We start from the raw sequence: 72089 nt of genomic DNA, 5'->3' as shown, positions 1-72089 counted from the left end.
GGAACCCCGTAATCATCGTCTTCGTCAATCCCTTACTTGTCCGATATGGTCGAGGCTGGGATCGATGATTGCTATTTGGCTTCATATTTCGCTTTCGAACCTGAGTCCTTCGTCGATAAGAGTGTTGATATCGGAATTACTTCATCGACGACAAACATCTCCTTTGTGGTGGGTTGCTCCCCGTAAACCGTCTTTATCCCTTCTGGTGTCGGAAAGTTTAATACCTGGTGAAGGGTCGAGGGCACAACCCTTATGTTGTGGATCCATGGCCTCCCGAATAGGGCATTGTACCTCATGTCCCCTTCGATCACATAAAACTTGGTCTCCTGGGTGGTACCGGCTATGTTTACCGGCAACGTTATTTCTCCCTTAGTAGTTTCGCAAGCCATGTTGAATCCATTTAGTACTCGGGCCGCAGGCACGATTTGGTCCTGTAGGCCGAGTTGTTCTACGACTCTCGATCGAATGATGTTGGCCGAACTACCTGGATCAATTAACACATGTTTAACTCGAGTTTTATTCATGAGTACAGAAATTACTAGTGCATCATTATAGGGCTGCATGATTCCTTCTGCGTCTTCATTGTTGAAAGATAAAGTTCCTTCTAGTATGTAATCTCGAGTCTATTTTTCCCTTTTGATTGATACTTTGGTGCGTTTTATCATCGGACCTTGAGAAACATCGACCCCTCCGATTATCATATGAATGACGTGTTGGGGATCGTCTTGTTCATTCTGTTTATTGGAATCCCTATTTCTGAAATGATTCTTAGCTTGATCACTCAAAAATTCTCGTAGATGCCCGTTGTTGAATAACCGGGCTACTTCTTCTCTAAATTGTTGACAATCCTCTGTTCTGTGGCCATGTGTGCCATGATATTTGCATATTTGGTTGGGATTCCTTTGTGTTGGATTGGTTTGTAGAGGTCGAGGCTATCTAGTATCTTTGATACGTTCGATAGCTGATACGATGGTGGCTGCGTCAACACTAATGTTGTACTCTGATAACCGAGGTGTCTCTTTGGGTCTGATGGGCTTGTCGAAGCCGTTCTTACTCATGAGCCCTCGAGAGCTCTAACCTTGATCACTTCTCCTTTCATTTTGTATAGGATTCCGCCCAAGTCTGCCGCTCCTGCGATCTCCATTATATGGTTGATATCATTCTCTGTTCAACCTCGGTTCTCGGTCGATATCCCTCTTATTTCTATCGACGGGTCTGATAGGATAAACGGACTCGGAATGGGCCCCGAGTTGGTCTTCTTTGACCCTGATCTTCGATTGATACCGATTATGTACATCAACCCAAATGATAGCCAGGTATTTTATCAAATTCTACTTCAATTGCTGCAAAGCCACCAAGCTTCGAACATTGAGTCCTTGGGTGAAAGCTTGAATTGCCCAATCATCGGCGACTGGTGGCAGGTCCATCCGTTCCATTTGGAATCGAGACACGAATTCTCTGAGCATCTCGTTGTCCTTCTACTTTACCTTGAAAAGGTCCAATTTCCTGGTTTCGACCTTGATGGATCCGGCATGTGCCTTTATGAAAGAATCTGCAAGCATAGCAAACGAGTCAATAGAATTAGGTCGCAAATTGTTGTACCATATCATAGCCCCCTTTGACAGGGTCTCTCCGAATTTCTTTAGCAAGACTGATTCGATCTCATCATCCTCTAGATCATTCCCTTTGATTGCGCATATGTAAGAGGTAACATGCTCATTCGGGTCAGTCGTTCCGTTATATTTAGGAATTTCGGGCATTCAGAATTTCTTGGGAATCGGCTTGGGAGCCGCGATTGGGGGGAAAGGCTTTTACATGAACTTTTTGGAGTCCAGACCCTTCAATATTAGTGGTGATTTGATCGACCCTGGAATTGTAAGTTTCCACCTTCTTATCTTTTGTCTTGATCTTCTTTTCCCCCGACTCGATTCATTTTGTCAACTCTTCGAGCATCTTCATGATTGCAGGGTCGGTCCCCGATTCTTTCTCGTTCTATTTCCTTGAAGCTCATTCGACCCTGTGGACAACTTCCTGGGATGGCTCGGTCTCGATCCTGTCCGGTGGGAGATTCTGGTTTTGGGGCTGGGTTATCGCTGCTTGTTGAGCCTGTAACATTTCGAAGATTACTCGCAGGCTGATCCCACCGTCTTCGCCTCTATGGTGCTTTGAGTGGCCGATCGAACATCCGTACGGACACTGCCCTCGGGATCGACGGCCAAATTTACGTTGATGGCTATATGCGAACTGATATCAACCGGATCTATAGTCGGAACTCCATCGAGATCGACTGGAGGTACGTCGTTCCCAGGTGCTATGTTGTCATTCTCACCGTGGTGGCCGGAATCATTGTCAATGTGAAGCGGTGCCCACTGTGAGTTCGACATTTTGGTCCTGGAATGAAAAACACTCCAAAGAACAAGTGTGAAATAGTGTGTTATGAAAATTTGCACCAAATAATCACTATTATCCTTAGCCCCACGGTGGGCGCCAAACTGTTTACCCTAAAAAACGGATAACAATTGAATTTAAATGCGGTTTTAAGGATACGTGATATAACTTGGCACAAATTAAGAAGATGGATTAATATTAAAATTGTTAATAGAAGAATGAATGTAAACCACACGTATCGAATTGCCTTGGCCTTCGAGCTTGACCACCTTCCAACCAAAGATGTTTCAACTGAAGTATGAACAGGCTAATAGAGTAACAAGATAATAAAAGCTAGAAAGTGTCAGTATATTGCTTTATGTTGCGTTGATATGATATGTATTACTTGCTCGATTTCTATCTTGCTCGATCTCGATCTTGATCTATCTTTGGGTCGCGAGCTCGACGATCTAAATTTGCATCATGGTTCGATATATTACGCGGTCGAACCCTAACTGATCATATTCCAGTCTCGATTGGTCATATAAGGGGCAAGCCTGGTTTTGACCGTATATAGTTTTAGAGGTGTATAATATATAATGAATACTCTTTTCGGGGAATTTGTTTCACATCTTTCAAGTTTGAACACCCTTACGAAAATTTCTGGCTTCACCACTGGCTGGAGCCTGGAGGCGGCAGTATAGAGAAAGAACAAAAACAAAGGGAAAGTGAAGAGTTTACTCAACAAAACTAAAGGGGAGCAGAAATTTTGAATAGCAGTGAAATGACAGACCTATGGTCACGTATACGAACAAAGCTACTCTTATGTAAACATGGGAAGGGGCAATAGTAATTTGGCGGAGGCAAAGGCAGCATAACTGGGGTGAAGTTGTGTATTTCATAGGGTTTCCAAAATATCTTTGTTGAATGTGACTCTGTGGTAGTAATCAATATGAATAAAGGGAACACAAGCTTAGGGTGGCAAATGAAGGATATAATCTAGGATAACAACTACTTCAACATGTGAATTTTGAGATCCAATACAAAAAAAAAGTGTTATTGCGTCGATTTTATTTACGCCTAATGGCGGTTTATAACTGACACAATATGATCTAACGGCACTTCCAAATTGCCACAATCCCTTCCACCACAAAGAGTATACGTCGGTTTCATCTTAGCCGCCATAACAGTAGCTCAAAACCGCCGTAATATGCATTATTTAAGCCTTTTGTAAGATGTTAATTATGGCGTTTACAAACTGCCGTTATTGCTATCAAAATTTTAAGAGATCACAATTCTTAGTGTGGCCTTTTCGTTGTTTATTGTGGTAGTTTGGAGCCGCTAGTTTTGCAACCAAAAACTACCATTTTTTTCTAATTTAATATTACGACAGTTTAAAACTTCATAATTGTAATATTTTTAATTGTTCATGATTCTATAATTTCACATTTTGATCCTTTCTATTGCACCCCTATGCAATTAAACACCCTTCATAACAATTGTAACACAAAATATAACGAATTAAATAAGCAAAGTATTCATCATATAAAATATATGTAACGACCCAGCCAGTCATTTTGAGCGTTATAGACCCATTCTCCCATTTACTACTTATTTTATGCTCAATTGTCGTTATGTGACTTGCCGGGGCAGTTGGTTCGGCTTAGGAGATATTTCGTAATGAGTTGAGACACTTAGTCTCAAGGTTGGAAGCTTAAGTTAAAAAGGTTGACAGGATATTGACTTATGTGTAAATGGCTTCGGAATATAGTTTTTATCATTTTTATAGCTCCGTTGGGTGATTTTAGACTTAAGAGTGTGTCCGGATAGTGATTTGAAGGTCTGTAGTTGATTTAGTCTTGAAATGGCCAAAATTGAAAAATTAGAAGTTTTGGAAATTGAGAAGTTTGACTAGGAGTGGACATTGTGGTTACTGGGATCAGATTTTAGTTCCAGGAGTTGGAATAGGTCTGTTGTGCCATTTATGTCTTGTGTGCAAAATTTAAGGTCAATCGGACGTGATTTGATAGGTTTCGGCATCGATTGTAGAAGTTGGAATTTTTTAGTTTTCGTTAGGCTTGAATTGAGGTGCGATTCCTCTTTTTGATATTGGTTGATGTGATTTGAGTCCTCGGATAATTTCATATCGTGTTTTAGGACTTGTTGGTACGTTTGATTGAGGTCCTGGGGGCCTCGGGTGGAGTTTGGATGGTTAACGGATCTAAGTTTGGTATTGAAAGATTGCTGAAGTGCACCAGGTCTGGTGCGATCGCACCTGCGATGAATTTGGTCGCAGGTGCATGACCGTAGAAGCGAAGGAGTCATCACAGGAGCAGATTTGGGTGAGCTGGGGAGTTGCGTAGGTGCCGAGAGTATTTCCGCAATTGTGAGTTCGCAGATGCGGAAGGAGCATTGCAGAAGCGAAAGGAGGCCCGATGTGGCAGGTCCGCAGAAGCGGAAATCTTCTCGCAGAAACGAGGCCGCAGGTGCGGACTAGTGACTGCAGGTGCGCAAGGCCGTTGTCGAGTGTAACTCCGTAGATGTGGAGCTTTGACCACAAAAGCGGAACTGCATGTGCAGTTAAATGATCCGCAGAAGCAAAAAGGGCTAGGCAGTGTTTAAAACTCGAGGGTTTCATGATTTTTAATCATTTTGGACATTCCAAGCTCAGACTAAGGCAATTTTTGAGAGGATTTTCGAGGGGTTTCTTGAGGTAAGTCACTCTTGATCATTTTTAATTAATAATATTGTTTCCCCATTGAATTTCCCACCTATATTATGTGTTTTTGTGGTGGAATTTTGGGAGTTCTAGGCTAGGGACTGGCGAGTTAAATTTGGGGATTTGAGTGACGATTTGGTGTCGTAATAATTTGGTATGGTTGGACTCGTAGTTGAATGGGCTTTCGAATTTTGTAACTTTTATTGGATTCCGAGACGTGGACCTGGGGGTTGACTTTTGAGTTGAATTTTTGACTTTGATTAAGAATTTAGCATTTTCATATGGAATTGATTCCAATAGCTTGAGTTGATTGTATCGAAATGTTTGTGGCTAGATTCGAGGCGTTCAGAGGCCGATTTGCGAGGCAAAGGCTTGCTAGCAGAGTGATTCGATTAGCTTGAGGTAAGTATCATATTTAACCTCGGTTAAGGCACCAGTTGCCTGAATTGTTGTGATAGCCACGTGCTTTTGGGTGCGTACTGCATGGGGATGAGCCCATGTGCGAGCACCGGGACTATATATTCATGTTTGGGTTGTGCTCGCGCTCTTATAAGCCTAGAAATAACTGTTAAGCTTTGATATCTCACATGTTGCAATAGTTTATGTCATCTAATTGAGCCATGATGAGGCTACTTAGAGGTTTAACCCCTGAATGAACTTGATAAATGCTTTTCTTTGATGAAATTGCCGGTTTGAGCTACGATAGCACACTATGCACATGCCTACACTTTAGCATGTCATTTACACCAGTCCAGGGATATGAGAATCTTATTTCATTCATCATATACCTGTATATTTGCTTTATTGCTTCTATATGATATGTTTGGACTGGGGCCTGCGACTATGCCGGGCAGATTATGGTATTAGCATGTGAGTTGTTCATGCGGATCGATGTATTGATATTATTGGCACGTGAGTTGTCCGTGCGGATCCATATATTGATAATATTGACACGTGAGTTGTCCGTGCAGGTTCTATTGTTAGCACGTGAGTTGATCGTGCGGTGTGTGGAACTTGTATTTTCTTGATCATTTATCTGATTTACTTGTTTCCTTCCTCTACATTCCAGTGGCCATTTTGGATCGGCAGGTTCGATAGTTGAGGTCAAAGAACATAACTTCAGTGAAGGTGTAGTGGAGAGGTCAACCAGTCGAGGAGGCTACTTGGGAGATCAAGCAGGAGATGCGGAGAAGATATCCATGCCTATTTGAGAGTCCAGGTATGATTCTAGACCCGTTTGAGAATGAACGTTTGTTTAAGAGGGGGATGATGTAACGACCCGGTCGGTCGTTTTGAGTGTTATAGCCCCATTCCCCATTTACTGCTTATTTTATGCTCAATTTTCATTATATGACTTGCCGGGATAGTTGGTTCAGTTCCGAGGATGTTTCGGAATGAGTTGAGACACTTAGTCTCAAGGTTGGAAGCTTAAGTTGAAAAGGTTGACCGGATGTTGATTAATGTGTAAATGGATCCAGAATGGAATTTTGATGGTTCCGATAGCTTCGTTAGGTTATTTTGACTTAGGAGTGTGTCCGGATAGTGATTTGGAGGTATGTAGTAGATTTAGTCTTGAAATGGCAAAAGTTGGAAAACTAGAAGTTTTGAAAATTGAGAAGTTTGACCGAGAGTGGATTTTGTGGTTACCGGGCTCGAATTTTGGTTTGGGAAGTTGGAATAGGTACGTTGTGCTATTTATGACTTGTGTGCAAAATGTGAGGTCAATCGGACATGATTTGATAGGTTTCGGCATAGATTGTAGAAGTTAAAATTTTTAGTTTTCATTAGGCTTGAATTGAGGTGCGATTCGTATTTTTGATGTTGGTTGATGTGATTTGAGGCCCGACTAAGTTCGTATCGTGTTTTAGGACTCGTTGGTAGTTTGGTTGAGGTCCCGAGGGCCTCGGGTGGAGTTTAGATGGTTAACGGATCGAAGTTTGGAATTGAAGGATTGCTGAAGTGCACCAGGTCTGGTGCGATCGCACCTGCGATGAATTTGGTCGCAGGTGTGCCACCGCAAAAGCAAATGAGTCATCAAAAGAGCGGATTTGGGTGAGCGGGGGAGTTGCGTAGGTGCGAAGGGAATTTCCGCACCTGCGAGTTCGCAAATGCGGAAGGACCATCGCAGGAGCGAAAGGAGGCCTAGTGAGGCAGGTCTGCAGAAGCGGAAGTTTTCTCGCGGAAATTAGGCTGCAAGTGCGAACTAGTGGCCACAGGTGTGCAAGGCTGGTGTCTAGTGTAATTCCACAGATGCGGAGCATTGACCATAAAAGTGGAACCATAGGTGCGGTTAAATGAGCCGCAGACGCAAAAAAGATTGGGCAGTGTTTAAAACTCGAGGGTCTTGTGATTTTAATCATTTTGGACATTTCAAGCTCGGACTAAGGCGAATTTTGAGAAGATTTTCGAGGGGTTTCTTGAGGTAAGTCACTCTTGATCATTTTTATTCAATAATATTGTTTCCCCATTGAATTTTCCACCTAGATTGCATGTTTTTAGGTGGAATTTTGGGAGTTCTAGGCTAGGGACTGAGAGTTAAATTTGGGTATTTGAGTGACGATTTGGTGTCAGAATTTGGTAAATTTGATATGATTGGACTCGTAGGTGAATGGGCTTTCGGATTTTGTAACTTTTATTAGATTTCGAGACGTAGGCTCGGGGGTTGACTTTTGAGTTGACTTTTTGACTTTGATTAAGAATTTAGCATTTTCATGTGGAATTGATTCCAGTAGCTTGAGTCAATTGTATCGAATTGTTTGTTGCTAGATTCGAGGCGTTCGGCATTTGGAGGCCGATTCGTGTGGCAAGGGCTTGCTATCAGAGTGATTCGATTATCTTGAGGTAAGTATCATATTTAAACTCGGTTAAGGCACCAATTGCTTGAATTGTTGTGATAGCCACATGCATGGGGATGAGCCCATCTGCGAGCATCGGGACTATATATTCATGTTTGGGTTGTGCTCGCGCTCTTATAAGCCTAGAAATAACTGTTAAGCTTTAAGCTTTGATATCTCACATGTTGTAATAGTTTATGTGCTCTAATTGAGCCATTATGAGGCTACTTGGAGATTTAACCCCTGAACGAACTTGATAAATGCTTTTCATTTAATAAATAGCCGGTTTGAGCTATGATAGCACACTTTGCACATGCCTACACTTTAGCATGTCATTTACACCAGTCCAAGGACATGAGAATCTTATTTTATTCATCATATACCTGTATATTTGCTTTATTGCTTCTGTATGATATGTTTGGACTGGGGCCTGCGGCTATGCCAGGCGGATTATGCTATTAGCACGTGAGTTGTCCGTGCGGATCCATGTATTGATATTATTGGCACGTGAGTTATTCGTCCAGCACGTGAGTTGTTTGTGCGGATTCATATATTGATAATATTGACACGTGAGTTGTCCGTGTCAAACGTGAGTTGTCCGTACAGGTTTTATTGTTAGCACGTGAGTTGTCCGTGCAGTGTGTGGAACTTGTATTTTCTTGATCATTTATCTGATTTACTTGTTTCCTTCCTCTACATGCCATAATATTGTTTGAGCAGGGTATTTGAGAAATAGTGCACATACACACACGGATATTCTTCTCACGAAGCCTTATGAGTTAGTTTTAAATATTGTGATGTGCTGGTCTAAAAAGGCAGAATTACACTGAAACAACTAGCATCTTCAATAATTTAAGTTTCTCTTACCTTGTCTTATTTATTTGCGATACTTATTGAGTTGGTTGTACTCATACTACACCCTGCACCTCGTGTCCAGATCCAGGCATTTTTGGGCACGATGGTTGTTGATCATGGAGTTTTACCTGTTCGGAGATTATCGAGGTAGCCGCTTTGGCGTCGGCAGACCTTGACTCTCCTCCCATATCTCTCAGTTTTTGATTATTCTGTTATACTTTCTTAGAAAGTGTATTAGACTGTATTACTGTATAGATGCTCATGTATTCAGTGACACCCAGGTTCTGGGAAAAACTTTTGTATGAGTTGAGGCATTTCCATCCAGTTTTATGAGATTTTCACTTATTTAAACATATTTTAGTATATTTTTAAATTGCAAATATTGGTATGTGTGAGTTGTTGGCTTTTCTAGTATCATGATAGGCGCCATCACGACATGTTGAGTTTTGGGTCATGACAATAGCCCAAACAATGAAGATATAATGTATCAATAAAGGACAATAGAGACCGAGATGGAATATGCAGTAAAAGCTATGACTGAGTACAAAATGACAATTTAGCAAATAACTCAACATATAACACGACCTCTGAGGGTCCCTACAGTACCAACACATAGCCTAAGCATGATTTCTAATATTATTGGCAGCTCAATTTCTTTAACACATGATGAAAATACGAATAACGACAAGATAAATCAACTATGTAGTTCCCTCGAATCGTCCAAGTCACAATGCTTACAGTGCACGCCCACACGCCCGTCACCTAGCATATGCGTCTCCTCAAAACCAATTACATAACACATAATTTGAGGTTTCGTACCCTCAGAACCAAGTTTAGAAGTGTTACTTACCTCAAACTGTGCGAAACTCTACTCCAACAAGCCCTTGCCTCGTAAAACGGCCTCCAAATTCCTCAAATCTTGCCACAAACAGTTCGATACAATCAACACGAGCTAAAGGAATCAATTCCAAAAGAAAATACTAAGTTCTTAAAAGTCAAAAAGTCAACTCAAAAGTCGGCCCCCGAGCCCAAAATTATACCTCAAAACCACACAATCTAGGTGGGGAATTCAATGGGGAAACATAATTATTGAAGAAATTTAACCACAAATGACTTACCTCAAGAAATCCCTCGAAAATCATCTCAAAAATTGCCTTAGACCGAGTTTGCAAAGTCCAAAATGAGAGAAATCATGAAACACTTCGGATTTAAACACTGCCCAGCTATCCCTCTTCTGCGGTCCAAAAATCCTCTTCTGCGGTACCGATTTTGCGGTCAATACTCCACTTCTGCGGGAGAACACTCCACTCCCGACCTCGTGCACCTGCGGCCAAACTTCCACATCTGCGGGTGCGCTCCTGCGAGACCTCTTTCGCGACTCCAACACAACTTGCCCCTTTCCGCATGCGGAAGACCATTCTCAGATGTGCCTTCGCATCTGCGGAAACATTTTCGCTCCTGCAGCTACTGCCCAATCCCTTCCAGGTCGCACCTGCGCTTTCCAGCCCTGTACCTGCGACCAAAGCTCCGCAGGTGCGATTGCTACAGAAGACTTTAGTTACAGCACCCCTTTTAACTCCAAACTTGATCCGAAAATCATCTGAACTCCACCCGAGGCCCCGGTACCTTAACAATAAGTACCAACATGTCCTAAAACACGATACACACTTAGTCAAGCCTTCAAATCATATCAAAAAATGCTAAAACCATGAATCACGCATCGATTCAAACCTAATGAACTTTTGAACATCTAATTTCCATATTCGATGATGAAACCTATCAACTCACGTCCGACTGACCTCAAATTTTGCACACAAGTCACAAATGACACCATGGACCTACTCCAACTTCCGGAACCCCAATCCGAGCCTCGTAACCACAAAGTCCACTCTCGATCAAACTTCTAGATTTCCAACTTTCATCATTTTAAGCCCAATTCAACTACGGACCTCCAATTCACAATCCGAACAGACTTCTAAGTTCAAAATAACCCAACGGAGCTAACGGAACAATGAAAACTCTATTCTGGAGTCGTCTACACATAAGTCAACATCTGGTTACCTTTTTCAACTTAAGTTTCCAACCTTTAGACTAAGTATCTCAATTCATTCTGAAACCTTCCCAGACCCGAACCAACTATCCCGGCAAGTCCCATAAAAACAATTAAGCAAGGAATAAATAGTAAATTGGGGAACGGGGCTACAACTCTCAAAATAACCGGTGGTATCGTTACATCCTCCCCCTCTTAAACAAACGTTCGTCCTCGAACGGGTCTAGAAATGTACCTGGAGTCTCAAATAGGCATGGATATATGCTCCACATCTCCCGCTCGGTCTCCCAAGTACCCTCCTCAACTAGCTAACCTCTCTACTGCACCTTCATTGAAGCTATATCCTTTGATCTCAACTTTCGGAACTTCCGACCCAAAATGGCTCTCGGCTCCACATCATATGTCAAATCACCGTCCAACTGAACCGTGCTGAAATCCAAAATATGATACGGATCGCCAACATACTTCCGGAGCATAGATACATGAAACACTGGATGGACACTCGACAGACTAGGTGGCAAGGCAAGTGTGTAAGCCACCTATCCAATCATCTGAAGCCCCTCAAACGGCCCAATATGCTGAGGGTTCAACTTTCCTTTCTTCCCGAACCTCATAACACACTCCATGGGTGAAACCTTAAGCAGTACCTTCTCCCCAACCATGTAAGCCACATCACAAACCTTTCAAGCGGTGTAACTCTTGTGTCTAGACTGCGTCGTGCGAAGCCGCTCCTGAATCAATTTAACCTTGTCCAAAGCATCCTGAATCAAGTCAGTACTCAATAGCCTAGCCTCACCCGGCTCAAACCAACCTACTAGAGATCTACACCATCTCCCAAACAAAGCCTCATATGGAGCCATTGTTGTAGGCAAACTTCACGAGCGGAAGAAACCAATCCCAAGAACCCCCGAAATCTATGACACATGCGTGTAGCATATCCTCCAATATCTGAATAGAGCGCTCGGACTGCCCGTCCGTATGAGGGTGAAATGTTGTGCTCAACTCAACCTAGGTGCCCAACTCTCGCTGCACGGCTCTCTAAAACTACGATGTAAACTGCGTGCCCCGATCTGAAATGATGGACACTGGCATACTGTGAAGGCGAACAATCTTGCGGATGTAAATCTTAGCCAACCACTCCGAAGAATAGGTAGTCCCAACTGGAATGAAGTGCGCGGACTCGTTCAGCCATCTATAATCACCCAAATAGCATCAAACTTCCTCGAAGCCCAACTAAAAAATCCATAGTGATACGCTCCCATTTCCACTCTGGAATCTCAAGCCTCTGAAGCATTCCACCCGGTCTCTGATGCTCATACTTCACCTGCTGACAGTTTAGGCACCGAGCTACAAACCCCACTATATCCTTCTTCATTCTCTTCTACCAATAATGCTGCCTCAAGTCCTGGTACATCTTTGCGGCACCAGGATGAATGGAATGCCGCGAACAATGGGCCTCCTCAAGAATCAACTCACGTAGCCCATCTACATTAGGCACATAGATCCGACCCTACATCTTCAACACCCCATCATCCCCAATAGTAACATCCCTGGCATCACCGTACTGAACCGTTCCCTTAAGGACAAAAAAATGGGGATCATCATACTGGCGCTCTCTGATGCGATCATATAAGGAAGACCGAGAAACCACACAAGCTAGAACCTGACTGGGCTCCGAAAAATCTAACCTCACGAACTGGTTGGCCAAGGACTAAATATCAACTGCAAGCGGACTCTCACCAATAGGAATGAATGCAAGGCTACCCATACTCACCGCCTTTCTACTCAAGGCATCAGCCACCACATTGGCCTTCCCGGGATGATATATAATGGTAATATCATAGTCCTTTAGCAGCTCCAACCACCGTCGATTTCTCAAATTTAGATCCTTTTATTTCAACAAGTGCTGGAGACTCTGATGATATGTAAATACCTCACAAGACACACCATTGAGATAATGACTCCAAATCTTTAATGCATGAACGATGGCAGCCAAGTCCAAATCATGAACAAGGTAGTTCTTCTCATAGGGCTTCAACTGACGTGAAGCATAAGCAATTACTCTACCTCTCTGTATTAAGACACACCCAATATTAATCCAAGAAGCATCACAATACACTGTATAAGAACTAAAAATTGAAGGTAGAACTAGAACTGGAGCTGCGGTCAAGAAAGTCTTGAGCTTCTGAAAGCTCTCTTCAGACTCATCCGACCACCTGATAATAGCACCCTTCTGGGTAAATTTGGTCAAAGGTGATGCAATAGACGAGAAACCCTCCACAAAGTGACGATAATAACCGACCAAGTTGAGAAAGCTCCGAATCTCTGTAGCCGAGGATGGTCTGGGCCAACTCTGAACTGCCTCTATCTTTTACGGATTCAACTTAATCCCCTCACTGGACACCACGTGCCCCAAGAACGCCATCGAACTAAGCCAAAACTCACACTCGGAGAACTTGGCATAAAGCTTCTTCTCCCTCAACCGCTGCAACAGAATCCTCAAATGTTGGGCATGTTCCTACTGGTTATGAGAGTACACCAGGATCTCATCAATGAATACTATGACAAACGAGTCAAGATAAGGCTGAAATACAATGTTAATCAGATGCATAAATGCTGCTGGGGTATTGGTCAGCCCAAAAGACATCATAAGGAAATCATAATGAGCATAACGGATCCTGAATGCCGTCTTTAGAATATCCAAGTCCCGAATCTTCAACTGGTGATACCCAGACCTCAAATCAATCTTAGATTTACTGTCGCTCCCTGAAGCTGGTCAAATAGATTATCAATACTCGACAAAAGATACTTGTTCTTGACTGTAACTTTATTCAACTACCTATAGTCAATGCACATCCGCATAGTACCATCCTTATTCTTCACAAACAGAACTGGTGCACCCCAAGGCGACACACTAGGCCTAATAAACCCCTTATCAAGAAGTTCCTGAAGCTTCTCTTTTAACTCCTTCAACTCAGCCGGTGCCATACAATACGGAGGAATAGAAATGGGCTGAGTGCCTAGCACCAAGTCAATACCAAAGTCAATATCCCTGTTGGGCAGTATGCCCGGCAAGTCTGAAGGAAACACATCCGGAAAATCTCACACCACCGGAACCGAATCAACTGTAGGAGTATCAGCAACAACATCTCTCACAAAAGACAAATATGATAGACACCCTTTCCCAACCATCCGTTGGGCTTCAAATATGAAATCACTCTATTGGGAACATAACCTAGAGAGCCTCTCCATTCGATCCTTGGCAACCCTGGCATCGCCAACGTCACGGTCTTGGCGTGACAATCTAGCATGGCATGATATGGAGACAACCAATCCATACCTAAGATCATATCGAAATCAACCATACTAAGCAATAAGAGATCAACTTTAGTCTTAGATCCCCCAATAGTCTCTATACATGATCGATATACACGGTCCATAATATTAGTATCGCCCATTGGCGTAGATACATGAATAGAAGAAACTAAGGACTCATGGGGCATATCTAGATAATGGGCAAAATACGATGATACATATGAATAAGTGGAACCAGGGCCAAATAATATAGAAGCATCTCTGTGGCATACTGAGACAATACCTGTGATCACTGCATCTAAAGCAACAACATCTGGCCTGGTAGGAATAGCATAAAATTGGACCTGACCGCTACCTGATCGGCCTCCCCCTCTAGGGCGACCTCTAGCTACCAGGGCCACACCCTGAGCTGGCTGGGCAGGTGGTGAAGTAATTGGTGTGGAAGTCGCAACCTGACTCCTCTGCTGCACTAGACCTCTCGGGCGATGAGGACACTGCCTCCACATATGCCCAAACTCCCCGCACTCAAAGCAGGTCCTCGGTGTTGTTGGTGGGGACTGAAGGGGACCCCAAACACTGGAGTAACTACTAGAAGGACCTAGCATAGATGAACCCTGAACCGATGGAGTACGAGATGAATTCTGAGCTGGGAGGGCACTGAGAGATGACTTACCCGGATGGGCACATTATGAACCATAGCTAGATGATGCGCCATGATGAACTGGATGATCCATATGAGCGGGCCTATAAGGACGACCCCTGTTATGGTAAGACTGCCCCCAGAAGGTGCACCACTGAAATCGCCTGAACCACGAGGCCTCTTGGCCTCCCTCTTCTCATGCTCCTGACTGCAAACCATCTCTAGCCACTGAGAAATATCAACCCACCTCGTCGAATGTAGCACCTGATACACTCTCATGAGTCATAACAAAATGGTACTGATAGTGGAGGCCATCAATAAACCTCCTAATCCTGTCCCTCTCATTGGGAACCAACCAAACTGTGTAATGAGCCAACTCTGAAAACCTCATATCGTATTGGGTCATAGACATGCCATCCTAAGGTAGCTGCTCAAACTGTCTGTACAGCTCCTCCCTGCGAGTTTGTGGCACGAACATCTCCAAGAAGAGAACAAAGAACTCATGCCATGTAAGTGGTGCTGCACTGACTGGCCTGCACCTCTCATAGGCCCCCCACCATCCGGAGGAAGCCCAGTAAACTGAAAAGTAGTGAATGAGACCCTACTAGTCTCCTGAATACCCGTCGTACAAAGAATCCGCTGGCACCTGTCCAAGAAGTCCTGGGAATCCTCTGACTCAGCCCCACTTAATGATGGAGGTTGGAGTCTCCCGAACCTCTCTAGTCTCCTCTGCTCATCATCAGCCATAACAGGACCCACCTAGGCCTAAGAAACTAGCTGGGCTGGTAGTAAACCCGGTGTCTGAAGTCCCTGCATCACCTGCTCTGGAGTTTGGGCGGCGGGAGTCCGAGTACCTCCCCGAGCTTGAGAAGTAGCTAGCGCCACGGCCCCTACCGCGACCTCGGCCTCTCGTGGCCCTATCTAGTGGCACTGGTGGATGTCCATCCTGTCTGGTAGCACGTGTCCTCACCATCTGTGAGAGAATAGAATAACAGAAGTTTAGTTCCCGAAATCAACAAATCCGCAAGACAAGAATACAAGAATATGAAGTTTTCTTAAGGGTTCGGTAGTCTCTCGAAGATAAGTACACACATTTCCATACTGATCCGCAAGACTCTACTAAACCTGCTCATAACTCGTGAGACCTATGTAACCCGGGCTCTAATACCAACTAGTCATGACCCAAAAACAACTCGTCGTGATGGCACCTATCATGGTACTAGGCAAGCCGACTATTCAGACATTTCCAACACTTTAAATCTTTGAAAGATACTAAAACAATTTAAATAAAGGAAAATGTCTTAAAACAGGATAGGAAATCATAACTCAATACATAAATTCTTCCCAAAACCGGGGTGTCACTGAGTACATGAGCATCTACGAAATGAAAAAATCTAGTACACTGTATAGAAGTAAAACTGAATAAATAAACTGAAAGATGAGGGAGGAGAGTCAAGGTTTGCGAATGCCAAGCAACTACCTCAATGATATCCTAAGGTCTATCCTCTACAAATCAACAACTGCCGTGACCGAAAGCACCTGGATCTGCACACGAGGTACAGGATGTAGCGTGAGTACAACCAACTCAGTAAGTATCAAGACTAACTATTGGACTGAAAGTAGTGACGAGCTTCACGGGTGTAGTTCAATTACAAAAATATAGTACATGAAAGTAGGCATACTCTCAAGTTCGACAGTTAAAGCCAAAATAGTTAAATCATGTCAAGTTCAATTGAAACATGATATAGTACCTCTCAGTAACTACATGATAGTTAATATATGTGCCAGCTGAAGTACACGGAAATGAAATCAAGTGCATACTCTCAGAGTATCAATCACTCAGTCCTCCCATTCACTCCAACCTCACAGTCATTCAATCCTCCCAATCGCTCGGCACTCGCACTCGCACTCAATTTGTACCTGCACCCACTGTGAATGTGCAGACTCCGGAGGGGCATTTCTAGCCCAAGCGCAATAATAAGCCAATTATGGCATGAATCAAAATAATATGCTGCGGCGTGCAGCCTGCTCCCATAAATATCCTCACAAGAAGGCCCTCAGCCTCACTCAGTCATCAATCTCACTAGTCTCTCGGGCTCTCGAGAATCATGATACTCAGCCCAAATAATGAAGATATAATGTATCAATAAAGGACAACAGAGATCAAGATAGAATATGCAGTAAAAGTTATGACTGATTAAAAAATGACAATTTAGCAAATAACTCAACATATAACACGACCTATGAGGGTCCCTACAGTGCCAACACATAGCCTAAGCATGATTTCTAACATGTTTGGCAGCTCAATTTCTTTAACACATGATGAAAATACAAATAACGACAAGATAAATCAACTATGTAGTTCCCTCGAATCGTCCAAGTCACAATTCTTACGGTGCATGCCCATGCGCCCATCACCTAGCATCTGTGTCTCCTCAACACCAATCACATAACTCATAATTCGGAGTTTCGTACCCTCAGAACCAAGTTTAGAAGTGCTACTTACCTCAAACTATGTGAAACTCTACTCCAACAAGCCCTTGCCTCGCGAAACGGCCTCTAATTGCCTTGAATCTAGCAACAAACAGTTCGATACAATCAACACGAGCTAAAGTAATCAATTCCATAAGAAAATACTAAGTTGTTAATCAAAAGTCAAAAAGTCAACTCAAAATTCGGCCCCCGGGCCCACTTCTCGAAATCCGATAAAAGTCACAAAATCAGAAAGCCCATTCAACCACGAGTCCTACCATACCAAATTTACCAAAATCCAACACCAAATCGACACCCAAATCCCTAATTTAAAATCTCTATTCCGTAGCCTCAACTCCCAAAATTTCACCTCAAAACCACACAATCTAGGTAGGGAATTCAATGGGGAAACATAATTATTGAATAAATTTAACCACAAGTGACTTACCTCAAGAAACCCCTCGAAAATCGTCTCAAAAATTGTCTTAGACCGAGTTTGCAAAGTCTAAAATGAGAGAAATCACGAAACCCTTCGGATTTAAGCACTGCCCAGCTATCCAGGTTTTGCGGTCCAAAAATCCACTTCTGTGGTACTGCTTTTGTGGTCAATACTCCGCTTATGCAGAAGAACACTCCACTCCCAACCTCACGCACATTGATGTGATGCCAAAATACTTTACTTTTAGCACATTACTCGCCCTATATTTTGTTGGTCTAATGAATTATTGTGCGATATTTGAGCTAAATTGTGTTTTTTTATGTGTAGGAACATCGAAAGGAATCATCAAATGAAAATTGCACAAAAAGAGGATAAAAATACAAGAAAAGAGCACAAAAGCATCAAGTATCCAAACCGTGTTACAGACCAGGCTTTGCAAGGTCTATAGCCAGGTTGACCGTGCTATAGACCAGGTTTTGCGAGGTCTATAGCCAGGTTGACCGTGCTATAGACCAAGCTTCACGAGGTCTATAGCCGGGTCATCCGCGCTATAGACCAGGCTTCACGAGGTCTATAGCCAGGTCGACTGTGATATAGACCAGGCTTTGCGAGGTCTATAGCCAGGTCGACCGCGCTATAGACCAGGCTTCGCGAGGTCTATAGCATGTTAATTAAAAATCACGGGTTAAAAGACCCAAACCCGAAATTGGACCGGGGCATTAGCATAAATACTCCCCAAATGAGCTATTCTAGGGTTGGACATGATTTTGGAGATGAAATAGGCTGCCAAGCACTGTGGAGCAAGAATCAAACGAGTTTTTCCTTCCTTTATCTTTTTACTTTGTAGTTTCATGTCTTTAAACATTATGTTGATTGTTTTTGTATTTATGAGTAGCTAAACTCTTTAATCTAAGGTTTGATGGAACCTATTGGAGGATGATTCTCTATTGCGTTTAATATAGATTTGCCTTTGATGTTTCTCTACTTGTTCAACTATATTTTCATTGTTGTTAATTGAAGAGCTCTCATCTAACTGTACCTATTTAGTGTGTATATTTCTCGAGAGAGAGTGCACATTTAGGTAGTTGTTGAACAACACCACTCCTAACGTAGTTGAGAGATCGATACGGAGGTTTAAAGGCGGGATTAGAGATAACGAAGCCTTGGTGCGATCTTCGTGAGCGGTAAATTAGTGCCAGCTAGCGTAGTTCGAGAGAATACGTCTAGTAAATTATATTAGTTACTCGAGAAAGAGCTACGATACTTAAATTACTCACGATCGGTAGAGAATATTTAGGCAAATTTATACGAAATGTAGCGGGGAAGATTCCGACAATAGGGGAAACATAACCTTAGACTTTTCCAAATCTTGTCTACAATATTTGCCTTGTTATTTATAAATTACTGCATTTTTAATTACTTTGATCTTACTTAGTAAACTCTCAAATTGTTTTATAATATTTCTGAAGGTTGATTACTTGAATTCGTGCAAAACTATTAGTTGTAATGACACGTTATTTCCATGTGGGATACGACTTCAGACTTGTAAACTGGATTATATCTGCAACGATCGCTAGATCTCTTAGGAGTCATAGTTGGGCATGATCAAATTTTGACAGCGTTGTCGGGGAAGCAACAGTGTTACTAATTACAGCTATATGAATTGTTAGGATTCTTAGTTTAGTCAATTTTCTCGATTTTTATTTATTACATTGAAATTCTAACGTTTGTGGTCTTGTGTGTTATAGGTGTATGCCTAGAAACTCTTCAAGAACTGGTGAATTGTTTGAAGCATTACCGGATCCTGAGAAAACTTTCACAGTATTAAAGACAATATTGAACCAGACATGGGTGACAAAGACAAACAACATCATCACCCAAGAGAACAAATTGAACCAGACATGGGTGACGCTTTGGATAATCAAAATAATCGAAATAATGTGAATAACCCGAATAATCAGGGTGCGGCACCTCTTGTGCCAAAAGAAGCTTTGTATGATTGGGCGCAACCCACTGCTAAAAATATGGCAACTGCAATTGCAGTCCCTCAGATACAAGAGGAGTCATTTCAAATCACAAACAACATGTTACATCTGCTGCAAAACAAGGGATTGTTCTCCGGGTCTTACATTGAAGATCCACAGCAACATTTGAAAATTTTTCTAACAATTTGTGTCACGCAAAGGCAACCAAATGTGACACCGGAAGCAATAAGACTGTTGTTGTTTCCATTCTCAGTGACAAGAGAAGCCCAAACTTGGCTTAATTCGCTCCCCTTAAATTCCATCACAACTTGGGAGGGATTAGTAAAGCGGTTTTTGAATAAGTTCTACCCACCCAATAAGACTGCCAAGCAGGTTGATGAGATATTGAGCTTCAGGCAAAAACCATGTAAAACATTACAAGAAATTGAGAAAGATTCAAAGGTATGTTGGTTAAGTGTCCACATCATGGCATTCCAGATCAGATGTTGGGACAACGGTTTTACATGGGATTGGCGGATAGCTTGAAGGCCAATATTGATGCTTCAGCAGGTGGAGCATTTTTAAGCAAGTCATTTAGAGAGTGTAAGATCTTGCTAGATAAAATGGCTCAAAACTCAGGATAGATGACAAGAGATTCCACAATCACCTTATAGTCACTCAGTAGCATTGGACCCGAACAATTCCATAGCCGAAAATATGGCCACTCCGATAACGCAAATGAGTATCCTCACCAAGAAGATTTTGAATCAGGCCAGAAGTAGGTACACATAGTTGACATGACTAATGGGGGATTATGTACACCATACATTAACCAACCATACGTGTGTCTGTAGAGTGCTAAAAGTGAAAACCAGAACTATCAAGAGAACATGAACTATGCGGGAAACTATGGAGGACATAGACAAGGTGGTCAGAATTGGGGGCAGTAAAATCAACAGTATAGACCAGCACAACAACAGTACAATAATACCAACAATCCTGGAGCTATGCGACCATAAGGTCAAGTGGTACATTACCAAAGGCAACAAGGTTACAACCAGCAAAATCAGCAACTAACTTATCAACAACCTCAACAATAGCAGATAGTGAGGCAGGATGATGGGTTATCTGAAATTAAAGGAATGTTGCAACAACTCATTGGGGCCAGGGGGAAAATGGAAGAAAAGGTCCACCAAATGCAAGAAAAGGTAGTGTCACACGATTCGGCTATCAAGGGTATTGAGATTCAACTAGGGAAATTATCCATGGCCCTTAACAATCATCCTCAAGGGACGTTACTTGCGGACACACATGTCAATCCAAAAGTGCAGGGCCTGAAGCCGCTTATGGTGGTGAACTTGAGAAATGGTAGAGATCTTGATTTAGAGCAAGAAATTACTCGTGAGAGCGGTCAACTGAAACACTTGTGTCAGTGCCAATTGAGTTAGATGAGTCAACCGGGCTAACAGAAGTAAAAGTGCAACTGGCCCACGAGGAAATAAACAAGGAAAAAGAGGTTATGGAGGAGTCTGAGAAAATGCAAGAGAAAGTTTTAGAAAAAGTACGTGAGCGGGATCTAACTCAAGCCACAGAAAAGAAGTGACCTCCAGCACCCTTCCCGCAGAGCTTGGCCAAATCTCAGAAGGATGAACAGTACAAAAAATTGAGGTAAACATTCCTCTAATTGATGCTTTGAGGGAGATGCCCGGTTATGTAAAAATGATGAAGGACTTGATGTCTCGTAAGTTTGACTTCCAAGACTTGGCAACTGTCACATTGACACAGACTTGTAGTGTTGTTGTGTCAAGACCTATAGTTGAGAAGTTATACGACCCTGGAAGCTTCACAATTCCATGCACCATAGGTATCTATGCATTTGCCAAAGCATTGTGTGATTTGGGAGCAAGTATAAATCTGATGCTATTGTCTATCTATAAAAAGTTAGGCATTGGAAGAGCAAGGCCCACATCCATGTTATTGCAACTAGCTAACCGAATGGTGAAAAGGCCATCAGGTATACTTGACGATGTATTTGTGCAATTTGGAAGATTTGTGTTTCTAATAGATTTTGGCATTCTGTACTGCAAGGTTGATGATGAGATTCCTATAATTTTGGGAAGGCCGTTCTTGGCCACAGGGAGAGACTTAATTGATTGTGAAATGGGGGAGCTAAAGATGAGGCTGAATAATGAAGAAATAACATTTAATGTGCAAACGTCTATGCGCCGACCCAGCGAATTTGCAAATTGCTCTTTGTTAGACATGGTGGATATAATCATGGAGGAAGATGATGAGGCACTTAATGCAAAAGACCATCTACAACCTGCCTTATGAACTTAGAAGAAGTAAATGGTGAGGACTTGGTGGAATGGGTGTTGGCTCTTCAAGTGCAAGGGTACTGGAAAAGAGGGCTCGAATTCGAGCCTTTACGCTCAGAAAAAAGAAAGAACCCTCTAGCCAAGCCATCGAAGCACCACAACAATTGGAGCTGAAACCGCTACCATCTCACCTCAAGTATGCTTTCTTGGGACATAATTCGACTTTACGTGTTATTATCTTATCTGGTTTGTTAGATGTGTAGGTAGAACAATTTTTGCAGGTGTAGAAAGAGTGCAAGAATGCAATTGATTGGACCATTGCAGACATTAAGGGTATTCGCCCGGCCTTCTGCATGCATAAAATACTACTGGAAGATGGGCACAAACCTTCTAGAGAACATCAAAGAAGGTTGAACCCTATCATGAAGGAAGTTGTAAAGAAGGAAGTGATTAAGTGGTTAGATGCGGGAATTATTTTTCCCATCTCAAATAGCAACTGGGTTAGCCCAGCTTAGTGTGTGCCAAAGAAAGGTGGGATGACTTTTGTGCAAAATGAGAACAATGAATTAATCTCAACAAGAATAGTCACGGTATGGCGAATTTGCATGGACAACAAAAGATTGAACAAGGCCACCCGAAAAGATCTTTTCCCCTTGCCGTTCATTGATCAGATACTATATAGATTGGCAGGGAGGTCCCATTTTTTCTTCGTGGATGGATACTCGGGGTACAACCAGATATCTATTGCCTTGGAGGATAGAGAGAAAACTCCATTAACCTGTCCATATGACATTTACGCTTTTCAGAGAATGCCGTTTGGCCTATGCAATGCACCCGCCACATTCCAAAGGTGCATGATGGCCATCTTCATAGATATGGTAGAGGATATAATGGAGGCTTTCATGGATGATTTCTCAATGGTGGGAAATTCTTTTGATGATTGCCTTAGAAATCTGAAAAGAGTATTGTGGAGATGTATGGAGACTAATCTGGTACTGAATTGGAAAAAACGTCATTTTATGGTACATGAAGGTATAGTATTGGGATACCTAGTGTCAAGTAAGGGCATTGAGGTGGACCGTGCCAAGATTGATGTAATAGAGAAGCTGCCACCACCACCTTCCGTCAAGGCAATAAGAAGTTTCCTTGGTCACGCCGGATTTTACAGGTGGTTTATAAAAGATTTTTCCAAGATTGCTAACCCTTTGTGTAAATTGATTGAAACAAATCACCCTTTTGTGTTTTCTGATGACTACAGGGTAGCTTTCGAAGGATTGAAGAAGAGGCTAGTGTCTGCACCTATCATAGTTTCACCTAACTGGGAGTAATCATTTGAGCTGATGTGTGATGCAAGTGACCATGCTGTGGGAGCAGTACTTGGACAGAGAAAAGATAAAATCATGCATCTACTCTACTATGCAAGTAAAACATTGAATGGCACCCAACTTAGTTATACAGTGACAAAAAAATAGATGCTAGCAGTGGTGTTCGCATTTGACAAATTTCGGTCCTACTTGATAGGCTCGAAGGTAATTGTTTATACTGACCATGCTGCTCTCAGGTACCTAATTGATAAAAAGGAAGAAAAGTCACACCTGATTCGATGGGTTCTATTGCTGCAAGAGTTTGACTTGGAAATTCATGACTGAAAAGGAACGGAAAACCAAGTTGCCGATCACTTGTCCAGGCTTGAAGGACCTAAAACGAAGGTTGAGGTGGAAGAGATCATGGAGACTTTCCCAGAAGAACAACTGTTAGCCACGAGACTTGAGGAAGTGCCATGGTATGCCGACATTGCGAACTACCTGGCAAGCAGTATTGTTCCGTATGAATTGTCTTCTATGCAGAAAAAAGTTCTTTCATGATTGTCACATGTATTTCTACGATGAACCATATTTGTTTCAGATTTGTATTGATAACATGATCCGTAGATGTATTCCCGAGATAGACCAAGCTTCTGTTTTGCAGGCATGTCATGCTTTGCCTTATGGAGGTCATTTCTGAGGAGCAAGGACAACTGCTAAAGTTTTGGAATCGGGCTTCTATTGGCGGACGTTGTTAAAGATGCACACTTTTGGGTAAAGAGCTGTGATGAGTGTCAAAGGACGGGAAATATTTTCCGTCGACATGAGATGCCCATGAACCCAATACAAGAAGTGGAAGTATTTGATGTATGAGGAATCAACTTTATGGGACCATTTGTTAGCTCATACAACAACAAGAATATACTAGTAGCAGTGGACTATGTCTCGAAATGGGTAGAAGTTGTAGCACTCCCAAAGAATAATGCAAAGGGATTTATTGGTTTTCTAAGAAAATATATCTTCACCCGATTTGGAACTCCAAGAGCGATCATTAGTGATGGAGGAACTCACTTTTGCAACCGAGCCTTTGCAAAGTTGCTGGAAAAATATGGCGTACGCCATAAGGTTGCCACTCCGTATCACCCACAAACAAGTGGTCAAGTTGAGGTGTCAAACAGAGAAATCAAGAGTATTTTGACCAAAACTGTAAATGCTACTTGGACTGATTGGGCGAAAAAATTGGATGATGCACTATTGGCCTACATCACTGCATTCAAAACTCCGATTGGTATGTCACCGTACAAATTGGTATTCGGAAAGGAGTGTCACTTACTGGTGGACTAGAGCATAGAGCTTTTTGGGCATTTAGGAAATTAAATCTTGACATGGAGGCCGCTGGTACGAGTAGAGTCACAGAACTTCAAGAACTCGATGAGTTCCATTACCATGATTTTGAAAGCACCAGGCTGTACAAGGAAAAGATGAAGATCATGCATGACAAGCATATTCAAGAGAGGATTTTCAAACCCGGAGATGTCTTGTTGTTGTATAATTCAAGATTGAAACTATTTTCGGGTAAGCTGAAATCTAGATGGTCGGGACCATTTAGAGTGGTGAAAGTACTCTCAAGTGGAGTTGTAGAAATTGAATCCGAGGATGGAACGAACTTGTTTAGAGTTAATGGGCAAAGGTTGAAACATTACCTTGGCATGGATGAGGAAAATGTTGTATCAGTGATTCATTTGAAGGAGCCTCAATTGTTGAGTAAACCTTAAGTTTGATCGCATGCGTCGTGTCGCGACGTTACATAAGGCGCTCGTTGGGAGGCAACCCAATTCGTAGTTTAGTTTAGCTTAACTATAGATTTTCATTTGTTTTATGCACTAACAAGTTTTTAGCTAAATCTTGGTGTCTGAACAGGTAACAGAGCACGATGGAAAGTCATGGCGCTTGGAGTCATTCAAAAAGCAAAATAAAAATTACATGCGTACGCTCCAAACAATGTTGCGTACCTTGCGTCACCCAGTTTAATGCAGAACGCACCTGGAAGCAAACCTCGCGTCGGTAACATTTCACCTTGCGGCACAGCTTGTATCGCCTGCTGTTCAGCGTGATTTCCAACTCACATCGCCCAGTTTTCAGCGCATTATAGAGCTCGCCCAACGAGGGTTATAGCGAGACCAATCTCGCGGCAGCCTCGCGTCGCAAGGAAAATAGCGAGCAAATCCTGTTGTTAAGCCTCGCGTCTCCTTCTAATGACCTCGCGTTATGCCTCACGTAGCTAGCTTTGCAGCTCGCTAAGGATCTCGCCTCGCCAGGTAAGTTTCTCACTGGGAGCTCGCGTGGCCAGGATCTCAGCATGCATTAGAGATCGCCTCACATGGTCCTTTGCTTGCTAAAATCCAAGCCAGCCATGTTTCTAGCTCGCTATTGGTTTCGCCTGGCCATCTCCCATTTTTGCCGTAAAAATAAACTCAGTTGGCCAGCCCACATGCACGCTTCAGAGTTCGCCATTGATGTAAGCCTACTGTTCATTCCTCTCTTGGGAGCTTGCCTAGCCTAAGCACAACGAACCACTCCCTTTCTTGCTAAACACCACGCGTCGCCAGGTCTGAAGCGTGATATAGAGCTCGCCTAACGAAGGATTAAGTGAGGTCCATCTCGCGGCAAAGGTTGCATCACCGGGTATTTAGTTCACTGTTAGCTTCAAATGAAATGTGCTGACTTGGTCAACTTGTCCACAATTACCCATACTACATCAAACTTCCTCTGAGTCTGTGGGAGCCCAATAACAAAATTCATAGTGATACGTACCCACTTCCACTCAGGAATTTCTAATTTCTGAAGTAAACCACCAGGTCTTTGATGTTCGTAATTGAATTGCTGAAAATTTAAACACCGAGCTACATATGCAACTATATCCTTCTTCATTCTTCTCCACCAATAATGTTGACGCAAATCTTGATACATTTTGGCGTCACCCAGATGAATAGAATACCGGGAACTGTGGGCCTCCTCAAGAATTAATTCACGAAACCCATCCACAATAGGCACACAAATATGACCCTGCATCCACAGAACTCCATCTTTCCCTACAATAAACTGTTTGGCACCACCATGCCCCACCGTGTACTTAAGGACAAGCAAATGAGGATCATCATATTGTCGCTCTCTGATACGCTTGTACAAGGAAGACTGAGCGACTGTGCAAGCTAGAATCTGACTGGACTCTGAAACATCTAACCTCATGATCTGATTGGCCAAAGTCTGAACGTCTGCAGCTAACGGCCTCTCACCAACTAGAATATACGCAAGGCTGCCCATACTCACAGCCTTTCTACTCAAAGCATCGACCACCACATTGGCCATTCTGGGGTGATACAAAATGGTGATATCATAGTCTTTCAATAGCTCCAAGCATCTTCTTTGGCCATCTTTTTGTTTTAACAGATACTGTAAACTATGATGATCGGTGAATACCTCACACGAGACACTGTAAAGGTAATGCCTTTAAATCATCAGCACATGTACAATGGCTGCCAATTCTAAGTCATGAACATGGAAATTCTTTTCATGAATCTTCAAATGCCACGAGGCATATGCAATTACTCTGCCATCTTGCATTAATATTGCACCAAGCCCAATGCGAGATGCATCACAATATACCGTATAAGATCCTGAACCTTTAGGTAATACCAACACTGGTGCCGTAGTCAAAGCAGTCTTGAGCTTCTGAAAGCTCAACTCACACTCGTCTGACCATCTGGATGGGGCAACCTTCTGGGTCAATTTGGTCAGTGGGGATGCTATGGATGAAAACCCCTCCATAAACCGGCGATAATAACCTGCCAAGCCTAGGATACTCCGGATCTCTGTAGATGAAGTAGGTCTAGGCCAATTATGAACTGACTCAATCTTATTAGGATCCACTTTTATGCCTTCTGCCGATACAACATGCCCCAAAAAGGCAACTGAGTCTAACCAAAATTCATATTTCAAAAATTTGGCATATAACTGATTATTCTTCAAAGCCTGAAGCACAATCCAAAGATGTTTCTCATGCTCCTCTCGACTGCTGGAGAAAATCAAGATATCATCAATGAATACCATCACAAAAGAATCCAAATAGGGCTTGAATACCCGGTTCATCAAATCCATAAATCCCGCTAGGGCATTTGTCAACCCAAATAAAATCTCTAGGAATTCGTAATGCCCATACCGACTCCGAAAAGCTATCTTAGAGAGATCAGATGCCCTAATCTTCAACTGATGGTAACCAGACCTCAAATCAATCTTTGAAAATACCTTGGCACCCTGAAGCTGATCGAATAAGTCATCAATTCTTGGCAACAGATACTTATTCTTGATAGTAGCCTTGTTCAATTGCCGATAATCTATACACATCCGCATTGAACCATCTTTCTTCTTTACAAATAGCACTGGTGCACCCCAGGGCGAGACGCTAGGTCTAATGAATCTCTGATCAAGCAAGTCTTGTAACTGCTCCTTCAATTCATTGAGCTCCGGCGGGGCCATACGGTGTGGTGGAATAAAAATGGGTTGGATGCCCGGAGCTAAATCAATACAGAAGTCAATATCTCTGTCGGGTGGCATCCCCAGCAAATCTACAAGAAATACATTTGGAAACTTACAGACAATTGGGAATGAACCCATCGAAGGAACATCCGCACTAGAATTGCGAATATGCGGTAAATAAGCTAGACAACCCTTCTTGACCATACGTCGAGCCTTCACATAAGAGATAACCCTGCTGGTGGAATAGCCAGGAATCCCTTTCCACTCTAATTGAGGAAACCCCGGCATGGCTAAGGTCACCGATTTGGCGTGACAGTCCAATATAGCATGATAAGGTGACAACCAATCAATACCCAAGATGACATCAAAATCTATATATCAAGGAGTAGAAGATCCACACTAGTCTTAAGATTCCCAATAGTAACCACACACGAACAATAGACATGATCTACCACAACATAATCTCTCACCGGTGTGGACACACACATAGAAACACTCAGAGAATCACGAGGCACAACCAGATATGAAGCAAAATAGGAAGACACATAAGAATAAGTAGATCCTGGATAAAATAGAACTGAAGCATCTCTATGGAAAACTGGAACAATACCTGTGATCATGGCATCGGATGATTCGACCTCAGGCCTAACTGGAAAAGCATAAAATCTGGGCTGGGTCCCACCACTCGGAGCTACATCTCTAGGACGGCCTCTAATTGGATGGCCTGCACCTCTAACGGCCTTACCTCCACCTCTAATAACCTGACCTCCACCTCTAGCTTCCTGACCCGTATCTCTAGCTGGCTAAGCGGGCGGTGAAGCAACCAGTTCCGGGACCATGGCATGAGAACCCTGCTACGGTGAGCTGTCCGGTGCTCGAGGGAAAAATCTAGCAATGTGCCTCGGATCACCACAAGAATATCAGGACCTTGGCTGCTGTGACTACTGACCCTATCGACCTGAGTAACCACCCTAAAAACTCTGGAGAGGAGGTGCACTAATATGAGCTGGTGCACTAGGCTAGCTGGTCGGAATGAGACATATGATCGCCGCGATATAACGACCCGATCGGTCGTTTTGAGCATTTATGCTTCTTTCAACTATTTGAAGTCTTGAATAACTTCCTACGAGGTATTATGACTTGTGTGAACTGTCGATTTTGGTTTTAAAGTATTTCAGAGTTAGCTTGGAAGAATAAATTTCATGTTGGAAGCTTAAGTTGAAATAGTTGACCGGATATTGACTTATCTATAAACAACCTCAGAATTTAATTCTGATGCTTCCAATAGCTCTATATGGTGATTTTTGACTTAGGAGCGTGTCCTTAAAATTATTTGGAGGTCCGTAGTAGAATTAGGCTTGAAATGTCGAAAGTTGAATTTTTGGGAAGTTTGACCGGGGGGTTGACATTTTGATATCGAGGTTTGAATCCGATTCTGGAAATTGGAATAGCTTCATTATGTCATTTATGACTTGTGTGCAAAATTTGAGGTCTATCAGACTTGATTCGATAGGTTTCGACATCGAATGTAGAAGTTGGAAATTTCATAAGACTAAAGTTTCAAGTGAGTTCACACAAGACCTAACTTCAAATGAGTATAACTATCATGATACGAAGTGTTATATGCTGTATTTCCTATCAAGTGAAATATATTTGAGTCTTTTTTCTAACTCTTCAAACCGTTCATCATTTAGACATTCCTACAAGAAGTTATGACCAAATTACCAAAGGCTGCAAAAATGCGATTCTGCGGTCAGATGTGCGACCGCACAATCATTATGCGATCGCATAATGACACATTGTGCGACCGCAAAATGGTCGCCGATATGCCCATCGCAGCCCAATTTTCGGCAGTGATTTTGCGATCCATTGTGCAACCCGCATTACCATTGTGCGGTCCATTGTGCGACCACATACCTGTTTTCGGAGGGGTAATTTTCCTATTTTCATAACCCGACCCCATATTGATAAGTAGGTTTTGGGGCATATTTTGGGGCAATTATCTGATGATTTTAAGAGAAGTCAGAGTGTTCTGGAGAGAGGAAGTATATAAAGTGTCTTGTTCATCAAATTTTTGTCCAAGCCTTGAAATCCAACAAGAAATCCCTCAAGTTCTTCATCAAAGAGGTAAGGTTCTAACCCATAATCTTCAATTTCGAGTTTGGGTAATGATGGGTGATTTATAGTATGATTCATGGGTCTAAGAGTATTATTTATACGTATCAATAAGGTTTATGGAAAGAGTGTTGAGTTTAAATAGGTAAAGATTGGGTTGAAAAAGGTAAAAATCTTCAATGACTTTAATTAAAGATTTGAGGGTCGAGTTGATGTTGGAATTTGGTGAAATTTATATGATTGGACCCGTCGTTGGATGGGCGTTCATATTTTGTAACTTTTGTCGGGTTCCGAGACGGAGGGCCCACGGGAGATGTTTGAGTTAATTTCGGATTTTATTGGGAAAAATTAGTATTTCCTTATGGAATTAATTACGATAATTGGTATTGACTGAATCTAATTAATTGTGGTTGGATATGAGGATTTTGGAGACCAATTCTCATGGCAAGGGCATAGCGGAATAAAGAATTACATGGGTTGAGGTAAGTAACACTTCTAAACTTAGTTCTGAGGGTATGAATCCCCGAATTTGGTATGATAAAAATTGTTGAAGGTGACGAACATGTAGATGTGCACCACAGAAATTGTGTCTTGAATAAATCCTGTGAAGTTGTAAACTTAAGGAATCATGTTATTATCTGAACATGTGGCACGTATTAGAGGAATTAAGCTGAGGCTAGTAATAAAGATCATGTTTAGGCTATGTGCCGATATTTTAGGACCCATGGGGTCATGATGATGTTGAATTAATTGTTCTAAAATATACATTTCACACTCAGTAATAATTGTCCATTGTGAGGATATTTATGGGATTGAGCAGCGCAACGTAGCAGGCCATTTGGATTTATATATGTTATTATTAAATGGATCTGGGCTGCCCACCTGCAGCCGGCCAGAATGGCTTTATACATTATTATTGTTCTGGATCGGGGCTGCCCGCCTGCAGTAGGCCTTATTGGCTTTGTTATCATACGGATCAGGACTGCCCATCTACAGTAGGCCATATTGGCTTTGTATTACGCTTGGGCTGAAGGAGCCCCTCCGGAGTCTGTACACATCCCTAGTGAGCATAGATGATCATCGATATTCGGGATGGACTTCCCAGGGCATGGACTTGCATGGACTTCCCAAGGCATGGACTTGCCTTACTTACTGCTTATATACATATTTGGGATGGATTTTCTCAGGGCATGGACTTGCCTTACTTATTTGTATTGTAATGAGTTATCTGGACATGGATCTTGTCAGTATCATTTATATATAGGGATAAATTATCCCAGGGCTGGATTGGCCTTATACGGTACTGAGTGACTGACTGTCAGTCGATGTGTATTTATATACGGGTTGGAACACCCCTGGGCTGGATTGGCCATAAACGGTACCGGGTGATCGGATAATTTATGACCAGTATTTACATGAGGTCTTTCTACTGAAATGTCATATTCCTCATATCATGCAATATTGATCTATTTCACTTGTACTGAGTTTAACTGTTGAACTTGAAAGCATGCCTACATTTCTGTACCATTACCTTTACTGGACTATACCTGCGGAGCTCATCATTTCTTTCAGCCCAGAGGTTAGTCTTGTTACTTATTGAGTTAGTTGTACTCATACTACACTCTGCACCTCGTGTGCAGATCCAGGTGCTTTCGGACACGGAGATTGTTAGATTTCAGAGTACTATCAGTTGGAGACTATCAAGGTAGCTGCTTGGCGTCCGCTGACCTTATCTTTCTTTCCTTCAGTTATTGTACTATTCTATATTTTTAGACATTGGTTTTTATCAGTCAATCATTGTACTCATATTAGATTCTCATGTACTTAGTGACACCGGGTTTTGGGAGTGTTATATTTGAAATTGTAAGATTTCTTCCACTGAATTTAATTATTTGTTTTTCAAATTTAAAAGATATGGTGGATTATTGAGATTTTTGGCTTGCCTAGTATGAGATAGGCATCATCACGACATGTGAGATTTTGGGTCGTGACAAGTTGGTATCAGAGCTTTTGGTGACATAGGTCTCACGAGTCATGAGTAGGTTTAGTAGAGTCTTGCAGATCGGTACGGAGACGTCTGTACTTATCTTTGAGAGGCTGCCGAAACCTTAGGAAAATTTCAGTTTCTTATATTCTATCATAGAGAATCGATTCAGCTTGAAACATAACTCTTTGAATTTCTTCCACGCATTCGTATGCATACATGATCACTTAGTATCAGCTTTGCATTGCCAGTCTGGAGGAATTGAGTCCAGGTTTAGACCGTAGCTTAGGCTCGGTAGCTTCAGTTGTAACATGTACAATTGGGCTCATATGTCCGGCAATGTCCCTACAAGTGGAATTTGTGGCTCGATGAGCGGTAGAATGGCTTTGTGATGAGTATGATGTAACTGCGGGATGTGTTAAGACGATTTGAATGTGACAGGAAATGTTTCCTTGAAATGTAAAGGAAGGCCATGAGGTGCTTTATTTTCGTTTTGATGTGACCTACAATCTCAAGTGTGAATGTTTTGAAAGATCTTTCACGTTGTTAAATTTTGGGGAAAATTAAATTTTCATGTCTGGTTAATGAGTTTGGACTCAGAAAGATTAAGTGATTTCATAGTAATTGTGGCTGCGAAAGGGTAAAACAAGATGCCAATTTGAGACTAAGCAGGCAGGTTATCTCCTGCAGAGTAATCTATGTAGGTGTGTTCCTTATGATGTGAATGAAGAGCTCATTTTCTGCCAGCGGGGTGTATGTGTTGAGACTTTAATTAGAATCTGGTTGAGAAAGTTGACTTGAGTGTTAAGAGAATGAATGCGAGATTAACGGAAGATTGAGGTATTTTATGGTTGGTGTGTCTTGAACTTGAGAAGAATTTCTGTTGAACTGACTGCGGTATTAAGGTAGTAATAAAGTATGGGTATTGTGAGTTATCAAGTATTTTAATCTATGGCTTTGAGCCAAGTGGGGGAGCCTGCTATTGACAATTCAATTCATGGTTATGTGTCAACTTTTTTTTTGGTCTGAAGTATACTTGGGAATCAATGATGACTTACAGAGGTGGAGTTCGAGAATGACTCGAGTAAGGAAATTTCTGGATATGGGTTATATTGCACTTTATGAAAAAAAAATCATGAGAAGATTAAATTGTTATTTCGAAGGATGTAGTGCGCACGGAGTATGAATTTGATTGGTGGTGTTAAGGCAGAGTTACTTCTTTAAAGGCTTATGTTTTTCAGCCCGTTTGGGCGGTACAATTTAGATTTGAGCATAGTGGGTGACTTTTGAAATGGTTATAAGGGATTCAAAATGTATATGTGGCAATATTTTTGGGTTTTGGTGACCAGCGTGGCTTGGATGAGATAGAGGAAATTAGTTCTAAAAACTTGGTTATGTGCAAATAGATTTCAAAGTGTTCTTGATTGATTCTACCATGGTTTAAACCGGATATTTTCTAGTAGTGTGGGACACATGTTGTGTATTGTGATTTTCTCCTGTAAAGAAGCAAGATAAAGGTTTCTAACTAATAGGGTATGTAAATTGTTGGTGACTCAGAGTTTATAATGAGATTCTCGTGCTTTTCACGTGATAGATATGGTGTGTTGTGAGGGATTTAGATTTATATGTATGAGGTGGCAGTTCATTCTTGAAAGGAAGATCACAAATTCTAAACGGAATGGTCAGTTTTATATATTTAGATGAATGTTATAGTTGCTCGGTAATCCCTGATAAGGGTGTGCGGTTGAAAGGGGAATTGTGTTTTGATTTACGGAGGTGCATTAGTATTACGGTACTCTCCTAGTTAATAGCCTACTGATATACAAGTTATTGATATGTGGCACATAGGAATTATGGAAATATTCCTAGTGGGATGATCGTGCATGAAGGATGTGATAGCCATGCGAGTGCTGGAGTTGTGATCAGTTACGATGGTTCATGTGTACTTATTTGATTGCTCCTGTATGATATTCCTAGATTAGAGGCCTGTGACCATGCCAGGCGAATTATGTTATTGGCACGTGAGTTGTTCGTGCGGATCCATGTACTGATATTTTTGGCACATGAGTTGTCCGTGCGGGTCCAGATATTGATACTATAGCACGTGAGTTGTCCGTGCGAGTGATGTTAACGTGAGCTCTAGAAGAGCTGGTTACTGTTATTAAATTTGTGTGTCTTGGTTCTACTATATATAACGAGCTTATAGCATTACAGTTGTAGTGGTGCTTGTTGAACTTGCAATATGGTTCTCTTCCTTGAGACATCTCCCATATTTGGGTACACGGATTGCACAATGGTGGCTGGAGTTATATTGATGTGGCGTGTCTATGGGATAGTTGTGTTTAGTAATATAAGGTCATTGGACGTAGAATGGGTACTATCAGGCTTGATTATGTATATTCGAGAGGATTATAATTCTGGTTGGGGTGAGAGAGCTCTATGGCTAGTTGATCTGATGAGTGGATATGAGTTTTGATTGTTGCTTTCATCATTGGCAGTGTATGAAGATTTTGGAATGAGGTTCTATTGAATGCGGGGTTTTAATACTTGTACTTGGTTGGTTTGGAGTAATTACTGTGATTATATATGGGGTTATGGCTATGGCTTGATACAATTTGTTCAGACTTATACGGTGTGTGAGATTTAGATCTTGGAAAGAATTTTGGGTGTTAGAAATTGGGCTCCAAGTTTTGGGCTAAGGTTAAATTAATGATTTCCAGTTATGTTATGTTTCCAGGCCTATATAGAATAGGGTGACGTGGGATCACCCCAGGTATGTGCATGGTAAGGAGGAACAATGATTTAAAGGCTTAGGAACAACTCTTGGCACGTTCAAGGACGAACGTATGTTTAAGTGGGGGAGATTGTAATGACCCGACAGGTCGTTTTGAGCATTTATGCTCCTTTCAACTATTTGAAGTCTTGAATAACTTCCTACGAGGTATTATGACTTGTGTGAACTGTCGGTTTTGGTTTTAAGGTATTTCGGAGTTAGCTTGGAAGAATAAATTTCATGTTGGAAGCTTAAGTTAAAATAGTTGACCGGTTATTGACTTATGTGTAAATGACCTTGGAATTTAATTCTGATGATTCCAATAGCTCCTTATGGTGACTTTGGACTTAGGAGCATGTCCGGAAAAATTATTTGGAGGTCCGTAGTGGAATTAGGCTTGAAATGCCGAAAGTTGAATTGTTGGAAAGTTTGACCGGGGGGTTGACTTTTTTATATCGAGGTCAGAATACGATTCTGAAAATTGGAATAGCTTCATTATGTCATTTATGACTTGTGTGCAAAATTTGAGGTCAATCGGACTTGATTCGATAGGTTTCGGCATCGAATGTAGAAGTTGGAAATTTCATAAGACTAAAGTTTCAATTGAGTTCGCACAAGACCTAACTTCAAATAAGCATAACTCTCTGATACAAAGTTTTATATGGTGTATTTCCTGTCAAATGAAATACCTTTGAGTCTAGTTTCTAACACTTCAAACCGTTCATCATTTGGACATTCCTACAAGAAGTTATGACAAAATTACAAAAGGCTGGAAAAATGCGATTCTGCGGTTAGATGTGCGACCGCAGAATCATTATGCGGTCGCATTATGACACATTGTGCGACCGCAAAATGGTCGCCGATATGCCCAGCGCAGCCCAGCTTTTGGCAGCGATTTAGCGGTCCATTGTGCAACCCGCATACCCATTGTGCGGTCCATTGTGCGACTGCATACATGTTTTCGGAAGGGTAATTTTCCTATTTTCATAACTCGACTGCATTTTGATAAATAGGTTTTGGGGCATATTTTGGGGCAATTATCTGATGATTTTAGAGAGTGTTCTAGAGAGAGAAAGTAGATAAAGTGTCTTGTTCATCAAATTCTTGTCCAAGCCTTGAAATCCAACAAGAAATCCCTCAAGTTCTTTATCAAAGAGGTAAGGTTCTAACCCATAATCTTCAATTCCGAGTTTGGGTAATGATGAGTGATTTAGAGTATGATTCATGGGTGTAACAATATTATTTATACGTATCAATAAGGTTTATGGAAAGAGTGTTGAGTTCAAATGGGTAAAGATTGGGTCGAAAATGGTAAAAATCTTCAATGACTTTAACTGAAGATTTGAGGGTCGAGTTGATGTCGGAATTTGGTGAAATTTATATGATTGGACTCGTGGTTGGATGGGCGTTCATATTTTGTAACTTTTGTCGGGTTCCGAGACGGAGGGCCCACGGGAGATGTTTGAGTTAATTTCGAATTTTATTGGGAAAAATTAGTATTTCCTTATGAAATTAATTACGATAATTGGTATTGACTGAATCGAATTAATTGTGGCTAGATACAAGGTTTTTGGAGACCAATTCTCGCGGTAAGGGCATAACGAAATAAAGAATTAAACGGGTTCAGGTAAGTAACACTTCTAAACTTGGTTCTGAGGGTATGAATTCCCGAATTTGGTATGATATAAATTGTTGAAGGTGACGAACATGTAGACGTGCACCACAGAAATTGTGTCTTGAATAAATCCTGTGAAGTTGTAAAATTAAGGAATCATGTTATTATCTGAACATGTGGCACGTGTTAGAGGAATTAAGCTGAGACTAGTAATAAAGATCATGTTTAGGCTATGTGCCGATATTTTAGGACTCATGGGACCGTGATGCTGTTGAATTAATTATTCTAAAATATACATTTCACACTCAGTAATAATTTTCCATTGTGAGGATATTTATGGGATTGAGCTGCGCGACGCAGCAGGCCATTTGGCTTTATTTATGTTATTATTAAATGTATCGGGGATGCCCTCCTGCAACAGGCCAGAATGGCTTTATACATTATTATTGTTCTGGATCGGGGTTGCCCGCCTGCAGCAGGCCAGAATGGCTTTATACATTATTATTGTTCTGGATCGGGGCTGCCCGCCTGCAGCAGGCCTTATTGTCTTTACTATATTATGGATCTGGGCTGCCCTCCTGCAGCAGGCCTTATAAGCTTTGTTATTATACGGACTGGGACTGCCCGCCTGCAGTAGGCCATATTGGCTTTGTATTATGCTTGGGCTGAAGGAGCCCCTCTGGAGTCTGTACACACCCCAGTGAGCATAGATGATCATCGATATTCGGGATGGACTTCCCAGGGTATGGACTTGCCTTACTTACTGCTTATATATATATATATTTGGAATAGATTTTCCCAGGGCATGGACTTGCCTTACTTATTTGTATTGTAATGAGTTATCTAGACATGGATCTTGTCAGTATCATTTATATATAGGGATAAATTATTCCAGGGCTAGATTGGCCTTATACCGTACTGAGTGACTGACTGTCAGTCGATGTATATTTATATACGGGTTGGAACACCCCTGGGCTGGATTGGCCATAAATGGTACCGAGTGACCGGATAATTTATGACCAGTATTTACCTGAGGTCTTTCTACTGAGATGTCATATTCCTCATATCATGCAGTATTGATCTATTTCACTTGTACTGAGTTTAACTGTTGAACTTAAAAGCATGCCTACATTTATGTACCATTACTTTTACTGGACTGTACCTGCGGAGCTCATCATTCTTTTAGCCCAGAGGTTAGTCTTGTTACTTATTGAGTTAGTTGTACTCATACTACACTCTACACCTCATGTGCAGATCCAGGTGCTTTCGGACACGGAGATTGTTAGATTTCAGAGTACTATAAGTTGGAGACTATCAAGGTAGCTGCTTGGCATCCGCTGACCTTGTCTTTCTTTCCTTAAGTTATTGTACTATTCTATATTTTTAGACATTGGTTTTTATCAGTCAATCATTGTACTCATATTAGATGCTCATGTACTCAGTGACACCAGGTTTTGGGAGTGTTATATTTGAAATTGTGAGATTTTTTCCGCTGAATTTAATTATTTATTTTTCAAATTTAAAAGATATGGTGGATTATTGAGATTTTCGGCTTGCCTAGTATGAGATAGGTATCATCACGACATGTGAGATTTTGGGTGGTGACACGCGACCACCTGAAACACTGTAGGATGCCTGGAGCGCTGAATGAAATGGCCTGGGAGGATGACCTCTACCAAAAAGTACCCCTGCCTCTAGATGAGGCACCACTGAACCCACCGAACTGATGAGGCCTATTATTAGACCCCTGCCCTCTCTCCTGTGCAAGAACCACCTCGATCCTCCTAGCAACATTAGCAGCCGCCTGAAAAGAAATCTTACTTCCAGTCTCCTTGGCCATCTGAAGCCTGATAGGGTGAGTGATCAAAGAGTGTTTTCTGTCTATTATGCAGTATTTGAGTAACGATCAAACAGTGAATGTATCTGCATACATGTGGAGAATGACTATATTGCTTTATAAGGTTCTTGTCATCGTTGATCTTAACAATAGTATAGACGTTCTCATGCACTTCAATGTTGGAATTCTTAACTGTCACTATAAACATGACAGTTTTATCAACAATACCAAAAGTCTAAAATCGGATTAGTATTAGAAGTGCTAAAACCACAGAAAGAATTAAAATAAAATATACATTTACTAAACCCTCTTTTAAATCGTTAGCAGGCTTCTCATTCCGGTAGACTCTGTATTGAGTCGTTTTATACTATACTTCTTATTTTCTTGTTGAATTAAAATAAATTAACTTCTTAAAGAATTAAAATAAATTAACTTCTTAAAGAATTAAAATAAATTAACTTCTTATTGTTAATTTAGTATAAACAATATCATTTGTTCTACAAAGATTGTTGCTCCCAAAAATGGCAGAGGGAATGGTATAAAAATAATAAAGCTCTTCCTTTTGTGTGATAAAACAATTGGCCAGTTCCTATAAATAGAAGGGTGTATTGGAGGTTCGAGTTAATTTTTACTACAATTCTACATATATACCATGTTTACCTTAATTGAAAACATACATTAACAATTAAAATAAAATAACATACCTCTACTAAACCTTCTTTTAAAGCATTAACAGACTTCCCTATGAGCTTTGTTGCTTCAGGATCCTAAAACAACAAAGATATAAAGCCAGTGCCATCCATTACTTGCACTTGAGGCTTGTGCCTGAAAGACATGTTTATGATAAAAATTTAAACTTCAGTTTTTTTAATTTTTTAAGTAAGCAAAGAATCCTATCAAACCTATGAGCGACAGAATTATCAAGGAGGTCATATTTCTTGCAATGAAATTTACTCCCAATTTTATCAACCTTCTATGGGCATCTCTTGCACCTCAAATATGACCATTCCTTTCCAGTTGCAGATTCGCTACAGTCGTAACAATCCAAATTTATCCTTCCTGAAAAAAAGAACTAAAGTTGTAGCAATGTATCTAGTAATTTTGATTGTTAGAATATCAATCTAAATGCCAAAGAGCATAAGCTGTGAAAATTCCATTATATTCCATTAAATCCCGATGTCCAAAACCAAATAGATAAGCAACAATAAGCATCTATATTCAATTAGTTTTATTTATGTCAGCTTATTAATTTTGGAGCTGAGATTATGAGGTTTGGTACTATTTTACATATACCGATAATGAAATAAACGTGCATAAGAGCATTTCATTCCAACAAAAGCATTGAAGATTTCACTCCGAATTTTAAGATCGTGAATTGCTCATAAACTTATGTAACAGGGAGAAAAAAAACATATATGTGCATAATAGAAAACAAATAGTGTATTAGATCCAATACTTTTATATATACATACTGTCTGAAATAAAATAGACAGAATATAAATATCAGAAGAGACACTGGTAGCTGCAGAACGACTCAGAAAGGCAGCTCACCACTATGCCTCGGGATGACGTGGGTATGTGATGATAGGTCCTCCACTAGTACCTGTCTCAGATCCTGCACAAAAAGTGCAGCAAGTGTAGTATGAGTACGTAAACAACGTGTACCCAGTAAGTATCAAGCCTAATCTCAAAGTGGTAGAGACGAGATGGCCGACTTTGACACTCACTATAGGTCAATAACAATTGAAATAAAACTAGGATATTTAAATCAATGATTTACAGAATTTACAAATAATTTATTTACTCAGCGGAAATAATCTAATTCTTTCAAATGTAACAATTCTCAATATATTAATTAAATTCCTTTAACTCAAATAATTTCTAATTTATCAATTAAATCTCATTTACAGGAGTAACAATTAATTCCTTAACAAGCAAGAATAATAATTTATTAAATTTCAAGGATTCTTCCAATTTATTAATTAGCTTCACAAGCTGAAATAATTTATTAAAGTATCGTGTAATTATTATTATTAAGCACGATTTCTACCGAGGACGTACGACCCGATCCAGAGTGTCGTGTACACTGCCGAGGGACGCGCGATCCATAGATGCATCTATCCTGCCGAGGCGTTCGGCCCGCTCCACAAGAAAGGAGGACATTTTTTTATGTGCCTCCGGAAGGAGAGTATATTAATTATGAGTTGAATTTGGGAGGAGAACAATTTTTTTTAACAATTAATTGATTTAAACATAAAATAAAACTTATGAGATTTTCATCCTTTAATATCTTTATCTAACAATTCACAATATATTCATATAGATATCAATTAATATAAATATATCAAAGAATACAATTTACACAAGTAAGGCATGCTTTGAGTCCTAAACTACCCGAACTTTAGCATTTATAGTAGCTACGCACGGACCCTCGTCACCTCATACATACGTAGCCCCCACAATTATCAACAATTATTTAATTTTTAATCTCCTATGAGGTAATTTCTCCCTCACAAGATTAGACAAGAGACTTACCTCGTCTTGCTCCAATTTAATCCACTATAAGGCCTTTTTCACGATTATCCAACTCCGTCTGGCTCGAATCTAGCCAAAATAATTCGATAAAATCACTAATTATTATAGGAATCAATTCTATAAGGAAATACTACATTTTTGATAAAAATTCTGAAATTAATTAAAAATTCGCCCGCGGGGCCCACATCTCGGAATCCGACGAAAGTTACGAAATTCGATAACTCATTCAATTACGAGTCCAACCATACCAGTTTCACTCAAATCCGACTCCGAATCGATACCGAAATCTCAAAATTTCGTTTCCATGAGATTTCTAAACTTTTTCAAATTTCAAATCTCAAAACACTAATTAAATTGTGAAAATAATGATATACTTGTATATGTAAACCAAATCCGAGTTAGAATCACTTAGCCTAATGTTTTTCCCTTGAAAATCTGCCAAAAGTCGTCTCTGCTCAAGCTCAAGTTCGCCAAAAATGGCAAATGGGACGAATGTCCTCTGTTTTTATAACTTACGACTCTGCCTAGTTCGATCAAGGAGCTCGATCAGGGGAGCTCGATCTCGGGAGCTCGATCTCAGGGAGTTCGATCAAGGAGATCGATCTCAAGGAGCTCGGTCTCAGGGAGCTCGGTCATGGCCTCGATCAGGGTATCGAGGTTGGGCCTTCGATCATAGCCTCAATCATTGCATCGAGCTTGAGCCTTCGATCAGGGCATCGAGCATGGGTCTCGATCCTAGCTCTCGAGCCTTACCTTCGATCATGCCCTCGAGCCTTGCCTTCGATCGAGGCTTCGATACTGAGCCTCGTCCCTGGCTTCGACTCAGGCCTCGATCGTGGGCTAGATATCTACGGCTCAATCTGAGGCTCGATATCTGTGCTCGATCTGAGGCTCGATCACAGCCCAGAATATATAGCAGAAGAGAAAATTGCAACAGTTTTTTAAGTCCAACTTTTGATAATCTATTGTCAAATTAAAATCAATTATGTTTTATTTTTTTAAATAGGACCCAGATTCCAATTGTGGACAAGTCACTGATGCAGACACAACATTCAAGAGGATTACTTCAAACTTTTCATGTAGAACTTCTCATCTACAATATGATTTTAATAATTTATTTTTCTCTTCTGATTATTTGTTAACTATTTTCGTTTTGTAGGATTCAATGACCTGTAATGAGATGATTTCTCCTACAAAGAGCCCTGCCAAGAGTAGTAGAGAAGAGGATGGATCATCTGTAGTATAAGTTGATGATGATCTTGCATAATTATCAAGTAACAAGGTCAAAAGAGTGATTAAACAGGGAGAAAATCCATGAATGGCTGTATTTACTTCATTTTAAATAATGTTATTCAAACAATTGCATTAGCAGGTACTTTGGTACGAAGGAGAAGTAGTTTTAGTTGTATTTTAATTTAGTTTCTGCCATTTAGAATCATGATTTATAAGCTGAAATTACTTGACTCTTTATGTTATCGACATGATTGATATTAGAAGAGCTACTGGAAACTTTTGAAATATCGTATTTGAACGTTTATGTTGTTATATTGTTTAAAGAATGATGAGAAGGAACTTTTGAATGTTATATGTGAGTTAAGTGAATGAATGAAGAGTTGAATAAGTGTCTTTATGTAGTTAAAGTTTCCATATCTACTCGTGTTTGTGAGACTTCAAACTTTTGATATTTATATTTTATATATGAGATATTGAAGTCACCCCTGTAAAATGGAAAAACATGAATCAATTCTCCGGCCTTTGAGCATAGCATCCCAGTTTAGGAACCTGGAAAAAAGCTTCCTAAAGTGTAACTCTTTTAGGCACGATCCTTCAGTAATCTTTATGTTTTAGAAACCATGTGATTGTAACGACCCGACTTGTCGTTCTGAGAATTTACGTCCCGTTCCACGACTTAAGGCCTCGAGCAGCTTCGTAATATGTGCTATGACTTGCGTACAAGATCGAATTTGGTTTTCGGAAGGTTCGAAATTAAATCGAAAGAATAATTCTTATTTTTGAAGCTTAAATGAAAAGAGTTGACCGAAGATTGACTTTTGAGCAAACGACTTCGGGATGGAATTTTTGTTCCAGAAATTGGAATATGTCTTTGGTGTCATTTATGACTTGTGTGCAAAGTTTGAAGTCAATCAGAGTTGGTTGTTATGAATCGGCGTTAGTTTTGGAATTCGGAAGTTCATAAGTTTCTTAGGCTTGAATCGATACGCTATTCGTGATTCTAGTGTTGTTGGAGGATGTGAGGCCCCTCGAATTTCCTATTAGTCTGAGGCCATAAGCACGCTCATAAGTCGCTTAAGTGTCGTCTTGCCTTTCCACGAGAGATTAAGGACTGGAAAAACTTAGATGATCATGATATTAGGTGTAGGAGGTGTATTGGATGTTGTTAGGGTCTAAGGAGATCCCTAGAACTAAGACAAGTTGAGAGCTATGCAATGGGCTAAAGTTTCAAATAAATTCGCTCAAGATACGACTTCAAAAGCATGCAACTACCAAATTATAAAGACTTAGATGATGATATACCTAACAAATTAAAGCCCTTTGAGTCAAGTTTCCAACGCATCAAACCGTTTGTCATTTGGATATGTATACAGAAAGTTATGGCCAGTTTACCAGACCTATGCCATATGCGCGCCAAGATGAGCGCACGCGCATATAAGGGGGGGTTTCTACCTCGTGTGCGCGGCCAGATGCGCGGTCACTTGCCCAGGTGCGCAGTCGCGCATGTAGGATCCCTATAAATACCCACAAGTTGGGGGAGAGAGAGTGGCTAAGTCATTTCTTCAAGACTAGGGCTTTCTCTCCATCACCTATCCGACCAAGGCTTTCAATACACACCAAAGGTGAGTTTTTAAGTGTGTTTTTATGATGATTTCACTTCTCAATCACTAGTTACAACAAGGTTTTGATTGGATTCCATAGGATTTACAAAATCTCAAGAACACCCCAAAAGTTGTCTTTCAAGATTTGGTCTACAAGAGGTATGTCTACTATCTCTAACTAATTCATGGTGATTATTTATGTACGAAATATGTGTTAGGACTTATGGGATCGTGATTGGAAGCAATGAGTGCCCAACCTAGGTGTGTTGGTATTGTAGAGATTGTAAAATGAATTAATTGATAAGATTTGTGGGTTGGGAGTGAATTCTTAGGCATGCATGTGCTAAGTGAAGTTGTGGATGGCCTAGAGAGAATTGTGAGGTGAATCATTTGTGTGAAAGGTGATTGTTAGGTGAAGAAATTTCATTGAAGGGGGTTGTAGAAAAATATGCACATTACATGTTTGATAAAATGTCTAAATGACTTAAAGTATAGAAATCTTGCTAATGTTGGTTCAATTGTGTTGCATTGTTATAGATTGAAATTTGTCTAGTGTGGTGGACCATCGTAGTATTATTAAGGGACGAATTTCAGATTTGAGCCGCCCGGAGGTGGCTTCACTCGCGAAGATCATTTAAAGTATCGGTTTAGTTTCGTCGAGGTAAGTATCTTGCCTAACCTTGAGTGGGGGAATCACCTCTTAGACATTGAGTCTTATGTGAAAATTGTGTGATTGAAAACCGTATACACAAGGTGGCAAGTACGTACTTGATTTATATGTGCAAACTATATCGGTTAAAATTCGTAGACACACTTAAGTATTAAATTGGAAATTGTTGGTACTTATTAAATCCTTTATTGTCATGCCTCATTCCTTGTTTTCCGAGTTTGCTCTTATATGATAATTTGGTGTGATTGTTAGTTGACTTTTATGTGGATTCTTTGTTCTGTTGAGTTTCCATTTAGTGGAATTAATTTCATTAAGGATTTTTTATTTGTAAATAATTAATTAATTAAATTTGAAAAATAGGTATTAATTTAATTACCAAGAATATGGATTAAAGAAGATGTTATTCTTGCTGAGTTACTTTTCCATCCTTGTTGTTGTTTTTGAGATTTTATATACATTGTGTTGATCCGTGGGCTATCAGTTGTGAAATTTATTGATTTCGTTGTACCTTTGGAAATGTTGTGGCCTATGGGCAATTTGTAATTATGAGTTGATTATGTTGTGATAATATTCTGTGTGAATTGTTGTGTGATTTGGGTTACTGTTATGCGGCGTATAAGGGTGGCATCCCACTGTTGATATTATGCGGGAATAAGGGTGGCATTTCACGGTTGTTATGTGTGGGGATAGTGTCTGGGCGGAGTAATAAGGGATGCAATTAAACGAAGCGATGATGAAGTCTATTATATGAGTGATAAGGGTGGCTATAGGAGTGATAAGGGTGGATATTGATTTTGTCAGAGTGGAAGGATAAGGGAGGCTATTACAAGAGAGATAAGGGTGGCTATAAGAGAGATAAGGGTGGCTATTGTCAACGTGAACCTAGTGCTTTGATACCATGTTGTCACGGCCCAATTTCACCTATAGGTCGTGATGGCGCCCAACACTACGGCTAGGCAAGCCAACTTAATAAATTAAGCATATATTGACAAAATTTAAAACCAAAAAAATAATAAAACACCAAATTCTACCAATGTGTGTGTCACGACCCGAAATTTCCCACCGACGGGACCGTGATGGTGCCTAACATTTTACTTGCTAGGAAAGCCAATGTTAGAAAATCATTTACCAATTCCTTGTTTCCATTTAGTAATTAACATTAATTAGCTACAATAAAATATAACAAGTGTGGAATATCATAAATCTGTATTAACTATTACCACCCGAATCTGGAGTCACAATTCACGAACATTCTAGAATTTACAACAAGTGTATTCTCCCGAAGTACTACTCTCCTATTCAAAATAGATTAATGCATATATTCCTATGGAATCAATCTATTAAGAACGCATTAAGATTATAATATTTAATTAAGTATGGTGACTAGGTATATTCCTATCCTAACCATTAAGCTTAGTCTTGCATTTATACGCGTTTGGGGGGGGGGGGTCTTGGTCCGAAATAACCTTAACCCGGACGAACTAGGAAAATTTTTCCGTCACTAGCGCTCAAGGTAGCATGGGGCGCTAGACTTTTCAACATTCATATATATATATATATATATATATATATATGAGAGAGAGAGAGAGAGAGAGAGAGAGAGAGAGAGAGACGAACCACAGTATCAACGAAGGCAACGTTGGCGGATGTTCAAGCATTAAACCACCAGCAACTTTAAGTATTATTCCCTCCTCAAAGTATTTTCAGTTTCTATATATATATATATATATATATATATATATATATATATATATATATATATATATATATATTCTCTTTATTCATGAATGAATAAGAAACAATATACATGTGCTTAGGGGCATAAATTTTATGAAAAATATTTTTTCATAAAAAGAACCGAAAAATGTGTGATTGATTTTTATATAGAGCGCTCTCAGTGCCCAGAGAGGTTTAAAATTAGTTCGAGTAATAGATTCAGCCCATAAAATGTAAGGGCAAAAAAAAATTAGAAATCCAGACAAATTACTTGAGTCCCAAGCGCAACCCTCCCAGGAACTGTTAATTAGAAATTTTCTATTAGACCAAATTGCAGTTAATTACCTAAGGTAAAAAATTAAAAAACCTTGAAAACGAAAATGAGGAAAGTAAGTACATTATTCTTTAATTTCTTAATCTTTCTTTATTTTCTTAAGAAAACTATTTTGTAACGATCCGACCGGTAGTTTTGAGAGTAATATCCCTGATCCCTTATTTTCTGCTTTCCCCGTATCTGTTTTTGCTTGTGTGACTTGTCGGGAGGTTTTCTTGTGGTTTCGGAGTGATTTGGGACACTTAGTCCCTAAAACCTGAAGCTTACGTCTTAGGATTTTGACCGTAATCCGAACTATGTGAAGATGACTCCGAAGTTCTGTTGGTTCCGTTAGCTCCGTTGGGTAATTTTGGACTTAAGAGCGTGTCCGGACTGTAAATTTGAGGTCTGTAGCTGATTTAGGCTTGAAATGGCGAAAGTCAGATTTTTTGAGATTTTGACCGGAAGTGGACTTTTTGATATCGGGGTCGGATTCCAATTTCGATAGTTGGAGTAGGTCCGTAATGTTGAATATGACTTGTGTGAAAAATTTGAGGTCAATCGGACTTGATTTGATAGATTTCGGCATCGGTTGTAGAAATTTAAAGTTTCAAGTTCATTAAATTTGGATTGGAGGGTGATTCATGTTTTCGTTGTTGTTTAACATATTTTGAGGGCTCGACTAAGTTCGTATGATATTTTAGGACTTGTTGGTATATTTGGTTGAGGTCCCGGAGGCCTCGGGTATAGTTCGGATGCTTAATGGATAAAAAATTGGACTTGTGTATCTGCAGAAGTTTTTGGTTTCTGGTGTTCTCGCACTTGCAGTGGGGAGACCGCAGGTGCAGATTCGCTCGTGTGGATGAACGAGCGCAGATGCAGGATTTGGCAGCCCAAGCTAGGTTCGCAGGTGCGGAGGTAATTGCACAGAAGAGGCCTCGCTTCTGCGGTTGGTCTGTGCGCAGGAGCGGTGAGGGTCGCAGGAGCGCATCCGCAGGTGCAGCGCTACTCTCGTAGATGCGGACCCAAGGGACTTAAGTTAAGTCCGCACCTGGAATAGAATTTCCGCAGGTGCGATTATAGGCCAAGTTTGAGGGTTTTATCCCATTTTCAATTTTGGGACTTTTAGATCTCAAATTTGGACGATAATTTGGGAGATTTTCATATGAATCTTTTGGGTAACGATTCTTAACCCATTTATGGTTATATTCCACTAATCTATCACTAATTTCATCTTTTAATTTTAGATTTGGGTGGAAAATTTGGGAAAAATGGGAAGAAGTTCTTCAACTATGTTTTTGAGTTTTGATTGGGATTTTGATATCAGATTTGGATAATTTGGGTACGAATGAGCTCGTGAGTGAATGGGTGTTCATATTTTATAACTTTTCTCGGATTTCAAGATGTGGGCTCATGAGCGCGGGGGCCGGGTTGAGCCTATTTCAGATTTTGGCTTATAATTTCGTATTTTTCTTGTGGAATTGATTCTTTTAGCCTATATTAATTATATCGTACTGCTTGTGGCTAGATTCGGGGTGTTTGGAGATTGATTCGAGGGGCAAAGGCATTGCGGAGTATGATTTTGCACGGTTTGAGGTAAGTAACAGTTTTAAATCTGGTCCTGAGGGTATGAAACCCCGAATTTTGATATGATATGATTATTTTGGAGGTGACGCACATGCTAGGTGAAGGGCGTGTGGGCGTGCACCGTGGGGGATTGTGACTTGGTCTGTCCCGTGAGACTGTAAAGTCGAATAGCTTATTATTAATTACATGTTCCCTATGTCTTCTAGAAATTTGATTGCCATTCATGTTAGAAACCATGCTTAGGCCATATGATATCACGGTTGGGACCCACAACTGTCGAGTACTTATTGAATTAGCTTCTATTTGCTTCATAATTTTACTTGCGTGTCATATCTTTATTTCCTCTTGTTTTCTTGTTGATACTTGTTATTATTTCTTTTGGGCTGATTTGTATGATTTTTGAGAGCCCAAGAGGCTGGGGAGGTTAGTGACTGAGATAGGGCCCGAGTGCCGAGCTGTGAGCTATGTGAGTGTATATGGATCGGGTTGCACGCTGCAACGAGCCTGAGGGCTGTATGTATATGGATCGGGTTGCACGCTGCAATGAGCCTTATGGCTATTTATATGGGATTGGACTGCATGCCGCAGCGATATATAGATTGGGCTGAAGGAGCCCCTCCGGAGTTAGCAACCCCTAGTGAGCGCAGTACCTATCGTATGTGAGTGTTGAGGGATGAGAGCCGAGTGATAAGCTATTGAGAAAGAATGAGTGATTTTTGCCCTGAGAGGAGTTATTTGTTTCCATTGTTGTTGCACATAGTTGTTATATGTCATTGTTTTGAAACTTCTGAGGGATATTATATCAATGTTTTACTTGAACTTGACATTTATAAATTGATTTGACTTAAACTGCCGAATTTGAAAGCAGGTCCACTTTCTTGTTGGGATTACAAAAAATGAACTATTACTGTGTTGCTCGTCACTATCTTTCAGTCCCTTATTTTTCATTGTTACTTACTGCGTGGGTTGTACTCATGCTGCACCCTGCACTTTGTGTGCAGATCCAGGTATTCCCGGTCATAGCGGGTGTTGATATTTGAGCAGCTGATTCCGGAGACTATCGAGGTAGCTGCATGGCATTCACAGGCCTTGGCTCTCATTCATTATCTTTATCACATTTCAGTTCTTATTCCTTAGATGTTGTATTAGAATGCTGTTGGTATATATGCTCATGTACTTGATGACACCCCGATTTTTGGCATAGATTGTATATTGATGCGAGTTTATTTCTGTTCCACAAAGGTTTTTCTTAAATATTAATTGCTTCCGTCTATAATTTCAAAGTTTTTACTGTGTTAAGATAGTGAGTAGTGGCTTGCCTAGTACTACGATTAGCGCCATCACGATGGTTGGTTTTAAGTCGTGACAAGTTGGTATGAGAGCCTAGGTTACATAGGTCTCACGAGTCTTGAGCAGATTTAGTAGAATCTTGCGGATCGGTACAGAGACGCCTGTACTTATCTTCGAGAGGCTGTCGAACCCTTAGGAAATTTCACATTCTTGAATTCTTGTCGTGCGAATCATTTGATTCTGGTAACCTAATTCTCTCACAGTTGGTGAGGACGCGTACTATGGGGCAGGATGGACAGCCACCAGTACCACCAGTTATGGCCGCGAGAGGCCGAGGTCGCGGTAGAGGCCGCGGTAGGGGCAGAGGTGCAGCTCGCACCGCAGCTAGGGCAGCACATATAGATCCACCAGTTGCCCTAGTTCAGGAGTAGGCTCCAGTTGTGGATGAGCCTGTGGGACTAGCTCAGGCACCACCTGTGCCCATTGTGATTCCAGGCCTTCAGGAGGCCTTAGTTAAGATTCTGACCATGTGCACCAGTCTTGCTCAGGCGGTCCCTATTCCGGCCACAACAGCCACTTCTCAGGCCGGGGGAGGTGCCCAGACTCCTGCCACCCGCACACCAGAGCAGGTGCTACATAGACTCCAGACATCGGGGGCACCACCAACCCAGCCGGTTACAGTTGCTGAGGACTATGTGGTTCCTGTCATGCACGATGATGAGCAGCGTCAATTGGAGAGATTTAGGAGACTCCAGCCTATATCTTTCAGTAGCACCGAGGGAGAGGATGCACAAGGCTTCTTGGACAGGTGTTAGAGGATACTCTATACAGCAGGTATTCTAGAGACCAGTGGGGGCTCGTTCACTACTTTTCAATTCTCTGGGGCTGCCTTCAGTTGGTGGGAGGCTTACGAGAGACGTAGGCCAGTCGGCGCAGCACCCTTTACCTGGTAGCAGTTCTCCGGAATATTCCGATGAGAAGTTCGTGCCTCAGTCCCGCAAAGAGGAGCTGCGCAGGTAGTTCGAGCAACTTCATCAGGGTGATATCTCCATGACACAGTATGAGATGAGATTTTTTGAGTTGTCCAGTCATGCTATCTGTTTGGTTCCCAAAGACAAGGAGAGGATCAGGAGGTTCATAGATGGCCTCACTTTTCAGCTGCGATTGCTTATGACTAGAGAGAGAGAGAGAGCGGTTGGTGCTACTTTTGAGGAGATTGTCGACATTGGTCGTCAGATTGAGATGGTTCACAGCTAGGAGCGGGTTGAGAGGGAGGCCAAGAGGCCTCGTGGACAGGGTGGATTGAGCGGTGTTCCTTCTAGGGGTCACTTCTACCATGACAGGGGTCGTCCTTACAGGCATGCTAAAACGGCTCGCCCTGTTCACCATGGTGCATCATCTAGCCCTGGATCACACAATTACTAGCAGGGTCACTCATCTCTTAGTGCCTTCCAGCTCAGAGTTCGTCCCATGCTCCATTGGGTCAAGGCTCGTCTATGCCAGGTCCTTCTACCAGTTATCCTGGTGCTCGGGGCCCCCTCCAGTCCCCACCACCAGCACCGGGTAGTTGCTATGAGTGTGGAGAGTTTGGCCATATCAAGAGGTATTGTCCCCGCCTTATGGGAGGTTAGACTCAGCAGAAGAGTCAGACTACAGCTTCAGCACCAGTTACTTCACTACCCGCTCAGCCAGCTCGGGGTGGGGCCCAGTCAGCTAGAGGTCGCCCTAGATGGGGAGGACGATCGAGTGGCAGTCAGGCCCGATTCTATGCTCTTCTCGCCAGACCAGATGCCAATGCTTCGGACGATGTAATCACATATATTGTCTCAGTTTTCCACAGAGATTCCTCTGTACTATTTGACCCTAGTTCCACTTATTCATATGTGTCCTCGTATTTTACTCATTATCTAGATATGCCCCGTGAGTCTCTAGTTTCATCTGTTCATGTATCTACTTCAGTGGGCGATACTATTATTGTGGATCGAGTATATCGGTCATGTGTGGTGACTATTGGGAGCCTAGAGACCAGAGTAGATCTCTTAGTTCTAAGTATGGTTGATTTTGACGTGATTTTGGGTATGGACTGGTTGTCTCCAAATCGTGCGGTTCTAGATTATCACGCGAAGACCGTGACGTTGGCGATGCCAGGATTGCCGAGAGTTGAGTGGAGCGGCTCTATAGACTATGTTTCCAGTTGAGTGATTTCATACTTGAAGGCTCAGTGGATGGTTGAGAAGGGTTGTCTATCTTATATGGCCTTTGTGAGGGATGTTAGTGCAGAGACCCCTGCTATTGATTTTGTTCCAGTGGTGCGATATTTCCCGGATGTGTTTCCTACAAACCTGCCGGGCATGCCGCCTAACTGGGATATTGATTTTAGTATTGATTTGGCGCTGGGCACTCAGCCCATTTCTATTCCACTGTATCGTATGGCACCGGCGGAGTTGAGGAATTGAAGAATCAGCTTTAGGAACTCCTTGATAAGGGGTTTATTCGGCCTAGCGTGTCACCTTGGGGTACACCAGTTCTATTTGTGAAGAATGAGGATGGTACTATGAGAACGTGCATTGATTACATACAGTTGAACAAGGTCACAATCAAGAACAAGTATCCTTTGCCGCGTATTGATGATCTATTTGACTAGCTTCAGGGAGCGAGGGTTTTCTCCAAGATTGATTTGAGGTCAGGGTATCACCAGTTAAAGATTCGGGACTCAGATATTCTTAAGACAGCTTTCAGGCCCCGATATGGCCATTATGAGTTCCTTGTGATGTTTTTTGGGCTGACCAACGCCCCAGCAACGTTCATGCATCTGATGAACAGTGTGTTTCAGCCTTACCTTGACTCGTTCGTTATTGTTTTCATTGATGACATCCTGGTATACTCTCGTAGCCAGGAGGAGCATGCTCAGCATATGAGGATTGTGTTACAACGGTTGAGGGAGGAGAAGCTTTATACAAAGTTCTCCAAGTATGAGTTTTGGCTCAGTTCAGTGGCGTTCTTGGGGAATGTGGTGTCCAGTGAGGGTATTCTGGTAGATCCGAAGAAGATAGGGCGGTTCAGAGTAGGCCTAGACCGTCCTCAGCCATGGAGATTTGGAGTTTTCTCGGTTTGGCTGGTTATTACCGTCATTTTGTGGAGGGTTTCTTATCTATTGCATGGCCCTTGAATAAATTAACCCAAAAGGGTGCTCCTTTCAGGTGGTCGAGTGAGTGCGAGGAGAGCTTCCAGAAGCTCAAGACTGCTTTGGCCACGACTCCAGTTCTTGTTCTACCATCAGCTTCTGGTTCTTACGCAGTGTATTATTATGCCTCGTGGATCGGTATTGGGTGTGTTCTGATGCAGGAGGGTAGAGTGATTGCTTATGTTTCGCGCCAGTTGAAGCCTCATGAGAAGAAATATCCTGTCCACTACCTTGAGTTAGCAGCTACTGTTCACGCCTTGAAGATTTGGTGGCACTATTTGTACGGTGTCCATTGCGAGATTTACACTGATCACCGGAGTTTGCAGCATCTGTTCAAACAGAAGGATCTTAACTTGCGTCAGCGGAGGTGGTTGGAGCTTCTTAAGGACTATGATATCACAATTTTGTACCATGCCGGGAAGGCCAATGTGGTGGCTGATGCCTTGAGTCGCCAGGCGGAGATTTTGGGGAGCTTAGCATATCTTCTAGCAGCATAGTGGCTATTCGCATTGGACGTTCAGGCCTTAGCCAACCAGTTTGTTAGATTGGATATTTCTGAGCCGAGTCGAGTATTGGCTTGTGTGGTCTCTCGGTCTTCTCTTTATGATCGTATCAGGGAGTGCCAGTATGATGACCCCCATCTTCCTGTCCTTAAGGAAACGGTCCAGCACAGTGATGCTAAGGAGGTCACTATTGGGGATGATGGAGCATTGAGTATGTAGGGTAGGCTGTGTGTACCCAATGTTGATGGTTTGCGAGAGTTGATTCTTCAAGAGGCTCATAGCTCGCGGTATTCTATTCATCCAGGTGCCATGAAGATGTATCAGGACTTGAGGCAACATTACTGGTGGAGGAGAATAAAGAAGGACATAGTTGAGTATATGGCTCGGTGTCTAAATTTCCAATAGGTGAAGTATGAGCATCAGCGACCAGGTGGGTTGCTTCAGAAGTTAGAGATTCCGGAGTGGAAGTGGGAGCGGATCACTATAGATTTCATTGTTGGACTCCCACGGACTAATCAGATGTTTGACGCAGTTTGGGGAATTGTGGATAGGCTGACCAAACCAGCTCATTTCATTCCTGTGATGGCTACCTATTCTTCCGAGCAGCTGTCTCGAGTGTATATCTGCGAGATCGTCAGGCTTCATGGAGTACTGGCATCTATCATCTCTGATCGGGGTACGCAGTTTACATCACTGTTCTAGAGGGTAGTACAGCATTAGTTGGGTACTCAATTGGAGTTGAGAACAGCATTTCACCCGCAGACGGACGGACAGTCCGAACGCACTATTCAGATATTAGAGGATATGCTCCGTGCGTGTGTGATAGAGTTTGGGGGTTCGTGGAATCAGTTCTTGCCACTGGCGGAGTTTGCCTACAATAACAGTTAATAGTCGAGCATCCAGATGGCACCGTATAAGGCTCTGTATGGTAGGCAATATAGGTCTCCAGTGGTTTGCTTCGAGCCGGGCGAGGCTAGATTATTGGGTATAGATTTGGTTCAGGATGCTCTGGAGAAGGTTAAGGTAATTCAGGATAGACTGCGCACAGCCCAGTCCAGACAGTAGAGTTACGCGGATTGAAAGGTTCGCGATATTGTATTCATGATTGGAGAGCGGGTCCTGCTCCAGGTGTCACCCATGAATGGTGTTATGAGGTTCGAAAAGAAGGGCAAGCTGAGCCCGAGGTTTATCGGCCCATTTGAGGTATTGCGACGTGCTGGGGAGGTTGCTTATGAGCTTTCCTTGCCTCCCAATCTAGCAGGAGTTCATCCAGTATTCTATGTTTCTATGCTCCAAAAGTATCATAGCGATCCGTCTCACGTGTTGGATTTCAGCTCAGTCCAGTTGGACAAAGATTTATCTTATGTTGAGGAGCTGGTGGCGATCTTGGATAGGCAGGTTTGAAAGCTGAGGTCGAAGAATATTGCTTCTGTGAAGGTTCAATGGAGGGGTCAGCCGGCCGAGGAGGCAACTTGGGAGACCGAGCAGGATATGCGCAGCCGCTATCCTCACGTTTTTACCACTTTAGGTATGTCTTTATGCTTGTTCGAGGACGAATGATTATTTTAAGAGGGGGAGGATGTAACGACCCGGCCGGACGTTTTGAGAGTAATAGCCCTGATCCCCTATTTTCTGATTTCCCTATATCTTTTTCTACTTGTGTGACTTTCCGTGAGGTTTTGTTGTGGTTTCAGAGTGATTTGGGACACTTAGTCCCTAAAAATGGAAGCTTAAGTCTTAGGATTTTGACCGTAGTCGGAACTGCGTGAAGATGACTCCGGAGTTCCTTCGGTTCCATTAGCTCCGTTGTGTGATTTTGGACTTAGGATCGTGTTTGAACTATAAATTTGAGGTCTGTAGCTGATTTAGGCTTGAAATGGCGAAAGTCAAATTTTTGGAGATTTTAACCGAAAGTGGACTTTTTGATATCGGGATCGGATTCCGATTCTGGAAGTTGGAGTAGGTCTGTAATGTTGAATATGATAGGTGATTTGATAGGTTTCGGCAACGGTTGTAGAAATTTGAAGTTTCAAGTTTATTAAGTTTGAATTGGAGGGTGATTCGTGTTTTCGTTGTTGTTTGACGTGTTTTCAGGGCTCGACTAAGTTCGTATAGTGTTTTAGGACTTGTTGGTATATTTAGTTTAGGTCTCGGGGGCCTCGGGTGTAGTTCAGATGCTTAACGGATCGAAAATTGGACTTGTGTATCTGTTGAAGTTTCTGGTTTCTTGTGTTTTCGCACCTGCGGTGGGGAGACAGCAGGTACGGACTCGCACGTGGGGATGAAGGAGCGCAGATGCGGGATTTGGCAGCCCTAGCTAGGTTTGCAGGTGCGGAGGTAATTGCGCAGAAGCGGCTTCGCTTCTGCGGGTGGTCTGTGCGTAGGAGCGGTGAGGGTCGCAGGTTCAGTTCCTTGGTCACAGGAGTGCATCCACAGGTGCGGCACTTCTCTGGCAGATGCGGACCCAGGGGACTTAACTTAAGTCCGCACCTACGATAGGATTTTCGCAGGTGTGGCATCGCAGGTGCGATTATAGGCCCGCAGATGCGAAATCGCTGGGCAGAAAAGGCCAAGTTCGAGGGTTTTATCCCATTTTCAATTTTGGGACTTTGAGAGCTTTGATTTGGACGATAATTTGGAAGATTTTCAGAGGAAGCTTTTGGGTAACGATTCTTAACCCATTAATGGTTATATTCCACTAATCTTTCACTAATTTCATCTTTTAATTTCATATTTGGGTGAAAAATTTGGGAAAAATGGGAAGAAGTTCTTCAACTAAGTTTTTGAGTTTTGATTGGAATTTTGATATCGGATTTTGATAATTTTGGTACGAATGAGCTCGTGAGTGAATGGGTGTTCATATTTTGTGACTTTTGTCGGATTTCGAAATGTGGGTCCGAGAGGGCCGATTTGAGCCTATTTCGGATTTTGGCTTATAATTTCATATTTTTCTTGTGGAATTGATTCCTTTAGCCTATATTAATTATATTGTACTGCTTGTGGCTAGATGCGGGGAATTTAGTGACTGATTCTAGGGACAAAGGCATTTCGGAGTAGGATTTTGCGCGGTTTGAGGTAAGTAACAGTTTTAAATCTGGTCCTGAGGGTATGTAACTCCTGATTTTGGTATGATGTGATTATTTTGGAGGTGACGCACATGCTAGATGACGGGCGTGCGGGCGTGCACCGTGGGGGATTGTGACTTGGTCCATCCCGAGAGACCGTAAAGTCGAATAGCTTCTTGTTAATTACATGTTCCCCTTGTCATCTAGAAATTTGACTGCCATTCATGTTAGAAACTATGCTTAGGCCATATGATATCACTGTTGGGACCCGCAGTGGTTGGGTACTTGTTGAATTAGCTGCTATTTGCTTCACAGTTTTACTTGCGTGTCATATCTCCGTTTCCTCTTATTTTCTTGTTGGTACTTGTTATTATTTCTTTTGGGCTGATTTGTATGATTTTTGAGAGCCCGAGAGGCTGGGGAGGTTAGTGACTGAGATAGGGCCTGAGTGTCGAGCTGTTAGCTATGTGAGTATATATGGATCGGGTTGCACTCCGTAACGAGCCCGAGGGCTATATGTATATGGATCAGGTTGCACGCCGCAACGAGCCTTAGGGCTATATATATATATATATATATATATACGGATCGGGTTGCACGCCACAGCGGTATATCGCTTGGGCTGAAGGAGCCCCTCCAGAGTCTGCACACCCCCAGTGAGCGCAGGTACCTACGAGTGTGACTGTTGAGGGTTGAGAGCCGAGTGATGGGCTATTGACAAGGAATGATTGATTGTTGCCCTGAGAGGCGGTATTTGTTTCCATTGTTGTTGCACATAGTTGTTATATGTCATTGTTTTGAAACTTTTGAGGGATATTATATCAAGGTTTTACTTGAACTTAGCATTTATAAATTGATTTGACTTAAACTGCCGAATTTGAAAACAGGTCCACTTTCTTGTTGGGATTATTAAAAATGAACTATTACTGTGTTGCTCGTCACTATCTTTTAGTTTCTTATTTATCATTGTTACTTATTGAGTTGGTTGTACTCACGCTACACCCTGCACTTCGTATGCAGATCCAGGTGTTCCCGGTCATAGCGGTTGTTGATATTTGAGCAGCTGATTCCGGAGACTATCGAGGCAGTTGCATGGCGTTCGTAGGCCTTGGCACTCCTTCATTACTTTTATCGCATTTCAGTTCTTATTCCTTAGACGTTGTATTAGACTGATCCTATTATAGATGCTCATGTACTCGATGACACCCCGGTTTTTGGGATAGATTGTATTGTGATGTGAGTTTATTTCTGTTCCACAAAGGTTTTTCTTAAATATTAATTGCTTCCGTCTATAATTTTAAAACTTTTACTTTGTTAAGATAGTGAGTAGTGGCTTGCCTAGTACCATGATAGGCGCCATCACGACGGTGGTTTTGGCTCGTGACATATTTACTAGAAATTTCCTATATACTGAATGAAAAAGTACGATAAAATAAAGAAAATGAAATCGAGAAAAAGGCAAGCAAATTATATTTTCAGATTCTTCTATTAAATTGTGGAGATTTAAGTTAGTTAAAAAAACTTACGAATTGTGAAAATCAGTAAAGAAAGTTAGTTAAAAAAACTTAAGTATTCCCCAAAAATCAACACCTTTTCCTCTCCTAAAAATTTGTTTGCTAAATTTTCTCTATTGGAATTAACCTGATCAAATATCTATATATAGTCAATTACAACATTCACTTCAATAAACTTCCTCCATTCGTTTAGGGTTTCGTTTCATAGTTCGTCTTCTAACTTGAGAGAACAGTAGTGGTTCTTGTCTTTGCATATTGCGGCAATTGCTATTGTCTCATTCTTGTGTTTCTCTATAAGCAAGAAAAAGAGACGACCATATATTCCACGTCGAGGTTACCTATACGCCGTGGGTGTATCATGGGTGTTCGGTTTCACCCAACTGAAGCAGAGTTGATCAACTTTCTGAAAAGGTTCCTAAAGGGCGAGCCTTTGCCGAGTGAATGCCCTAATTTCCAACTTGCCGATATCTATGGAGACCAACCACCATGGGAGATATTTGGAGCTTCTGATCATCCCGAAGAGAAGGTTTGCTATTTTTTTACTCGGTTGAAGAAGCAGAAGAGCGAACATACAAGGGTACGTCGAACTTGCGCCAACGGGACATGGAAAGGCCAAACAGGTATTGATCCTATCAAGAATGGTAAGGGAACTGTGGTTGGGTTTAGAAGATGTTTCAAGTTTCAAACTAGTCGTAGTAAAGAAGGAGAGCACAATAAAATTTGGCTGATGAAAGAATATTCAGTCGGGGATGATTTTTTTAGAAAAAATAATATTCCTAAAGAGGATATTGCTGTGTGCCGAATCAAGAAGAATATAAGAGGTGAGAAAAATCATGGGGTAACTATGGAGGAACAAGATGTTGCCAAAATAATCGAAGCTATGTTGCATGAACCTGATGAAGATTACTGCATAACAGTACAACCAGCACCAATTTGTCACGCCGAACATCAAGTCATGGACGAGACTCAGAAGATGAACGAACATAATAATAGCAGCTATATTAATGACTGCTCCAACTACCAAGAAGAGATCAATTGGGCTGATGATGTGCTCCTAGATATTGACGATTTTGTTGATATAATCTGCTGTTGATCTTCACAATGTTGAATAATGAATGGTGGAACCGGAACGCAGGGAAGGAGAGAGCAGCAATCAGTTTACACCTTTATTGAATGAAGTTTACTCAATGGAACTTATAGAAAAGTAGAGCTTCCAGCTAGGTAATAGTGTCTCATCCAAACAAACTTCTTAAGAGAAGCTTGCCAGAAGATTTTACTTGTATTCATGTATATGGAGTATCACTTAATAATTTTGCCATGATTTTACATATATTATTCCTCTAGTGTATTTTGTTCGTTTCGCTGAAAACAATTCTCTTTTGTTGTTTCGATTGCGAGACCATTAGGAAAGATAGAAAACGTATATGCACTTTAAGTGAGAAAAAATATATCTTACTTTCACTCATACCCACAACACCATCTTACTACAATTTTTTCAATTTTTTTGAACACCTAACAATTTGACCCCTTATAAGTACTATACAGTTCTTTCTACATCGTTGCTCGTGATATCGCAATGAATCTCTCTTAATTAACTTACATGTTGTAAAGGATTTCATCCATCAAGTTATGCCCTCTGATTTTGTTTACATGTACAATCTAGTATCCCACATATTTGGATTTCTTGTCACGTTCTTACTGGTTTCTCTAATTCTGTATACAGTAATGCATATATATACGCGTAATCAATGTTGGTGCAGACTTTAATTTTGTAAATCCCTAAAGTTTTTTATTTTCTTCCGCATATTTAGAGGTGCGGCAGAACTGGTCCACATCTGGGATTGTTGACGTTTTGATTATTATTTAACTTGTAACCTAATATATGGTCAAGTTTATGATTTTAAACTTGTCGTAAAAAACGGAGAAAGTGAACAAGTTTGAACCCCAATCCGAATAATTAAAATGTGACATGTGTCACTTAACTAAGTAAGAACTTGAGGAAATGGAGAGGAACCAGATACTAATGAATGGAGTTTTTTTTTTTGGAAGCAAAGAGAAAACAAATAATCTAAAAGCCCATAATTTTTGAATAACAAATTGTAAATGTGTTTATTTTGTGATTATGTGTGTCATTCAGGAATAATGCCATTATTGAAAACTCAAATTTTCGAGTTTCCAATCAAAATTTTCGTAGAGCTGTATTTAGTAAAGTTGTCTATAATAAACTAGTTTTGACTCATTGCGCGTTGTACAATACTACGTTCTATATATATCGCGAAATGTTTTTATTGCAAAATGTAGGGATCTATTTTCTGATATTCTATGATCTTTTTTGAATTATTTGTTCGTGTTTTTATTGAGAAAGTATGCCTAATGATTTGTTTCAAATTAATTCCAAAGAAAAGGCCGTTTCAAGAAGTGAATATATGCAATATGCTAAGTTTTGAAATTTCGAGCTAGCCCATGATCCGATTTAAGCTGAAAAATGATATATTTTCATTTTCTTTGGTTTATGGGGTAAATTAACTATCTTTTTCATTTTTTGTGAAAAATCTGTTAATTTAGAAATTTTATTTTTAACGCAACGCATTATTTTTTTTAATTAATCCATCTACTCGGGATTTTACCTCCCGTGGTGATGGGGTTTTTGTCCAAGACCCCTGCTTTATCATCCAATAATAATTATAACGACGGGGACATAACCAAAACCTCAATGAAAGAAATGCTTAAGGCCTCAAAAAGAGATCTTTTTATTTATTTATTTATATTGCTCACAAAAAATAGTTACAGTATAACAGAGGACGACATCAACCTAGCCTATGTTCAACAAAAAATCCCTGTAATAATAACCAGGGTCATATACAAGTACAAAGATTCATAATCTAAGATATAAACATTCCTATGATCCTATACAAGATTAGTACTCTTGTATATCCAATTTATTCCAAGACAAACCTGTGCCAAAAACAAAAAAAACTTATGACAATATGTTCCTCCTTTGCTTATGCCTTATGGAAGCCATTTGAGCTTTGTCCATCAAATAGGGTCCAGTGGCACACCTGGGCATGCAGATCTCTAGGATTGAGGAAAATGAATTCATTCTCCTCAATGCCCCATTTAGTAAGAGCATCTGCTACTTGATTAGCACCCTCCACTTCAGGCCAAGAGATTGTGAGTTCGAGTCACCCCAAGAGTAAGGTGGGGAGTTCTTGGAGGAAGGGAGCCGAGGGTCTATCGAAAACATTCTCTTTACCCTAGGGAAGGGGTAAGGTCTGCGTACACACTACCATCCTCAGACCCCACTAGTGGGATTATACTGGGTTGTTGTCGTTGTTGTTATCTGCTACTTGATTAACCTCACGAAAACAATGTTCACTACAAAATAACTTAGATTTTACGGTGGTTAAATTGAGGTAGTTTTATTGAACTGCCACAAAATGTAACATAATATGTCGGTCTCAAAGACGCCATCTTTAGATAAAATATTTTCTTATTTAATAACATTTTGCTTTTTGAAAATTTTAGAAGAAAATAGGAAACGAAGTGTAACGACCCGGCCGATTATTTGAGTATTTTAGCCCCGATCCCCTATTTATTGCCTCCTCTGTGTTGTATTATGATTATGTGAATTGCTCGGGGTGTTTGGTTTTGGTTTCGGGTGAGTTTCGGAGTGAAATGGGACACATAGTCCTAAGTTGGAGGCTTAAGTTGAAAGGGTTGATCATAGTTTGACTTTTGTGTAGACGACTCCAGAATGGAGTTTTAACGGTTCCAATAGCTATGTATGATGATTTTGGACTTAGGAGCATGCCTGATGTTGATTTGGAGGTCTGTAGGTCATTTCAACTTGAATTGGCGAAAGTTAGAAAGTTAAAGGTTTGAAAGGTTGAGAAGTTTGATTGGGAGTTGACTTTATTGATATCGGGGTCGAATTCTGATTTCCGAAAATAGGTCTGTCATGTCATTCATGACTTGTGTGCAAAATTTGAGGTCAATCGGGGTTATTTTGGTGTGATTCGACGTTAGTTTTGGAAGTCATATGTTCATAATTTCAATAGGCAATTAGGCTAAGATTATGTCATGTTAATTGCCTCCTCTATGTTGTATTATGATTATGTGACTTGCCGTGGTGTTTGGTTTTGGTTTCGGGTGATTTTCGGAGTGAAATGAGACACATAGTCCCTAAGTTGGAGGCTTAAGTTGAAAGGGTTGACCGTAAGTTGACTTTTATGTAGACGACTCCGAAATGGAGTTTTAAAGGTTCCAATAGCTCCGAATGATGATTTTGGACTTAGGAGCATGCCGGATGTTGATTTGAAGGTCTGTAGGTTATTTCAGCTTGAATTGGCGAAAGTTAGAAAGTTGAAGGTTTGAAAGGTTGAGAAGTTAGACCGGGAGTTGACTTTATTGATATCGGGGTCTAATTCTAATTCCCGGAGTTAGAATAGGTCCGTCATGTCATTCATGACTAGTGTGCAAAATTTGAGGTCAATCAGAGTTGTTTTGGTGTGATTCGGCGTTAGTTTTGGAAGTTAGATGTTCATAATTTCAATAGGCTTGAATTAGGCTAGGATTCGTAGAATCGATATTGTTTGATGTGATTTTTGGCCTCGAGTAGGTCCGTTATGTATTTTGAAACTTGTTGATATTTTCGGACGAGGTCCCGTGGGCCCCGGGTGTGATTCAGATTGAATCCGGAACAATTTTGGACTTGATGGATTGCTGAACCTGTTGTTGTTCTGGTGTCATCGAACCTGCGGAGGGTTTGGCCGCTGGTGCGGACACGTAGGTGCGTGAGGTTGATCGCAGAAGTGGCCTTGAGTGAGCTTGGCTGGGATCGTAGGTGCAAGGTGATTTTCCGCATCTGCGAGTCCGCAGGTGCAGAGGAGCTGGTCGCAGATGCGGACTGGGCCAGCTTGGTCTATTATCGCAGAAGCGGAAATCGTCCATAGGAGCGCGTGCGCAGAAGCGCCCATATGTCCACAGGAGCAGAAGCGCAGATGCATGTTATGTCCGCAGAAGCGGAGAGTGCTGGACCTTAGTGAGGACCGCACCTACGATGGAAATTCCGCAGGTGCGGAGCCGCAGATGTGGTTGTGGGTTCGCAGATGCGAAATTGCTGGGCAAAAAAGGGCTTAGGTCGAGAGTTTCATCTCATTTTTATTTTTGGATCTAAAGAGCTCGGCTTGTGGCGATTGTTCGAGGGATTTTTAAGGAAATCATCGGTGTAAGAGATTCTAACTCTGTTTTGGCTATATTAGATGAATCCATTGTTATTTTTATCATTTAATTAGTGATTTGAGTTGGAAATTTGGGGAAAAATTGTGAAAACTTCTTAGACTAAATTTTTGGGATTTGAAAGGCGATTTGAAGTCGGATTTGAGTAATTCTTATATGGTTGGACTCGTTATTGAATGGGCGCGAGCCCGGGGTTGACTCTTTGAGTTGACTTTTTATTTCTCTTTAAAGATTGCAACTCAATTGTTCGGAATATCTTGCTATAGTTTATATTTATGGTATGAAGTTGTTTTGACTAGATTCGAGCCGTTTGGAGTTGGATAATCGAGGGAAAGACTTTCTAGTGGATTGAGTTAGCGTATTTTGAGGTAAGTGTCTTGTCTAACTTTGTACGGGAAAATTACCCCTTAGGACTGGTATTGTTTTGTGTTAATTATGATATGTGAAAGTCGTGTACGCAAGGTGATGAGTGTGTACACCGGCTAAAAGTGATAATTGACCGGTTCTAGCTATGTAGATTCCTTTCATGCCTTTAATTGAGTTACCGTAATATGTTGTACTCATCATCAGTAGTCTATCTTCACATGCTTTACTTGTCGTAAATCAGCCCAAACAACAATGATATGATATATCAATAATAATAATAATAGAGACTGAGATAAAATGGGCAAGTAAAAACTGTGACTGAGTAAATATAGCATTTAGCAGGCAATTCAATAAGTACACGACCTCTGTGGGTCCCAACAGTACTATCACATAGCCTAAGCATGATTTCTAACATGATTAACAATCAAATTTTATCAACCCATAGAGGGCATATAACTAACAACAAATTATTCAACTTTACAGTTTTTCGGGACGGACCAAATCACAATCCCCTCGGTGCACGCCCACACGCTCGTCACCTAGGATGTGCGTCACCTCCAAAATAATCACATGATCCCAAAATCCGGGGTTTAATACCCTCAGTACCAGATTTAAAACTGTTACTTACCTCAAGCCGTGTATTTATTTATTCCGCTATGCCCTTGCCACGAGAATTGGTCTCCAAAAGCCTCGTATCTAGCCACAATTAATTCGATTCAATCAATACCAATTATTGTAATTAATTCCATAAGGAAATACTAATTTTTCCAATAAAATCCAAAATTAACTCAAAAATTGCCCGTGGGTCCCACATATCGGAACCCAACAAAAGTTACAAAATATGAACGCCCATCCAACCACGAGTCCAACCATACAAATTTCACCAAATTCCGACATCAACTCGACCCTCAAATCTTCAATTAAAGTCTTTGAAGATTTCTACCATTTTTAACCCAATCTATACCCATTTGAACTCAACAATCTTTCCATAAACCTTATTGATATGTATAAATGATACTATTACACCCAAGAATCATACTCTTAATCACCCATCTTTACCCAAACTCGAAATTGAAGACTAGGGGTTAGAACCTTACCTCTTGGGTGAAGATCTTGTGATATTTCCTTGTTGGATTTCAAAGCTTGGACAAGATCTTGATGAACAAAGCACTTGAGCTTCTTCCTCTCTCTAGAACACTCTCCCTTATCTCTAAAAATGTCAGAATTTTGCTCCAAAATGTGTCCCAAAGCCCATTTATCAAAATGGGATTGGGTTATGAAAATAGAAAAATTAACCTTCCGAAAGCAGGTATGCGGTCGCATAATGGACCGCATAATGGATATGCGGGCCGCAAAATTGATCACAAAATCGGCGCCCAAAACTGGGCTCTTCTGGTCCATTATGCGACTTGTTTTGTTGTCGCAGAAGCAGTTTTGCGATCGCATAATGGGTCGCAGAATTGCATTTTTCCAGCCTTTGGTAATCTGGTCATAACGTCTTTAGCAATGTCCAAATGATGAACGGTTTGAAGCGTTAGAAACGAGACTATAAAATCTTTAATTTGATAGGTAGATCATCACATAACTCCATATATATATGTAGATATTCTCGTTCAAAGTTGGGTCTTGTGCGAACTCACTTGAAACTTTAGTCTTATAAAATTTCCAACTTCTACATTCGATGCCGAAACCTATCGAATCAAGTCCGATTGACCTCAAATTTTGCGCATGAGTCATAAATGATATAACGGACCTATTCCAATTTACGAAATTGAATTCCGACCCCGATATCAAAAAGTCAACCCCCCGGTCAAACTTTCTAAAAATTCAACTTTCGGCATTTCAAGCCAAATTCCACTACGTACCTACAAATAATTTTCCGGAAACGCTCCTAAGTCCAAAATCACCATACGGAGCTATTGGAATTATCAAAACTCGATTCCGAGGTCGTTTACACATAAGTCAACATCCGGTCAACTATTTCAACTTAAGCTTCCAACATGAAATTCATTCTTCCAAGCTAACTCCGAAGTACCTTAAAACCCAAACCGATAATTTACACAAGTCATAATACCTCGTAGGAAGTTATTAAATACTTCAAATAGTTGAAAGGAGCGTAAATGCTTAAAACGACTGGTCGGGTCGTTACACAAATACCGCCTCTCAGGGCAAAAATCACTCATTCTTTCTCAATAGCTTATCACTTGGCTCTCAACCCTCAAAACTCACACTCGATAGGTACCTGCACTCAGGGGTGTACAGACTCCGGAGGGGCTCCTTCAGTCCAAGCGCTATATCACTACAGCGTGCAACCCGATCCAATGTATAAATAACCATAAGGCTTATTGCGGTGTGCAACCCGATCCAATATATAAATAGCGACAAGGCTCGTTGCTGCATGCAACCCGATCCAAGAGATAAATAGCCATAAGTGTCGTTGCGGCATGCAACCCGATCCATTACACACTCACATAGCTCACAGCTCGGCACTCAGGCCCTATCTCAGTCACTAACCTCCCCAGCCTCTTGGGCTCTCAGAAATCATACAAATCAACCCAAAAGAAATAATAACAAGTATCAACAAGAAAATAAGAGGAAACAGAGATATGGCACGCAAGTAAAATTGTGAAGCAAATAGCAGCTAATTCAATAAGTACCCGACCGTTGCAGGTCCCAACAGTGATATCATATTGTCTAAGCATGAATTCTAACATGAATGGCAGTCAAATTTCTAGAAGACAGAGGGAACATGTAATTAACAATAAGCTATTCGACTTTACAGTTTCACGGGACAGACCAAGTCACAATCCCCCACGGTGCACGCCCACATGCCCGTCAACTAGCATGTGCATCACCTCCAAAAAAATCATATCATACCAAAATTCGGGGTTTCATACCCTCAGGACCAGATTTAAAACTGTTACTTACCTCAAACCGCACAAAATCCTACTCCGAAATGCCTTTGCCCCTTGAATCAATCTCTAAATACCCCGAATCTAGCCACACGCAGTACCATATAAATAATATAGGCTAAAGGAATCAATTCCACAAGAAAGATAAGAAATGATAAGCCAAAATCCGAAAGAAATTAGAAAATTGCCCCAAAAGGCCTCCCCGGGCCCACGTCTCGGAATCGGGTAAAAGTTATAAAATATGAATACCCATTCACTCACGAGCCCGGTTATGTAATTTGTTTTGGAATCCGACCTCAATTTGAGGTCTAAATCAAAACCTTAGTTGAAGAACTTCTTTCCATTTTCCCCAAAATTTCCACCCAAATCCAAATTTAAAAGATGAAATTAGTGATAGATTAGTGGAATATAACCATAATTGGGTTAAGATTCGTTACCCAAAACCTTCATATGAAAATCTCCCAAATTATCGTCCAAATTTGAGCTCTAAAAGTCCAAAAATTGAAAATGGGATAAAACCCTCAAACTTGGCCTTTTCTGCCCAGCGATTTCGCATCTGCGGGCCTATAATCGCACCTGCGATACCGCACCTACGGAAATTCTATTACAGGTACAGACTTAACTTATGTCCCTTGGGTCTGCATCTGCGAGAGTAGCGCCGCACCTGCGGATGCGCTCCTACGACCCTCACCGCTCATGCGCACAGACCAACCGCAGAAGCGAGGCCGCTTCTGTGCAATTACCTCCGCACCTGCGAATCCAGATTGGGCTGCCAAATCCTGCATCTGCGCTTCTTCATCCACACAAGCGAGTTTGCACCTGCGATCTCCCCACTAAAAGTGCGAGAACACCAGAAACCAGAAACTTCTGCACATACACAAGTCACATTTTCGATCTGTTAAGCATCTGAACTATACCCGAGGCCCCCGGGACCTCAACCAAATATACCAACAAGTCCTAAAACACTATACGAACTTAGTCGAGCCCTTAAAACACGTCAATCAACAACGAAAACATGAATCACCGTCCAATCCAAATTTAATGAACTTGAAACTTTAAATTTCTACAACTGATGCCGAAACCTATCAAATCACGTCCGATTGACCTCAAATTTTTCACACAAGTCATATTCAACATTACAGACCTACTCCAACTATTGGAATTGCAAGCCTAAATCAGCTTCAGACCTCAAATTTATAGTCCAGACACGCTCCTAAGTCCAAAATCACCCAACAGAGCTAACGGAACCAACCAAACTTTGGAGTCGTCTTCACACAGTTCGGATTACGGTCAAAATCCTAAGACTTAAGCTTCTATTTTAGGGACTAAGTGTCCGAAATCACTCCGAAACCACAACAAAACCTCCTGGCAAGTCACGTAAGCAGAAAAAGATACGGGGGATGCAGTAAATATAAGAGATCGGGGCTATTACTCTCAAAATAATCGACCGGATCGTTACAAAATAGTTTCCTTAACAAAATAAAGAAAGATTAAGAAATTAAAGAATAATGTACTTACTTTCCTCTTTTCCGTTTTCAAGGTTTTTTAATTTTTTACTTTAGCTAATTAACTGCAATTTGGTCTAATAGAAAATTTCTAATTAACAGTTCTTGGGAGGGTTGCGCTTGGGACTCAAGTAATTTGTCTGGATTTCTAAATTTTTTTTGCCCTTACAATTTATGGGCTGAATTTATTACTCGAACTAATTTTAAACCTCCCTGGGCACTCAGAACGCTCTATATAAAAATCAATCACACATTTTGAGGTTCTTTTTATGTAAATTTATTTTTCATAAAATTTATTCCCATAAGCACATGTATATTGTTTCTTATTTATAGCAAGTAAAAGAGAATGAGAATATATATATATATATATATATATATATATATATATATATTGATATGAATGTTAAAAAGTCCAGTGCCCCACGCTACCCTAGGCGCTAGTGACGGGAAAGGTTTCCTAGTTCGCCCAGGACAAGGTTATTTCGGCCCAACACCCCCCTCCCCCCCAATGAGTATAAATGCAAGACTAAGCTTAATGGTTAGGATAAGAATATAACTAGTCACCATACTTAATTAAATATCGTAATCTTAATGCGTTCTTAATAGATTGATTCCATAGGAATATATGCGTTAATCTATTTTGAATAGCCGAGTAGTAATTCGGGAGAATACTATGAGAGCAATCATTCGATTAATTAGCAAGCATGAGTGAATTGTATGAAAGGGAGAGTTAATTAAAACACAATAAGATTGGTAAATCGATCACAACCCTAGAATATTTGTGTCTACTGAATACACAACAACTATTTTGCTGCTTGATTAATTAGTTACTTGTTAGAATTATTGCTTAGTATAATTATACTTTTGAACTCAAATTGACTCAACTGAATTATAATCTTGGTGAAACTAGTGGGTAGTTAACACAAGTCTCTATGGGTTTGATACTCAATTTATCACTTTATTACTTGTACGACCACATATACTTGCGTGTGTGTTTGGGAGCATTAAGTTTTTGGCGCCGTTGTCGGGGACTTGAATATTGACTACTTTCTAGTTTTTACTTTAGTTGTTTATTTCATCAATTCTAACGTTTCTTATTGGTTTCTCTGGTCTCAGGAACTTTGATTGAATGCAAAGGGTCAGAAGCCAGGATAGACTTCAAGGCTTTGACCCCAAACCTGAGAGAATATTTCACAGGAGGTTGAGGGAAGCAAGGGACGTAGAACATATTCAGGCACTTGTTTAACTACCTGTGAACATGGCAAAGGAGCAACATGTGATACCCAACATTGAAAATGTCACCTCCAGCATTGTGAACCCCAGAATCACTAGGTACTTTGAGCTGAAGTAGAGCATGATCCAGCTACTACATGCGAATGGGTAGTTTATGAGTCTTCCACACGAGGATCCACAACAACACATCTTGAACTTCTTGGAGATTAGTGATAATTATATCACTAACGGAGTCACTCCAGACTATGTGAGGCTCAAATTCTTCCTGTTTTCTATGTTGGGCTAAGCAAAGAAGTGGTTGAATGCGGGACCAACTAATTCTATTATATCATGGAATGATCTGGCGAGGAAAGTTTTGACATGGTTCTTTCCTTCAGGAAAAACTGCAAAGATCAGAAGTGAGATAGTCGCCTTTAAACAGAAATCGGGGGATTCTTTATATTCATCTTGGGAAAGGTTCAAGGGGATGCTGAAAGACTGTCCTAATCACAACAAGACTAATGAAGTATTAGTTCACACCTTCATAGAAGGGCTCCATCCAGTGACAAAAATTGTGGTGGACGCTGCAGCGAGAGGTCAAGTGTTGGAGAAAAACTTCGATAAGATATATGCATTATTGAACAAATTCTTCAAAAGAAATCCTAATTTGCAAGGAGAGATGGGTAGACACACAGTTCAAAAATCCGTAGGGGTCCTCGAGTTAGACGTTATTTCTGCATTATCAGCACAGGTTGCCACATTGGGAAACTAAGTCAATAAAATGACCTTGGTTATTAACAAGCAACAAGCTCAACCAGTGCAACAAGTGCAGATATTTTGCGAAGTATGTGGAGAGGGTCACACGAGCGACTTATGCCCAACTAATCCAGAGTCTGTTTGTTTCGTGGGTAATACAAATAGGGGCAGGACAAACCAGTATGGGAACACTGGAGGAACCACCCAAACTTCTCTTGGGGTGGAAACCAAGATGCTCGGAATCAGTACAGGCCACAAGCTCCTCAACAGCAATATAGACCACCACAGGCTGAACAACCTACAAACCCGGCGAGTCACATTAAGTAGATACTAAAGAAATTGATGGCTGACCAGCATGCTCAAGCATTAGAGATGAGAAATGTGGAGTGACAAATGGGGCAACTTGCCGGTGCCCAAAATACTCGACCAGTTGGAGCTCTTCCAAGCGACACCGAGGCTAATCCTAAGATATCTATCAATGATGTTTTATTGAGGAATATGAGACAGTTAGAAGAAGTCCAATCAAAAAAGAGAAAAAAAGTGACCTTTAATGAGAAATCGGGCACCATAGAAGCAGAATCAGAAAAGGAAAAAGAGTCAGAGAAGCCAGTTGAAGAGGTGGTGGAAAAGCAACCCCTACCATTAGTTGCAAGGCCACCACCCCCATTCCCTAAGAGATTGTAGAAAGTAAAGGATAATGCTGCTTATAAAATGTTTCTTGATATTTTGAAGCATGTGTAAAACAATATTCTGTTGATAGACATCTTGCAAGAAGTGCCCAAACATGCCAAATACATCAAGGACATAGTGGCAAATAAGAGGAGGTTGGCAGAGTTTGAGTCTGTGGCACTTACTGAAGAATGTACCTCAAGAATTCAAAGCAATCTACCTCAGAAATTGAAGGATCCAGGTAGTTTCACTATCCAAATCTCTATTGGTAAGCATGCAGTCGAGCGAGCTTTGTGTGATCTTGGGGAGAGAATCAATTTGATGTCGCTATCTGTGTTCAGACAGTTGGGATTTGGTGAGCCGCGCCCAACCACAGTGATTTTATAGTTGGCTGATCGCTCCCTTGCTCATCCTAAAGGAGTATTAGATTGAAGATGTGTTAGTTCAAGTGGGTTCTTTCATATTCCATATTGATTTCATTATCTTGGACTATGAGCCTGATCAGGAATTCCTATTTATTTTGGGGCATGCATTCTTAGCCATGGACTGAGCTATTATCGATGTATGTGAAGGAAACATGACAATGAGAGTGGGTGATCGAGTGGAGGTATTCAATCTGTATAAAGCACTCAGACTGCCAGCCCACTATGAAGAGCTATCCATGATTTCTGTGGTGGAAAGTGATGTGGCTTCATTGGTGACTTATATAAGCCCTATAGATCCTCTTGAATGAGCCTTAATGGGGGATGAAGAAGAAAGTGAAGATGAGATGATAGAAGAAATTGAGCAAGTACTTAACTTGTCTTGCAAATATGTCCATAGGCTTGGGAGATTTGAGGAGTTGGACAAACTTGTTACTCTGACCCCTCCTAAACCATTTATTGACGAAGCCCCAAAGCTAGAGCTAAAACCTCTTCCAGTGCACCTGTGCTATGCTTACCTGGGGAATTCTAAAACATTGCCAGTGATTATCTCATCCAGCTTAACTAATGTGCAAGAAGAAAAGCTGCTCAGAGTGCTTCGTGAGCATAAAAAGCTATTGGGTGGACAATTGCTGATATAAAAGGAATCAATCCATCATTTTGTATGCATAAAATCTTTATAAAAGATGGACACATCCCTAGTGTTGAGCAACAAAAAAGATTAAATCCGATTATGAAAGAGGTCTTGAAGAGGGAAATAATTAAGTGGCTTGAGGAAGCTATCATCTTCCCTATTTCTGACAGCAACTGGGTGAGCCCAGTGCATTGTGTGCCTAAAAAAGGGGGATGGCTGTTGTAGAGAATGAGAAAAATGTGCTAATTCCTACTCGCACTGTGATGGGGTGGAGAGTTTGCATTGACTACAGAAGGCTCAACAAAGCAACCCGCAAGGACCACTTCCCACTTACATTCATTGACCAGATGTTGGGCATATTGGCGGGGCATGAATATTATACTTCCTTGATGGTTATTTGGGGTACAACTAGATTGTCATTTTCCCAGAGGATTAGGAGAAGACCACTTTTACATGTCCTTATGGTACTTTTTCTTTCAAGCGAATGTCATTTGGTCCTTGTAATGCACCGGCCATTTTTCAAAGGTGTATGATGTCCATTTTTACTGATATGGTGGAGCAATTCGTAGAAGTCTTCATGGATGATTTTTCAGTCTTTGGGTCTTCTTATGATGACTGTTTGAAGAATTTGGGCAAGGTGTTGACCCGTTGTGAAGAAACAATTTAAGTGCTAAATTGGAAAAAGTGCCATTTTATGGTACAACAAGGAATCGTGTTGAACCATAGAGTGTCAAGGAGTGGCATTGAAGTTGATAAGGCGAAGGTGGAGGCGGTTGAAACATTACCTCCACCCATTTATGTGAAGGTTATCCGGAGTTTCTTGGGACACGCGGGGTTCTATACATTCTTTATTATAGATTTTTCAAACATTGCGACTCTTTTATGCAGGTTGCTTGAAAAGGATGTAATCTTCAATTTTGATGAAGCCTGCCTGAAGGCATTTAAGGAGCTCAAAAAGAAGTTCGTGACTGCCCCCATTATTGTGGCACCTGATTGGTCCTTACTATTTGAACTTATGTGCGATGCA

General features: G+C 41.1%; 2 protein-coding genes across 2 annotated transcripts; both read left to right on the top strand.

The window, feature by feature from the left end:
• Positions 1-21374: 21374 nt before the first annotated feature.
• On the top strand, positions 21375-21989 carry LOC107801127 (uncharacterized). Its single transcript, XM_016624409.1, has one exon. The coding sequence runs from the start codon at positions 21375-21377 to the stop codon at positions 21987-21989; it is 615 nt and encodes a 204-aa protein (XP_016479895.1).
• Positions 21990-24662: 2673 nt separating this feature from the next.
• Positions 24663-58496, top strand: LOC107801129 (NAC domain containing protein 52-like). The gene is made up of 2 exons (XM_075250744.1): positions 24663-25010; positions 57647-58496. Exons 1-2 carry the CDS (start codon positions 24663-24665, stop codon positions 58439-58441), a joined length of 1143 nt encoding a protein of 380 aa, XP_075106845.1. The 3' UTR covers positions 58442-58496.
• Positions 58497-72089: the final 13593 nt, after the last annotated feature.

This window comes from Nicotiana tabacum, chromosome 4 (assembly GCF_000715075.1).
Source record: "Nicotiana tabacum cultivar K326 chromosome 4, ASM71507v2, whole genome shotgun sequence".
Lineage (NCBI taxonomy): Eukaryota > Viridiplantae > Streptophyta > Magnoliopsida > Solanales > Solanaceae > Nicotiana > Nicotiana tabacum.
Note: the sequence above shows the minus strand (reverse complement) of the source record. Positions and strands in the feature narration are given on the sequence as shown.

Excerpts from the sequence above, each read along its gene's own strand:
- LOC107801129 (XM_075250744.1), top strand. The coding sequence starts at position 24,663 with ATGGAGGCCGCTGGTACGAGTAGAGTCACAGAACTTCAAGAACTCGAT. Across the intron at positions 25,011-57,646 it reads ATGAGGAAAATGTTGTATCA|CAAGAAAAAGAGACGACCAT; the intron begins GTGATTCATTTG and ends TTTCTCTATAAG.
- LOC107801127 (XM_016624409.1), top strand. The coding sequence starts at position 21,375 with ATGATGAAGGACTTGATGTCTCGTAAGTTTGACTTCCAAGACTTGGCA.